This window comes from Heteronotia binoei, chromosome 3 (genome assembly GCF_032191835.1).
Source record: "Heteronotia binoei isolate CCM8104 ecotype False Entrance Well chromosome 3, APGP_CSIRO_Hbin_v1, whole genome shotgun sequence".
NCBI lineage: Eukaryota > Metazoa > Chordata > Lepidosauria > Squamata > Gekkonidae > Heteronotia > Heteronotia binoei.
In genome coordinates this window covers 24,480,220-24,550,104 of record NC_083225.1, presented here as the reverse complement: position 1 = coordinate 24,550,104, position 69,885 = coordinate 24,480,220, and the positions used below count along the sequence as shown (strand labels likewise).

The 69,885-nt window shown below is 46.2% G+C and overlaps 4 protein-coding genes across 4 annotated transcripts in view; 2 read left to right on the top strand and 2 right to left on the bottom strand.

Annotated features, from left to right (window-relative positions):
- Positions 1 to 14,616, top strand: part of FBXL3 (F-box and leucine rich repeat protein 3) — a 16,843-nt gene extending 2,227 nt beyond the window's left edge. Inside the window, exons 2-4 of the mRNA XM_060233593.1 lie at positions 6,117 to 6,239; positions 9,638 to 9,809; positions 13,746 to 14,616. Of these exons, the coding sequence (XP_060089576.1) occupies positions 6,117 to 6,239; positions 9,638 to 9,809; positions 13,746 to 14,389 (939 nt within the window). The 3' untranslated portion in view covers positions 14,390 to 14,616. The remainder of the gene's footprint in view (positions 1 to 6,116; positions 6,240 to 9,637; positions 9,810 to 13,745) is intronic.
- Positions 14,617 to 25,629: 11,013 nt separating this feature from the next.
- Positions 25,630 to 38,206, bottom strand: CLN5 (CLN5 intracellular trafficking protein). Its single transcript, XM_060233591.1, has 4 exons — positions 38,012 to 38,206; positions 35,831 to 35,996; positions 30,381 to 30,606; positions 25,630 to 26,392 (listed from the first exon to the last, which is right to left on the bottom strand). The coding sequence occupies exons 1-4, from the start codon at positions 38,128 to 38,130 to the stop codon at positions 25,845 to 25,847; spliced, it is 1,059 nt and encodes a 352-aa protein (XP_060089574.1). The 5' UTR covers positions 38,131 to 38,206; the 3' UTR covers positions 25,630 to 25,844.
- A 3,895-nt stretch (positions 38,207 to 42,101) lies between these two features.
- On the top strand, positions 42,102 to 50,754 carry LOC132568103 (glutamine amidotransferase-like class 1 domain-containing protein 3, mitochondrial). Its single transcript, XM_060233590.1, has 4 exons — positions 42,102 to 42,286; positions 45,281 to 45,452; positions 49,004 to 49,208; positions 50,457 to 50,754. The coding sequence occupies exons 1-4, from the start codon at positions 42,179 to 42,181 to the stop codon at positions 50,647 to 50,649; spliced, it is 678 nt and encodes a 225-aa protein (XP_060089573.1). The 5' UTR covers positions 42,102 to 42,178; the 3' UTR covers positions 50,650 to 50,754.
- Positions 50,755 to 57,039: 6,285 nt separating this feature from the next.
- On the bottom strand, positions 57,040 to 66,960 carry ACOD1 (aconitate decarboxylase 1). Its single transcript, XM_060233589.1, has 5 exons — positions 66,908 to 66,960; positions 64,651 to 64,812; positions 62,344 to 62,433; positions 60,916 to 61,118; positions 57,040 to 58,216 (listed from the first exon to the last, which is right to left on the bottom strand). The coding sequence occupies exons 1-5, from the start codon at positions 66,917 to 66,919 to the stop codon at positions 57,259 to 57,261; spliced, it is 1,425 nt and encodes a 474-aa protein (XP_060089572.1). The 5' UTR covers positions 66,920 to 66,960; the 3' UTR covers positions 57,040 to 57,258.
- Between the last annotated feature and the right edge of the window lie 2,925 nt (positions 66,961 to 69,885).

Genomic DNA, 69,885 nt, shown 5'->3' with positions numbered 1-69,885 from the left:
TGGATTTGTATCCTGCCCTCCACTCAGAGCGGCTCACAATCTCCTTTATCTTTCTCCCTAAGAACAGACACCCTATGAGGTGTATGGGGCTGAGAGGGCTCTCACAGCAACTCCCCTTTCAAGGACAACCTCTGCCAGAGCTATGGCTGACCCAAGGCTATGCTAGCAGGTGCAAGTGGAGGAGTGGGGAATCAAACCCGGTTCTTCCAGATAAGAGTCCGCACACTTAACCGCTACACTAAACTGACTCTCTAAATATTTGAATGTTTTTTAGGGCATAAGAACGTTCATTTGATCTAGTAAGTAATAGCAGTAGGCAAACTGAAAATAGGAATTTTGTGTTGCAGGTGTTTATAATTACTTTTTCTTTCTGGGCTTACAGGTATACTGTCTTCCATTCTGATTCCTCTAATGCAGTGGCTTCCAACCTTCCTGACACCAGAGACGGGTTTCATGAAAGATAATTTTTCCACTTACTGGTGGGGGGGAAGGTGGCGCTGGGGGTTTTGCTGCCCCAGGATGCCCCCCACCCATGCCCTGTCTCTCCCCCCCGTGTGTGTGTGGGGGGAGACTGGAGCTATTTCTGCTGCCTCCCCGCGAGGTGGCCAGGCAACAGTAAGCCAGTCTTCCTCCCCCTCCCATTTAAAGACTCCTGCCAGTCAGCTGATAGGCAGGGGTCTATAAATAAGGGGTAGGCTAAGGTCACAGCAGCACTGTCCCGTTGACCTGGAACCTGGGTGGCCGAAAGAGGTGGTGTGGTGTGGCCTTGCTCCAAGGTTGCCTCCCCTGCAAGGAGCGAGGCTGTGCTACCTCTTTTGGCCGCCTGGATGAAAGGGGCAGTGGAGCTGCTCTGCCTTTCTCCGTGGCCCAGTTGCTAGCAGGCCATGGACCGGTACCAGTCCATGACCTGGTGGTTGGAGACACCTGCACTAATGTATCTGGACTAGCAGTAATCTGACCAGAGATCTTGTACTTCTTCCCCACCCCAAAGAACTTCACTTGATGGCTGTGTGAACTATCTCAGTGGCATTTCAGGGGAGTAGACCCTCAGATCCCTGACTTGGATAGTTCAGACTAGCCCAACCTCCTCATATCTTGGAAGCTAAGCGCGTTCAGCTTTAGTCAGTTTGGGAAGGGAGACCACCAAGGAATACGAGGGTTGTGAGGTGGAAGCAGGCAAACCATCTGTGACCATCTCTTGCTTTGAAAATTCCATGGGGTTGCCATAAGTAGCCATGACTCGATGGCAAAAAGAGAAACACAGCTTCAGATAACTGGATGCTGATCTGTAAAGTTTGCCAAGACATACTGGCAATGGCATAAGAATAAAATAAGTACATGAAACCCCCCACCCTGAGAATAATTTTATCCAGATATTCTGAAGATTTTAGGTCTCAGAATCAAATTCCTATCTGTTATAGATCCAGGCTTGCATGTGACTTGTGTTTCTGTAGTCATTAATTTTATTCTTTTCCAGCAATATGCATTCCTAAAAAATTTTCCTAAGCAAACCAATTGCTTTTAATATGGATGTTTAATAATTTCTTCCTCGTCAGAAGAATTTTGATGCTGTGTCCATTTCAGAACCGTTCCAGTTCTTACTTGAACACTGGTTATTCTGGGATTCTTGAACAATAGAGGTTATTCCAGTATTAGTGCTACTGGTGAAATCTCTGTAAATATTTCAGATGCCCTTATAGGTTAGAAATGTAAGGGTTTGTTTTGTTTAATCCCCAGAGATAAACAGAAAAGCTCCTAAATTTTAGAGAACAGCAGGGTGGATAAAAATCAGTTATTTAAAAAAATTAAATTGGATGTTGATTGATAAAATGCTTTTTGAGGAAAAATCTATCTTGAGATAACGTTCTATTTAAGATACATTATAGCCCAGAGGTTTTTCATCATGAAATAAGGATTAGTTTTTAAATCTGCAGTGTGAGACTGCATATTCAGGTAATGTTTACAAAATGTAAATGCATTCCATTAATTCATTCATTAGGGCCCCAGTCATGCTCTCCCAGAGGTTTCTATAAGATTATTTTGTAACTAGAATATACCTTCGAAGGTACTTGGTTTTGCAGTTCTAAAACCTGTGAATTTGTGTCTGGAGATAACATGCCTCTTGGTAACAGCAAAAATGTTTTTTAGTAAACCTAGAGTTGAGAAAGAGACCTCAATTCTATTGCTCCTCTGCAAATCTGTGTACACAGAAACAACCTCTTACCTCTTTAAACCATAAATTTCAAGAGTGAAGAGAAGATTGTTTGGTGTGGAATAGGTCTGCATGAGGAAAAAAATGTTAAGAGCTAAGTGTGAGGAGGTAAGGGCAGACAGTACAAATGAAAGTGAAACTTTTTGAGCAGGATGTGAGTGTAGCCTTATTGGTGTTTCAGCAGATGCAAGAATATATTTGCTATATAATTCTTTTTGATAAACAGTTTAAATGATTATAAAGATTATTTTCTTCTTCCAATAAAGTACAGAAGAACAGTCCAAATATGAATGATAAACCTATTAAAGTGTAACAAAGCAGGAGTCAAGTAGCATCTTTAAGACCAACAAAGTTTAATTCAGAACGTAAGCTTTCGTGTGCTAAAAGCACACTTCAGGTTCCTCATCTGATTCCTCGTCTAATGAAGTGTGCTTGGAGCACACGAAGGCTTACATTTTGAATCAAACTTCGTTGGTCTTAAAGGTGAACTTGACTCCTGCTTTGTTCAACTGCTTCAGACCAACACGGCTGCCCATTTGGATCTATTAAAGTGTAGATAGTTCATCTTGCAGGGATTTCACAATTCTGTCAAACAGTAAATAATCAAACAATCAGTAATTTTCTGTTATAACTGTAAAATTAACCTGGAAAGTTATTACCTGAAAAATGAAACCTTCATCTGTGTTGTAATTATTAATGCCAGCAACATTGAGGTGTTAGGTAGAAAAACAATAATTTAAATCGAGTCTTGCTGACTGGTGGTTTAAATCACAATTAAAATAAATGGATTTAAATTGAATCCACCCTGGAGGAGCAGCTGAAGACAATTATGCTAGAGGTGTGACTGAGCTAATAGTGTGTTCCCAGATTACGTGTAATGTTTCCTATTTGTATATTGTTTGTACAGATTGGTTTTGTGCAGTCTCATATTGCCAGACTAATATCACTAGTAGCATGTTAAATGGTAGCAGGGTTCATCTCTTTCTGTAGTCAGCTAAACTGGTAAGCAGCAGGATTCTCGAGGGTTGATTTTGGATTATATGCAGCACAATAGCAGTGCTTTCCTTGGAAATGCATTCTGTTGAGAGGCTGCTTTTCTTGCTCTTCTGCATTCCTTCTGAATGTGTTTGCCTGAGGTGACTTAATAGGGTTTCTTAAGAGCTGTGGTCAGATCCAGAATGGAACTAGAGAACTTAAGTGGAATAAACTCCGTGGTATTACTATGAATGGAAATAATAGGCCCCAAAGGTAATTTTTAATATCACCCCTTACCAGAACTCTTATCTTGAAATGGAGATAAAATAAGGGAGGAAAAAGGGAATTTGTAAAAAACTAGATGGATATTTAGTTTTTTACAAATTCCCTTTTCTGAAATGTTGGATATTAAAAGCCCTGTGATGCAGAGTAGTAAAGCTGCAATACTGCAGTCCTAAGCTCTGCTCATGACCTGAGTTCGATCCTGTTGGAAGCTAGGTTCAGGTAGCCGGCTAGAGGTTGACTCAGCCTTCCATCCTTCCGAGGTCAGTAAAATGAGTACCCAGCTTGCTGGAGGGAAGTGTAGATGACTGGGGAAGGCAATGGCAAACCACCCTGTAAAAAGTCTGCTGTGAAAACTTGAAAGCAACGTCACCCCAGAGTCTGAAATGACTGGGGCTTGCAAAGGGGACTACCTTTACCTTTTTTAGGTAGATGTTAGTCAAAAAGGCAGTTGAAAGCAGTTAAATAAAAAGCGTCCGATCTTTTCAATTAAAACTCCACTGATTGAATTGTAGAATATGTGCCACAGACTAGGAAGGGTATCTTCAAAACTAAGATGACCACCATCATATTTAATGAACAAAGTCAAGAAGGCCATTAAGGCAAGAAGGCTTCTTTTAGAGATTTTCAGTTTAGAGGAAAGGCATGATAGAAGCATACAGGTTGTGCACGGTGTGGAATAAGTTGGTAGAGAAACATTTCCGTCATTCCCCAAATACTGAAACTTGGGGCCAACCGATGAAATTGATGGGCAGGACAGGAAAAAAACAAGTACTTCTTCCAACATAGTTGTTACCTTTCCACTCACTGTGGCAGGATATGATGACCACCAACAAAATTGGCTTTTAAAAGACATTAGAAGAATTCAGAGGGAGTAGAGCTTCTGAGTTCAGAGGCACCATATTTCTAAATAGCAGTTGCTGGATGGCAACAGTGGGGCAAGGTTTTGGCCTCCACACCTGCTGTTGACCCCTCTGAGATACCTGGTTAGGAGGTGGTGTGCTGGCATGATCCAGCAGGAGAGTTCTGAGGTTAAGATGTGTATGTATAAGGAGGGTCTCTTTTGGATCATGTGTGAATTGAAAAACCTGTATGGAGAGCACACAGTAAAAATAGTACCCCACTGCTCTTTGTCAATTACAGGCGGTACCTGCTGTTTGGGGGTGAGCTGGTTTCAGGCAGTATGGCTGAAAAATGTCTCCCTTCCCCTGTTTGTGATGGTATTTTTGTAGGACCACGTTGCCCATTGTGGCCAGGTTTTCTGTGGGCTAGAGGTGCTGTGTTAGAAGTTGCTGCCTCAGTAGAAACCAGGCATGCTGGTTGTCACAAAACTTTTCAGCTTTCTTGCTCAAAGAGTTCAGAGTCTAGTAAATGCTCGCATATTAGTATCATTCCGGATTTTTGCATTGCCTTGTTTCTCTTCGGTCATCATTGCTATGACTTGAGGGAGACAGCTATTGTTAGCTGTTCTTGGAGAAACGTCTTCTAATTAGAATCTCAGGCTTTAACCAGTTTAATTGGTACATTGATGATTGTTCAGTTAAAAAAAGCTTTTAACGAGTAGGCCGTCCTAATTATCCTGTTGTGAAATGTGAGCTAGCATGGCTGCAGAAAAGGCTGTTCAGAAGAGGGCAACCCCCATTCATTTAGTGTGCAGGTATGGAATTTTTACATCCATTCTTAACACTCTTGTTTTGGTCTGCCCAAAATGCTGTGCTTTACCCATCCATGACTAAGTGCTGAACAGTAAAAATTTAACAAGCATGTTCTCATCATTAAGCCCTTTGATCCATATCCTTATACAAAAGGTGCAAACAACTCTGTGCAAGCACTAGTCTTTTCCAACTCTGGGGTGACGTTTCTTTCACGTTTTCATGGCAGACTTTTTACGGGGTGGTTTGCCATTGCCTTCCCCAGTCATCTACACTTTCCCCACAGCAAGCTGGGTACTCATATTACCGTTTTGGAAGGATGGAAGGCTGAGTCAACCTCAAACTGGGTACCTGAACCCAGCTTCTGCTGGGATCAAACTCAAGTTGTGAGCAGAGCTTAGGGCTGTAGTACTATAATTGCACCACTGGGCTCTTCTCTCCTTACATATTCTGTTATAAATGTTATAGTCTAGCAGTTCTGAAACACTCATAACTCAAAAGATCGATGTCAAAAATTTCATGGGCAACAGCAGTTCTGACCCTTCAGAATTGGGGGGAGTGGGGACATTTATATGTTTCAGGCTGGAAAATGTAAAGCATCATTTTTGTATTAGCTGGGTGGTCCAATAAGGCATAGTTTCTGCTCCTGTAAAGGACTATTAGACCCACATGGGCTCCCAGTTTGGGAAATGTTAAAATAGATTGTTTCTAAGCCAGTTCTGTTTCTTTAGTTGGTTGCACTTTTATAGTGTCTTAAAAGTGACACCTAATTAAAAAAGATTTGGAGTGATATTCATGGAGTAAAAATTTCTCCCAAACAATCTAAAACGGAGATGCTTTTTTTTTGGTCTACCTTTTTTCAGAATGAAACCAAACATGTAATAATATTTGATTGCTTGAGTGTGTCTCCAGTTCATGGAGAATCAGGATACAAATACGCTGATTGAATAAGGAGCATGGGGAACTTTGCATTCACATTTTATTTCCTTTTGAAGGTGGACAGCAGCAAGGAATCAGCTGAAGCAGCTTGTGATATTTTATCACAGCTTGTGAACTGCTCCTTAAAAACCCTTGGATTAATTTCCACCGCTCGGCCAAGCTTCATGGATTTACCAAAGGTATGAATTGCTTCCTGAAAACCACAGTTCTTGCTTTCACACTGATCTAATACAAAGACAGGGTTCCAGGTGGTGTTGAACAAGTGATTGTGTCGTCTTATTTGGGGTGACTGTGTAGGATTTAGTTTGTTGGTGGGTTGGGGGCAGTTTATCTACATACCAACTTGGCCCAGTGCACAGACTGTTGAATTACTGGGGGGAATTCATTAGGATGCTGCAGAGCATTGCTGCAATAACTTTTCCCCTCTGGGAAAAATCATTACCATCCAAAGAGCTGAATTGTGGGATGCCTTCATGGAAATGTGCAAGGCTCTCCCTGAACTTTCTGTGTTGGCGGCAGGGGTGGAATTCTAGCAGGAGCTCCTTTGCATATTAGGCCACACACCCCTGATGTAGCCAATCCTTTGAGAGCTTACAAAGCTCCTTTTTTGTAAGCTCTCAGAAGATTGCCTACATCAGGGGTGTGAGGCCTAATATGCAAAGGAGCTCCTGCTAGAATTCCACCCCTGATTGGTGGTATCTGATTGATGTAGAACATTGCATGTGAGGTGACTATTGCAGTACTAGTACGGAGCACGTGTAGGACCCCTCACACTCCTTGTCAGTGTTGCTACAAGCATTCTTTGTTTATGTTGGTCCCTTTTCAGAAACTGTACGGGAAGCACCAACAACCTTTCTCTTTTCTTTCCATCCTGCGGTTTTGCATTGAGAGTGAGCATATGTGTTGCCAGGAATTCCGTCTTGCTTTGCCTGCGCTTGTTAAATCTTAAAAGGCTTCTCTTTTTGGCTTCATCTCGTTTTGGCTTTCAGTTCCCTTGCCTGGGGCGAACAGCTAGTAGCAAATGCACATTCCTTCCTTCTGCTTTCTGCTTCTTAGTCTGATCGTGGCACAATGCTGACTGGGTTTTATAGGGGAGTGAGAGAGTACAGTATAGCACAATTACTGCTGGATGTGTGAGTGCTCTTCTGGGAGTCGAGACTGCACACACACCTACGTCAGCTGGCACTGCCTGTGAAACTATTTCCCTGGCAGCAGGAACACCGAGGAGCATTGTGACTGCCCTCCCCTTTTTGGGGTATCAGAGCAGAGGTAGGACACTGTGGTTCACAACTTATTTACAGAGTAGTAGAAGATGATGATATTGGATTTATATCCTGCCCTTCACTCAGAGTCTCAGAGCAGTCACAATCTCCTTTACCTTCCTCCCCCACAACAAACACCCTATGAGGTAAGTGGGGCTGAGAGAGCTCTTACAGCAGCTGCCCTTTCAAGGACGACTCATGAGAGAGCTGTGACTGACTCAAGGCCATTCCTGCAGGTGCATGTGGAGGGGTGGGGAATCATACCCGGTTCTCTCAGATAAGAGTCCACACACTTAACCACTACCCCAAACTGGCTCTCATGGTCTTGCCTCTTGGGTGCTCCAATAATTTTTTGTTCTCTTGCCTTTGTAATTCTTCCTTTGTTTTTGTTTCTCCAGTTTTCTTCTATTTTGGGGCTCATGCAGCTAGGGGACACTCTTAAAAAAAGCATAAAATCTTAACATATTACCAAACAGAGGTAGCCTAGAGGAAGTGTTGCCTTGGCACTACTTTGAATGTGTATTCTGCCCATCACAGCATTGGAAAATAGTTTTGATTGGGTAAAGGTTATCCTGACGTACACTTAGAAACCAAGAAATTGCTTCAAGTTTCAGAAAATAAAAATGGTTGCAACAGCCAGCAGGATGGTGCCAGCAACTATTCTTAAAAGCTGTAGAAAATGGAAATGTCAGCTGCTTGAAGTTTGCCAAGACTATTCCGTTGGTTGACTATTGAACGTTCCTTTGATTGCTTTTCCGACCCAAAGCTTTCCATTGGCCATGGGATCATCCGGTTGAGGATTTCTGTGCATTGGCTTCTGTCGTCGAAAGACAATCCAAAATTCCTCTCCCCTTCTTGATCCCTGAAAAGCTGCCCAAAATGAGATGGTGCTTCAAAGTTAACCTAGCTGGGTCTTTATTGTGTTGTTTTTTCCTGTAAATTGAAGAAAGTAACTAGTCTTCACACATCTAGCACCCACCACTTCTTTGTGACTTCAGGTGTGCCAGTACTCATCCACAGGGGTGGAATTCTAGCAGGAGCTCATTTGCACATCAGGCCACACCCCTCTGATGTAGCCAATCCTCCAAGAGCCTACAAAAAAGCCTTGTAAACACTTGGAGGGTTGACTACATTGGGGTGTGTGGCCTAATATGCAAAGGAGTTCCTGCTAGAATTCCACCCCTGCTCATCAAGGCCAGTATGGTGCTGGCTTCGTTGTTTCTCCAGCTGCAGCGTTCCAAACACTGTTCTTAACTGAAAGTGGGAGGGACTGGATGAGACCTGCATTTCTTAATTTCCGTTGACCATGCTCATCCGTATGACCAGTACCTCATAACTCTGTTGCGTGGCATTCTGCTGTAGTAATTCTGTGTTACACATTTTTTGATATTTCCTGACAAAGGATTATGGCAGATTTTTCTTTGCAGAAGCTTCCATCCCTTTGATATTTGCAGTAGCCCTTTAAGGCAGAAGGGAGACCCATGGCCAGAAGTTTTACATCTTTTATGCAGCTGGAGGCAGGCATTGTTCCAACTAGATGCAGGCTTGTAGCCACAGGGGAGCCTGTGGGGGCAGTGCCCCCTGACTTACAGGCAAGGCCCCCCCCCCCGGCTTCCACGGGGCCTCTGGGGTGCAGTCTGCTTCTTTTTTTCATTTTGTTTTTGCCATGGCTGAACCAGCAAAGTGTCATCAGTGGCAGCCAGAGCCAGGAGAGCTGAGGAGGGCACAGTGTGCTGCAGCAGCAAAAGCAAAAGCAACAGGTGGAGAGGAGGGAGGCAGAGGAAGCCACATGGAATGGACTTGGGAGGAGGCAGGACAGATGGAGCTCCTGGCTGCAAAGTGCCAACATGGGAAAGAGGAATGTGGAAGGAAACCCGCCTACTAGCACGCAAGGTGCAGTCCCTTCTTCACGCCAAAGTTTTAGGGTTGGCTTTCTCAATTTGGCCAAGTTCAGAGCCTCCAGCTTTTGCCCCTACCCCAGAAAGCTGAGAAACGGCAAGCCTCGCAGTGGATGGGAAAAAGTGCCCCCCGACTTTTTAAAAAATCCCAACTTGTAAAATCCTGGCTACGGCCCTGCCTAGATGGGTCATTTGGTTTTGGATGCTTTTGTAATTTGGGAGTGGCAAATTGCAAGCTTATGATAACTATTCAGATATTCAGCTCATCTCGGCCGCCTGGTCTGTCCAGAAGTTTCTGGAAAAGAAGCTACTTGCTCAGAAATGTTATATAACTTGCGAGGTTTTCCACTGGGGATGAAATACATTTTGTGCGTTTTACGTTTCATTTCTAACTCTGCCATTTTCTCCTTTCTGCAGTCACACTTTATTTCTGCATTGACAGTGGTGTTTGTAAACTCCAAGTCGCTTTCTTCGCTTAAGATAGATGATACACCAGTAGATGATCCATCTCTCAAGGTGCTGGTAGCTAACAACAGCGATACCCTGAAATTGTTAAAGATGAGCAGTTGTCCTCATGTTTCTCCAGCAGGTAAGCTTGCTCTTGTACTCTCAAATTCTTATCTTGAATTATCCCAGTTGGTCAAATAAGCAGCCTCTCTGAAAATCTAAAATATATCACAGAATTCTAAATACCACAGGATTACTTGCACATTGTCTACAACAGTATGAAGTTAGTATCTCTGAATATGCTTCTGTGGGGAAATTATTAAAGCAAGCTAGTATCCTTAGTGAGTAAGGGCTGGATGCAACAGTCTGTCGGCAGAAGGTGCAGGTGGCTGTGGATCCCTCCCATCAGCCCTTCCAATCAAGGAAAAATTGATTCCCCATGGTTGCAGAGCCTATATGGCAGGGGTGGCCAAACTGCTGCTCAGGAGCCACAATTGGTTCTTTCACACATATTGTGTGGCTCTTGAAGCCTCCAGTGCCGCTTTGGCTGGCTTGGAGAAGGCATTTGTCTCTTTAAATCACTTCTCCAAGCTGACAGTTTGGAGAACACATTTAAAGTTAAAGATGCTTTCTTTCCACCTCTCCCTCCCTCCTCTCTCCCCCATTTGCCTGCCTTCCTTCCGCCCTCCTTCCCTCCCATCCATCCATCTCTCAAACATCTGATGTTTCTGTCTTGCAGCTCTCAGACATCTCTGACGTTTATTCTGTGTGGCTCTTACATAAATTAAGTTTGGCTACATGGAGTAATAGCCACATAGGTTGGTAGACTACGATGAGGAGGGGAAGAGGGACGAAATTGCCTTTTTGTCTCATCTCTGTAGCACACCAGCCTATGTGGCTGTTGCTCCACATGAGCCCTATGACCCCAGGAATCAACTTTTCTGTGATTGGACAGGGCTTTGGGGTTGAGGGCAAAGTAGGGAAGATACAATAATGCATCCACAAGTAGATCACAGGATCCAGCCTTAACACTCACTCCACTGACGTAAGCTGCTTTAACTGAAGGTTAAATCACTGTGGGTGGTGCTTGGTGTGGATTAGGAATGGGCACGAACCTAAAAAGCTCAGTTTTATGCAGGGCTTGGGGCGACCCCTGAACTGAACCAAAAGGCCTTGAGCTGGTGAGTTTGGTTCCCCTTTTCAAAAATCCAGGGCTTTTTTTTGTGCAAACATGTTTTTCCCTCTTAGAAATCGTTCTTCCTCTTAGAATTGTAAACTACTTGCAGCTTGGATTTTGCTAATTTTATCTGAAAATTCCTCATTGTCAGTGGTTTGTGAGGATGAAAGTAATGTTCCTTTGAATAAGCATGAATAGTACATGCAGCTGCAAGTCATTTACTCAGGAAAGCACAAAAAAAAAGATGGATCAGCGTTTAATTCCCTGAGAACCAAGATGCCAACAATTTCTAAGAAAATCTGCGCAAAAATTTTGGATTGATGTTGCCTTTTAAATTTCAAAGTGGATATTGGTTCTAGACTATCTAAAAAGAAGAGGATATTGGAGAGCCAGTTTGGTGTAGTGGTTAAGTGTGTGGACTCTTATTTGGGAGAACCGGGTTTGATTCCCCACTCCTCCACTTTCACCTGCTGCATGGCTTTGGGTTAGCCATAACTCTGGCAGAGGTTGTCCTTGAAAGGGCAGTTGCTGTGAGAGCTATCTCAGCCCCACCCACCTCACAGGGTGTCAGTTGGGGGAGAAGATATAGGAGATTGTGAGCCGCTCTGAGACTCTTTGGAGTGGAGGGCGGGATATAAATCCAATATCATCATCATCATACCCCACCCTATACTCTCAGAGCGGTCACAATATTCTTTACCTCTCCCTCCCCCACAACAGACACCCTGTGAGGTAGGTGGGGCTGAGAGAGCTCTTGCAGCAGCTGCCCTTTCAGGGAGAACTCCTAGGAGAGCTATGGCTGACCCAAGGACATTCCAGCAGCTTTACGTGGAGGAGTGGGGAATCAAACTCGGTTCTCCCAGATAAGAGTCCACATGCTTAACCATCACACCAAACTGGCTCTCATTAAATAGGAAGACACCTAGGAAATAAAGTAAATAGAAAGACACGTATAAGTTTGTGACTTGAAGAAGATGTCATGAAATGGACTTAACTAGAGTGCTTGTCAAGTCAGATAAAATGAGATAATCATTGCATTCTAGACATTCATGAACTTTGTATACTCACAGGTCCTTGTTCAGTCTGATTTGTGTTATTCTATTGCGGTTTGTTGGATTTTGTAACCCATCCACGAATGCAGTGTGAAATTTCTAATGTTGTTACACTGATGGTATTGCATTAATAGACAAATGAGTCAACATGCTGTATTCCTGAGTCATTGTTTTTGACTTTGAGCATGGTGTTTTTCTATGTTTATTGCTCTGTACACAATGGTCCCATTTTGTATGGCATCCATTTAAACCTACCAGAAATGAAGGGGGTTAACGTACTTGCTTTGGCTAAATTATGGTTAATATGTTGAGGAATATTGCATAAGAGAATGGTCCTTCCTTGATTTCTGTCAGTCACCCCTTCTGGTCTGAAACATTTGGATCGTAGGAGAATGGGAGGACATCTAGATTTCCAGGAAACAGAAGCAAATGTATGCCAGTTTGGTGTTGTGGTTAAGTGTGTGGACTCTTTATCTGGGAGAACTGGGTTTGATTCCCCGCCCCTCCACTTGCACCTGCTGGAATGGCCTTGGGTCAGCCAGAGCTCTGGCAGAATTGTCCTTGAATGGGCAGCTTCTGGGAGAGCCCTCTCAGCCCCACACACCTCACAGGGTGTCTGTTGTGGGGGGAGAAGGTATAGGAGATTGTAAGCCGCTCTGAGTCTCTGATCCAGAGAGAAGGCCGGGGTATAAATCTGCAATTTTTCTTCTTCTATGCTGTTTCCCTCTCTTGCATAAGCATTTTGTTTAGAACCCAAACCTTATTTGCCATTGGCATTACAAAAATAAAATTCTGAATTCTATGCTTTGTGTAGGCATCATAATTCATTGTGAGACAGGCAGTCTCCTCCCATGCCCCATTCGCATGTCCAGTCGGTGGTAATGGGTGTGCATGCACAAACAAAATATTATATTAGAGGTGCAGTCCTATCAAGTCCCCTGAATCTGGTTGGGTAACCAGATGTTTTCTGTGAAGGTGAAAAAGAGAGGTTAAAATGCTGCATATCTCTTGCTGTTAGCATCCCTTTTCAATGACTGTATTCTTTGAAAGTGGAAGGGAAAAAAACACACATGCTTGCTTGTCCCAGTTAGCAATAGGTGTCACCCTGGAAGAGTTATTTGAATTCTGTTCAGGAGATGTCACTCCTTTACTCACTTCCACAAGAGAACCTGTATGTTGGCAAACAACTTGTCCTGAATAAAATGCTATGTATTTTTTTTTTAATTATTTGTGTGAATTGTTTTTGTTAGCTTGTATGGAATGGTTTCTTCTCCAGAAAAAAATCCATTTGAGCTCTTTATTCACAAAGTCTTTCTCCACATGTTCCCCAGAGAGCACAGCGTTCAGGGATGCAACATCTATTGTCCATCCCTGGACCTAGGGAGGCCAGGCTGTGCTCTACACGGACCAGAGCCTTCTCTGTGGCAGCACCTGAAATGGGGAATGCCCTCCTGGAGGCCATAAGGGCCCTGCAGGACCTCTCAATTCTGCAGGGCCTGCAAAAGAGAGTTATTTTGACAGGCCTTCAGTACCTAAACCGGGAGAGGACTGCCACCTTACACTACTGAGAAATTGAGATCACTATGGGCTCACAGTAAAGGACGATCCTGCCTAGGTTGTTGCTGGACAGCACCAAAAATGTTTTTTAAAATGTTTTTATTGTATTTATTGTTTGAAGTCATTGAGCTGATTGTTAGCCGCCCTGAGTCTGCTTACGGAGAAGGCGGGATAGAAATTTAAGGTAATAAATAAATAAATAAATAACAAAGTTATGTTTAAGGCAGGTATTCAGTTGTGTGACAGGCTGAATGGTGAAAGCAGGTTTCTAATGCTGAATTCTCTTTTCAAGGTATCCTCTGTGTGGCTGACCAGTGCCACGGTTTACGCGAGTTGGCATTAAACTACCATCTGCTGAGTGATGAACTCCTCCTCGCCCTGTCTTCGGAAAAACACGTCCGGTTAGAACACTTGCGCATAGACGTAGTCAGCGAGAATCCCGGACAGACACACTTCCACGCCATGGAGAAGAGCAGTTGGGATGCTTTCATCCGACATTCTCCCAAAGTGAATTTAGTGATGTATTTTTTCTTATACGAAGAAGAGTTTGGTCCGTTCTTTCGTTACGAGACGCCCGTCACTCACCTTTATTTTGGGAGGTCGGTAAGCAAAGATGTACTTGGCAGAGTCGGGATGACATGTCCGCGATTGGTCGAACTGGTGGTGTGTGCCAACGGATTGCGGCCACTGGACGAAGAGCTCATCCGCATTGCAGAGCGCTGTAAGAATCTGTCGGCTATTGGCCTTGGGGAGTGTGAAGTCTCTTGCAGTGCCTTTGTGGAGTTTGTGAAGATGTGCGGTGGCCGACTTTCTCAGTTGTCGATCATGGAGGAAGTCTTGATCCCTGACCAGAAGTACAGCTTGGAGCAGATTCCATGGGAAGTGTCAAAACATCTCGGTAGAGTCTGGTTTCCAGATATGATGCCCACGTGGTAGAGTCTCCGGGGACTTCATGTGGAACAGCACCTTATGTTTTGAGTATGCTCTCTTGTATCTTAAATCACATAAGCTTATTTAATGCCATAGAGTTTTATTGTAATGTGTTCTTAGAAACATTAATGTACTGTTTAATGATGGCTTCTAAAATCTAGGTTGAAGGGAGCAATCTGAGGATGTTCAGAGCACTTATCTGTATAAAACATTTCCTAGTTACGCTCTTCTTTTTCTGTTGAGTTAGGCCTAATGTATATAGGTAGTACAACAAGCTGACTGATCTCAGATTCTGTTCTAGATTTTGCTTATTAGAGCAGTGATTCCCCCAGCATGGTACCCACCATTTTCTTTCCTGTTCTTTACTTGCTTCTTCACCTTAAGATCTTTTCCCCCATAGCAAAGAGCCAGTCTTGACTTTTATCTACTCCACTGGAGTAGAAAGTGCTTGAGAAGAGCCAGGAGGTATCACCTTTGCACCTACAGGGGGCGCCCATTTAAAAATGTCTGCCTTCACCACAGGGAGGATGTTTGGCTTGAAGTCTTCTAATGTTTTGTGGAACCTCCCACCAACTGGGGATTGGTAGTAGCCATTTAGGAAGTGCCCATAAATTCAGCATTGCTGGGGCCACTGGATTACAATATCCCCCCCCCCCCCCCCGCTTCGTTAACTTTAGGTACTGCCACTGACTGAAATACAGTTTGCAGGGAGTAATATTGGTTTTGTTAAGAACATAAGAGAAGCCATGTTGGATCAGGTCAGTGACCCATCCAGTCCAACACTCTGTGTCACACAGTGGCCAAAATAACCCCAGGTGCCATCAGGAGGTCCATCAGTGGGGCTAGGACACTAGAAGCTGTTGGAGAATTGCAGTTGCTAACCGGTATAGGTTGTAAAACAACCAGCTGTTTAGACTACAAAACATAAGATTATTGCATAGCATACAATAATCAATATGCTGTTTAATATTTTGATAAAAAAACTATAGCTAGAGCAATACAGCTTATAAAGCTGGACATAAATCTATATGTAGAGAAAGTAATTAATTGTACATCGCTTATTTAAATCGCTCTAGCAAAAAAAAAAATTCAGAGGCTCCCCCCCCCCCCCCATGCATTTTTTGTAAATGTGAAAATGTCAATCCATATATGAACCTGTTTTAAGGTGTTAAAGCTCAGGAAACTAAAGTATTCTGAGAGAACTATACTGTATTTTGATGAGGGAGATCCGTGGGTTTTTCTCAAGCTTAATTGTTTTATCAGATTTACTTTAGGAATGACATGTCTATTTTACAGTAACAGAGCAAGTCAAACATTTGTACATAAATTTTAAATGTAATAAGCAGTTTTCAAGTGTAAAGGGAGAAGGGTACTGGCTACTGGAAGGGTAAGTGGCAAATACGGCTTGGGGAGCTCCTAGTGTCCTATTTGGACAACTTTTGTCTCTTGTGATACTTCTTGATTAAGACTGCAATCTAGAGTCTCAAGAAAAGTAGTGATCTAAAGCAGAGGTTTCCAAATTCCCCCCCCCCCCCCCCCGGCCCAGTTATTTCCCCGTGGTCCAGGCGGAGGACGCTCAGGGATTGATACAGACACTGTGCGCTAGCCAGGAGCTTTCCCTACCCTCTCTGATGTTTCCGAACATCAGAGAGGGACGGAGGAAGGCTTCTGGCCAGCGTGCAATCTCAGTATCGCTCCCTGATAGTTCTCTGGGCAGAGGATACCCAGGGAGCGATACAGACAGTGCACACCGGCTAGGAGCTTTTCCTAACATCAGAGAGGGACGAGGGAGGGCTTCTGGCCAGCGTGCAGTGTCTGTAGCGCTCTCTGAGTGCTACAGGTGGCGGCATGGGGGGCTGGAGCGTGGTGCGGCATGAAGCGCTGAAAAATACAGGGGAGGGGCTGTCAGCCGCCCCCTGACGACCCGGTATTGAGGCTTTCGTGGCCTGGTACCGAATCACGACCCTGCAAATGGGAAACACAGATCTAAAGGATTGTTAAATCACTTTCAATAGCCAAAGAGGAGGGGAGGCAAATCAAGATGAGTGGCCATGTTTGTCTGTAGCAGTAGAAAAGAGCCAGAGTCCAGTAGCACCTTAAAGACTAAGAAAATTCATGGCAGGTTATGAGCTTTCATGAGCCACTTCTCACTTCTTCAGATACAGCTGGAATGTGAGTCCATCTGTCTTTATATCTTGGAGAGCGAAGTGGTTTCAGTTGTGAAATGACGACAGCAGGTGTGATTGGATTAGGTCTGGTATGCAAAGGGTCAGAGGCACGTAGAAACCAGCATTGGTAACGAGATGGGAAACCGAAGTGTAGATTCAGGAGGCTTTAGTGTTCGGTTGTTCAAACAGCAGTTTTCACATGCTGCTTGGCAAGATACAGATCACGTCTTCAGAGTTTGACGAATGTTGTGATTTTGAATTTCTAAATATTATTTTTAAGAGCCTTTGGTATCTGAAGAGAAGCAGTTTTAGTGGAAAAATTATCTTTACAGAACAGCATATTGATACATGTATAAAGCGAATGGCTTGGTACTTTTTGTACTACTTTGTTTTTTGTTTTGTTCATTTTGTAATTCTTTGTTTTTTGTTTTGATCATTTTGTAATCCTGGGTAGGATCTACCCCATTCCCCTAAATCAGCAGGCAGTTGTGGCGTTATTAACACACAAGAGTAAATGATAAAATTTCACTCCCCTTTCCTACAATTGTTTTTAAATTCAAAGCAAAAGCTACCCTTGTGATTATGGATTTTGTTTGGGGGGCGGTGAGATCATTTTGTAATTACTAAATGTACCTGCTTTATTACTATATATGCACCATTTATAGAGATGAATGGGAACTGTGTGGTGTTCTTAAGAACAAGAGGCTAATTCCAAAGGAAACTTCTCAGTGGCCTAGACCCCAGAGGTGGCCAGCGGTAGCTCTCCAGATGTTTTTTGCCTACAACTCCTATCAGCCCCAGCCGTTGGCCATGCTGGCTGGGGCTGATGGGAGTTGTAGGCAAAAAACATCTGGAGAGCTACCAATGGCCACCCCTGGCCTGGACATAAAAATAGGAAATGTGTAGCCCTGTAGAGCTGACGAATTACTTTGTGGAGTAGGCAGACTTCATTTCAGTTTGTTCAGTGTGCACTTTAAATGTCCTTTGGGTCCAAATATGTACATGGTCTTTGTGTGTTTGAAAACACATAATTAAGCCTGGCTTTAATTTCTGCTTGTGTGTAGGTACTTGGTTCTTTGACAACTGTGTACTCTTTATGGCATAACTAAACAATCACAGTTCTTTTGAGTTAAAAGTTAAGTTGTCCCTTGCTGTTCTTGGACACTCACCTCGATGCTGCATGAGGTTTTGGTGTGCGTGCGCATGTGTATTTGTGTGTGTTGATCCACAGGCCACTTGTCTGGATCCTATCAAAAATTACTAGCCACAGTGACATGAAAGGCTCAGTTTCAAATGTTAGCTCTCTTTATTAGCTACAGCATGGTAACGAGTAAACTAGACGACTGCTCAATGGGGTCAACTATATATAGTTCAGGGTTCCCGCTCTAGGATGCCATTGGGTCATTTGAACCAGCAGGGGCCTGTGACTAGGGCAGCAGGGATTTGGATCCTACTGCCCATCGTTCCTGAGTCCCCAAGCTCAGTCCTAAAGGCTCCAATGAGCCAGGCAGGGACACTGATAAAAGCGTATTGCATGAGTCCACATACACAACATCCCTCCCCCCCAGTCCACTGAAATGCAAAATGCTGAGCATTGTCTTTGAAAGGCTTAGTGATGGTGAAGTATTGGTAGAACCTGCGAAAAGCAAATATTTTGTTCTCAGTTGTCTGTACGATCCTTCCTTTGTTATCCAAAATATAGTCGCTAACTCAGAGTCCAGATCCTCAGCAATTAAGCTGGCTTCATGCAGCAGAGTGAGAGCCAAATCTCTCTGATCGCTCATGTTATTCTCATAACTTTTGAATGGGGAAACCATCTGGACTAGGTGAAAGGAGCTTTTCTTCCTAGCTGATTGAGGGGTGGGGAGGGAGGATATAATGCTTTCCTTGGAAAGAACTACATCCTTTGCCCCCCCCCCCAAATATGGTTCCTTGATCCAGTCAGTGCCGTGATGTGAGAGCGTACCAGAGAAGTGGCTCTCATGCAGCCTATACACAGCTACTTACTTGGGCTAAGTTGAAAAGGCTTTCAAGCAAACTAGGATTTGTAAAAGTGTCCCCCCCACCCCACCCATTATTTGATTTGACATCCTTTTGTAGGGTCACTAGTTTGCTTGCTTATTTGCAAAACTGCTGATAGGGAGTTAGATTTAAATGTAACATGCATTGGTCCTTCTGGCTTAAATACTGTGGAAAGGAATATGTCATCCAGAACAACTTGATCCAGAGATGAGCCACCTGCTCTTATAGTTGATATACAAGCCCAACAGTTGTATATCAACTATAAGAGCAGGTGGCTCATCTCTGGATAAAGTTGTTCTGGATGACGTATTCCTTCTCCTTTAAAAGGCATAATTCAAAACCCATTCAGATTTTGCTGCAATCATGGTGCTTTCTACACTTCAGTCTTCATGCCCAGTGGTCCCCAACCTTTTGGGCACCAGGGATTTTGTGGAAGACAAATTTTCTACAGACTGGGGGCGGGGGCAGGGATGGTTTCAGGATGATACAATTGTGCACTTTATTTCTAAAGTGTTTGGTGTGGTGGTGAAGTGTGTGGACTCTTATCTGGGAGAACCGGGTTTGATTCCCCACACCTCCACTTGCAGCTGCTGGGATGGCCTTGGGTCAGCCATAGCTCTGGTGTCCTTGAAGGGCAGCTTCTGGGAGAGCTCTCTCAGCCCCACTCACCTCACAGGGTGTCTGTTGTGCGGGAGGAAGGTAAAGGAGATTGTGAGCCAGTCTGAAATTCGGAGTGGAGGGCAGGATATAAATCTTAATGTCGTCTTCTTATTCCTACATTTAATATATAATGAAATAATTATACAACTCACGGCCCAATTGCTAACAGGCCATGGACTGGTACCAGTCCATGGCCCAGAGGTTGGGGACCCCTGTTCATGCCTATGCTATAGGAACTGTCCGCAAGTCTACGGGGATACCTCTTGTCTTCTTTCCCTCCCCCACAATAACTTACCTGTGCCATGTAATAACACTCACCTGTGCATTTCCCCATCTCTCCTGCCCCCTTTTATCATTATACAACTTTGGATACATGATGTGGAACATTCCCAAACCCAGTAAAAGCTACACAGTTCACCTTGTTGTTTGTGTTTTGCCATCCCTTCTCTGTTCTGAAATAGTAGCCGGTCTGTCTGTAGATACAGCCTATTTTGGTTCTCTTGGTCTCCCCTCCCCCTCATTCCTATTGTGTCGTGTACACTCAGCATCCATCACATGCAGGCTCTTGAACTTTAGATCTGTAAGGAGAGAGAACAGGCATAGCGTGCACCTTCACTAATGCGCATGCTCAGCATTGCCTTTTCAGGCAGAGCTTTTGGGACCCTGGACCATGCAGAATTGCTTCATACCCAGAAGCTGTGATGTTCTGGATCCAACACACAGTAGACTGTGTAGTAAATATATTGTAATAGGGTTCTTGTAGCTATTTTCAAGGGCTGTGGTACATATTTTTGCAGTACTTTAATCATTCTTAGCCAAAGGCATTTTACAGTTTAACAGAAATGTTAATGAGGGTAGCTATAGTGATTCTGCAATTGCTCATGACTGTGGGGGGAAATTATTTTTCAACTTTCTTTAAATCTGTATCGTGAATTTTACTCCCAACAGAAATTATAGGCAAGGTTGTATGTGAATTTTGCATCTGAATAAATGTGTAGATATTGAATTTGAACAGATGTACTATTTTATGTCAGGCGTTCAAAGAACATTGAGGTGGGGGAGGGGCCAGGATTAAGTTGATAGAAAGGAGGGGAGGAAGTCATTTTGGGGTAGCTAAAAAAGTTTATGTCCTGACCTGAATACCCTAGGCTAGCCTGAACTCGTCATTTCCTGGAAATTAAGATTGGTCAGTCCAGGTTAGCATATGGATGGGAAACCACCAAGGAAGTCCTAGGTCACTACACAGAGGCAGACAATAATAATAATAATAATAATATTTTATTTTTATATCCCGCCCTCCCCGCCAGGCGGGCTCAGGGCGGCTAACAGGCACGGGAATCCCATGATTCTTATTGGACAGTATAACAGACATGGGAGTCCCATGATTCATAAAAACATAATAATTTGACATTAATTACAAATAGTTATTTAAAATACATAAAAACAAATAAAATATAATAAGATATATTAAGGTAGGTGCTAGAATGATGTAATCCAGATGTATTTAGGATGGCTAAATATCTGTTCATTCGTTGATCCGGTTCTATATCAATTCAATTACCACATGTTGTCTCAAATGCCAACTGAAAGAGAAATGTTTTGCAAGCCCTGCGGAACTGGTTCAGGTCCCGCAGGGCTCGCACCATCTCTGGTAGATCGTTCCACCAGCGAGGGGCTATCACCGAGAAGGCCTGCTCCCTAGTGGCCTTCAACCTAACTATACTATATACTATATATATATATATATAGTATACTATATACTATATATATATATATATATACTATATACTATATATATATATATATATACTATATACTAACTATAATAACAAACCATCTCTGTTGTCTCTTGCCTTGAAAACCCTGTGGGGTCACCATAAGGCAGCTGTGATTTGATGGCAGAAAAGAGGTTTATATGGCAAGGAGCATGAGCGGTGGCCAAGAGAACAGACCTCTGTAACAGACTCTAACCCAGCCCCTTATCAGTCCCTTAGTACCCAGGTTTTAGTAAGCGCTGCAGATCAATATGAAAACTCAAGGCCATAGCAATGCAGGCCCACAATGTTCTTTCCCTCTTGAAATTATAAGAGTTGGGTGAGACTCCGAGTTCCCAAAGTAGATCCTACATACATGGTAGCCCAGCACTATAAACCATATGCTAAAAAGAATTGAGTACCTTGATCTAGAGATAACACCTGTTGAAGACACACCAAAACTCTTGTGCTCATGTCTTGTGTCTTCTTCTCATGCAGGCTTTAATGGGGAAATCAGATCCCCATGGACAGTTTTCTTAGTGGAGAGAAATCACCTCTGGAGTTCTCCAAGAAAAGCTGTTTTGGGAACAGTTCTGTTTCTTCCTGAATGATCAGGTGGGGGAAGTGAACACATTTTGCAGACAATACCAGATTGCTCATGTTTGCAGTGACACACACACACAAAATGCAAGTAAGCAGTGCCCTCTGGGCCAGAATCTAAGGAAGAGATTTGGGGGTGATGGTGGATATCTCAGTGAAAATGTCAACATATGATGCATAGCAACACTGGAAACAGCAAATTCCATGCTAGTGACTTAGTGAAAGTATTGAAAACACAATAGTTATTACTGTATTTCCTTTATGGAAACCTGTGCGGTGGCTGCATTTGAAATAAGGAGTACAGTGCTTGGTGTGATAGCAGAAGACACCAAGCTAGAAGCGGCAACAGTACAAAGTGGCCAAGGGTTTGGTGCACCTTCTCTACAAGGAAGGAAGAGCCAAAACATCTGGGATGTTTTAATTCATCAGAAGCAATGATTGTTTGAAGAATATTTTAGGTTTATTAAATTAATGAATGGCATTAAGAAAGGTCTTTCATTTTAACACCAGAGCTCCAGGTTGTATAATGAAATTGGATAATTGATACAGGACAAACCAGAGAATATCCCACATGTGAGCTCCTCAGGCATGGGGCTAGGCCAGTGTGAGAAAGAAATTGCTCTTTGGGCTAGATAGACCCAGCTGTTCAAACAGGATGCAGTTTTTGGGTATAGGTTACCATTCTGTATTGCTGGCTGAATTCTTTAGATAGAATGCACAGAAGTAGACCAGTTTGGATGTAATTGCCAGTGTTTGTTCCACAAGAGGGAGTGCCTTTTTATTACAGTTGAGCGGCTGTGGTGAGCTGAGAGCAGTTCTCCTTTTGTTGTCCCTCATAAAACAGCCTGTGTTGTACTCTGCGCATTCCCACAATCCGGTTCTCCACCTGCATGGAGCAATTGTTGGAACTTCCTGCTCCAACATCAGAAGAGGTGGATCGTGAGCTCATTCCCTTTTTGCTGCTAGGGCACGTGCGTTACACAGCAGGGAGTGCTGTGCCATCCAGCTCCTTTTGCATACATGATGAGAGGAGCTGGGATAGTGAGCTCACTCAGTGGTGAAGAGGGGTTTGGAGGTTTTTACCACAGGTGAGCTTGGGAGCCTTGTAAAGAGCTCTTCTTCCTTCCCCTCCTCCGAAACTAACAATCTGGCCTTGAATGTGCATCACAGATGCTTGCGGCACAGTACCGAGCCCCTCTTCCCTGTAAAAGGTCTTATTTGTCTCTTTCTCCACCAGCCCCTTTGGCCTTTCAGTGCTCCATGCCAAGTGTATGGGATAATAAAGCATCCTCACTCTGAAAAAGCTGCTCTCTGGGTGTGGGTGTGTAGAAGGCTGGGCTTAGTGGGGATGGGAGGAGGTTTCTGGGTACGCATGGTGAGAAGAAAAGGAGAAAGCAAGTTGAGCTTTCTCAAGGACAGAGATGGATCCGGACCGGAGCTTCAGTAAAGAAGCCTTGGCTTCTGCTGTCTGCACGTATCATAAGGTTCTTGATTGTTATGAACAGGTATGGAGCAGTCCAGGGCTAGGTGGTCCCTATCATGAATGAGCTTCTTGGGCTAGAGCTTGAAGATGTCATAGACTGTGGCCCAGTGGTGTCATGGGGGGAACCTGCTGATGCAACACTGAGCAGCAGTGTTAATTGGATTAGTTCTATGCAGGGATCATTTTGTAGAAAAATAGGTAGTGGAGCTCATCCAGGTATTGTTATGCAGCTGCACCTACTATTCAAGGGACAGGGAGGTAGAACTCTCAGAAAGGTTCAGGAGCTGCGCTCCTGTGAGCTCCCACTGAATCTGAGGCCTGGTTCTACATGTTACCTGTGTGTAGCTGCAGTTATGTAGCTTTGGAGAAACGCAGGGCTTTTTTTGTAGCAGGAATTCCTTTGCATATTAGGCCACATACCCCTAACGTAGCCAATCCTCCTGGAGCTAACAGTACAGCTAATTTTCCTGTACTTGGAAAATTGGCTACATCAGGGGTGTGTAGCCTAATATGCAAAGGAGTTCCTGTTACAAAAAAAGTCCTGGAGAAATAAAATATTTGCCAGACACAGTGCAATCCAATCCTGTGTCTGTTAAAGTCAGGAGGCTTAAAAGGGCATGACTGCTTAGGGGTGCATTGGAAAAAACAATATAAAATGTAGTTGAGCTCTGAGTGTCTTTTTTCTCTTGCGTATGCAGTAAGTCATCACAAGCAGGTCAACGAAGGAGTCTTAGAAAAAGCCACTTATTCGCAAAACATCACAGCACCAGCTATCCTGGGAAAAGTGCTTTATGACCACACCTTGCTGATTTAATTATCTTCCACCTTATCTCAAAAAATGCCTCAGGGCATAAGACACATGTAAAATTCGATATTGTTGGGGAGGCAGGGTTGGGCGAGGAAGAGCAATTTACTCATTTCCTTAATTGCCAAAATTGCAGAACCCTAAATTGTTCCTTCCTGCCAATCACTTCCTCTAACCTAGATACCATCCCAGTGCTCAGTAGCTAAATGTGTGGTGGTGATGCTGCATAGCAAGGGAAGCATTCTGTGGAGGACTATCCTGGAAACATTTCACATTTATTAAAGGCAGGGCTTTTTTTTGTAGCAGGAACTCCTTTGCATATTAGACCACACACCCCTGATGTAGCCTATTCCCCAAGAGGTTACAGTAGGCCCTGTACTAAGAGCCCTGTAAACTCTTGGAGGATTAGCTCCATCAGGGGTGTGTGGCCTAATACGCAAAGGAACTCTTGCTACAAAAGAAACTCTGATTAAAGACCTATCCATAATATGATGGAATTAGGTTTAAGACTATCTGGATATTCTGCGCTCCCCCCCCCCCCCCCCCCGGGTCTCTTAGTTCTGCTGTAGTGAAAGTTTCTTGCATTTAAACCTGCTGGATTATTACACCTCTTCCACATCCTTTAATATCCTAATCCCAGATTTTGGGGGAAGTGAGGACAGGCACTGGAGACTTTCAAGGCATCCATTCTTTCACATCATGAACTCAGTACCTGAAAAAATGATTGCTTTGAATTTAAAAAAGCAAACACCCAAACCACCATTACGCTTCCAAAGTCCCTTATGCATGGTTTTCTCTCCTGACCCCTGTGTAGCAGATTGTGTTGGTCTGCAGTAGATCGGAATCCAGTAGCACCTTAAGAGTTTCAGTCTATAAACTTTCAATAGTCTGCCTAGTAGAGTATGTGGAAATCAGTTTATGACCATGGCTGAGCGGGAAGTTGCATTTCATAAGCAAGGCCCTCTGGAGAGTTGCTTTTACCCATTAATCAACATGCAGGCACATTCATAAAGAAGGTTTTTCTAAGATCCAAACCATCACCTTCAATCATCAGCATAACTCTAAATTGGTGGTGGGAAGTCCTGTCAGGACATAAAATGATTATAGGGCTCTGAAGGCAAGCAATGTTCAGAGGTAGTTTGCCGTTGCCTGCCTCTGTGTAGCCACCCTGGCCTTCCTTAGTAGTCTCCCATCCAAATACTAGGAAGAACTGACCATGCTTAGCTTCCAAGATGTGACAAGATGAGGCCAGCCTGGCTCTAAATTACAGAATAATTAAGGGAACTTATTTCCGACCACCTTGGTTAGACCCAGATTGTTTTTCACAGGCACAAGGACTTCTACAAGAAGAGCATCATTGTCCCACCTCCCATAGAGAGGACCGCCAAGATTTCAGGGGGGATTGGGGGCTGCCACAGGAACAGGAGGCAAGAAAATTGTCCTCTGCAGGGATATCCTTGCACCCAAGGAAATGTCTGGATCCAGGCTCCTGACGCAGAAGCAAAAGCTTGCATAGTTCCTTCCTGTACCCAGTTGTCCACTGTGAACAGTTGACCTCGTTTGCTTAGGAAGTGCCGTCGTGCAGTATTGACACTGGCCAATTCTGGTTTGAATACTTTTTGAGTTGCCATCCCAGGAATTCTACAGAATATAACAGCAAGAATGAAACTGGAAACTCTTAACAGGTGAACAATCCTGCTCCAGGCCCGCTGGTGGGTCTTAAACAGTTGGTCTCAACCAGGCATAAGGCACCATTTTGGAAGAGAATACCACCCAGCTGTTTACTTTTTTACAGTATGGAAAATGTGAGTAAAGTGAATATATATATATATATTATATATATATATATATATATAAAAATCTCCTGCTCTTACTCAGTGCAAGACAAAGACATGTCGGATGGTAAGTTAAATCTTCCTCACGGAGGATCTCTCTTGATAGAAACACATTCACCAGCACTTGACGGTTTTCACAACAGGGTTGTATTTGCCAGTGTCCTTTCCAAAGGAGGACTCAGTCTGCTGGCTTTTGAACTAGGTAATGGGATTTCTTCATAGGCTATTTGGACAAAAGGAAATTTCACAGGTAAAAACCAGTATTCCAAGTTGTAGAAGAGGTAGAACTGACGCTTCACAATCACTTCGTTGAATATTCTCCAGAAGTTTATGAAGAATTCTTGGACTGAATGATAAGTTGTGAAAGGAGAATAGAAGTCTCTGATAGCCAGAGCAAGAGTTTTGTTGCCTTGAGGTCCAAAGATGGAGCTTTCATTCCCGAGGCAAATGGGCTCTCCAGTGAAGACAGTAAGGGTGGTGTAATTGGTTTGTATGTTTTTGAAAAGGGCTCCCATGTCTGCCAGTTTCTGATACAGTCTTAGGACAAATTTGGAGCACTCATAAGCCTCAAACCACACCCGGGCCTGTTCCTCTGGACTCTCTTTGACCACCCAGGTCTCGTAGTAAATTCCTGTTCTGTTGTCGTAATCTACCCATTTCGCCATCTGGTTAAACATAGATCCTAGAGGGGTGGATGGGGAGGGAGAAACAGGAAACGGTTCAATAGTATCACCTGAGAGGGAGAAGAGACAGCATCCATTCCCTAATACTAGCAGCTGTCTAGCAGTTTGCATTTTTCTTTTTCTGCATGAGGCCTCCTGCTTTTTCTAGTCACGGGGAAGTTGTAGGAGTCATACCAGGCATTAAAGCTCTGTCTAGTACACAATGGTTACCAAATCCAGCCACCCTTTTGCACACATTGGGTTTAACAGCAAATGTCTGTTGTCGGTTTTGTTTCTCTCACCTGTTCCATTTAAAAGGAAAATGTGACAGGCAGTGCATTAGTATAATTACAGTCTTTTAACTTTAAGGACTAAAAGCTTGCTTTAAAAAATAATAAAGTTGAAATTCCCAAGCTGAATGGAAATGCATTTATTCTGTGCCTCCAACAAAGAACTGAATGCGTAATCCTGTTTTAGAAGGTGGTTGACTGCCTTGGCATGGTAACTTAATCTAGCAGGAGCCAAAGGCCAAATACCAGTTTGAGGACAAGCCTTGCACCTTGCCACTGACTCTAGGGCGAGTAGCCATGCCTTGTGTATGAGCAGCTTGCCAGACCTGCTGTTCAAGCTGCCCCACATAACAGGGAGGTTACGGGTGACCAATACAGAAAGATTTAGTTGACAGAAGGAAAAAATGCATGTCGTGGATTTGAGGCAGTCTTAGTGACACAGGTGAGAGAAACAAAGCCAACAACAGGCATTTGCTGTTAAACCCAATATGTGCAAATGTGTGAGCCCTATGTTTTTCATGTACCCTTCCTCCCCAATCCCTTGATGCCACCTCGACCTCTCTGGGAAGCTGGTGACCATAAGGGTATTCCTCTTATCCACTCCTAACAGAAACAAACGCAAGATTGTGTCTCTGCTAGGGATGGGTATGAACCAGGAAAATGCGGTTTGGTTCGTGGCTGAACCATGAACCCAAACCAGAAGGTTGGTTCACAAACTTGAACCAGTTTGTAGCCTTGCAAACCCTGTTGAAAGGGACTGCAGTCCCCTTAAACCGGGTTTACAGAAAGCTGGGGGAACAGCTTATTCCTCACTGCTCAGCTGTTAAACACTTAGTTTAAAGAAGACTCTCCAAATCAGCTGAGTAGTAGGGAGAGCATCTCCCTGTTTCTGCAGCTTTCATGGGTAAAAAAAAGGGGGTTTAAAGGGACTTGGAGCCCCTTTAAACCCCCTGCTTTCTGCTCCATTCATGAACTGCTCTAAAAGTTTATGATGGAAGACTCATTGCAAACCATGAACCGGACAAAATGCATGCTGAATTTTGCTTTGTCGTTCGGTTCATGCACATCCCTAATCCCAAGAGCCTGATGGTTTCATTAAAATAGGCACAAGCAGCTTCTCATTGGAATGTTCTTCTCCAGGACCGTAAAACGTTGAGCCCAGACCAGCTATCCAGTTCAAACAGAAGTATGCAGTCAAATCTCTTGAGGCTGGAGTTTAAGAGCTTAACTTTCACCATAGTCTAACACCTGGGCTCTCCAGATAAAACCAGTAAATTAGGTTTCTGACTCCAATACACAAGAGCCACAAATCCTGTAGTCTTGAAGATATGAAATCTTTATGTTCTTTAAAGATTTTAAACCTCAGTTCAACTGTTAACAACAACTTGGTGTGGTTTTTGAAACCCATCATTACAGGATAAACAATTCAATTCCTTTTGTGACATGAACTTTTGATCTTAAACCCCAAAACATAACTAGAAATTTGAACTATTGCTACACGATGACTGTGCAGGGGCCTGCCCGTAAGAGTCAGTTTGGTGTAGTGGGTTAAGTGCTCAGACTCTTATCTGGGAGAACCAGGTTTGATTCCCCACTCTTCCACATAAACCTGCTGATGCGATCTTGGGTCAGCCACAAGTTCTCTCAGGGCTGTTCTGCTTAAGAGCGGTTCTGGGAGAGCTCTCTCAGCCCCGCCTACTTTGCAGGGTGACTGTTGTGGGGAGGGGAAGGGAAAGGAGATTTGTAACCTGCTCTGAGACTCCTTTGGTTAGCAAAGGGCAGGGTATTTATTATTATTTATTTATTACCTTAAATTTCTATCCCGCCCCCTCCGCAAGGGGACTCAGGGCAGCTAACAGTCAGTTCAGTGACTTTAAACGATACAATTAAAACATTTTTAAAAAAAACATTTTTGGTGCTGTTAAGCAACAACCTAGGCAGGATCATCCAGTCTCTTCTCTTTTTCTTAATTTTCCCCCTAACCCCACCCCCAGCATGTATGTCCCCACCCAAACTTGGCAATTTCTGCAGTGCTCTTCAAGAAACGACCCTGTATGGTCCCCTTCACTCTTCCCGGGCATCATTTTGTCCCTCTCCTAGAGAGCTGCCATATGTAAAAATGTGGAACAAGACTAATCCTGGGATAACAACCCTCAATTTCTCTTCAGTCTCCGGTTTAGACTGCTGCCGCCAATTAACTTTACTACAGCACTTGAAAGACTGTGTAAACAGTTTAGGATTAAAGCCAGATCCACTGGACAGAATGCTGCTTTGAAATGCAGCTTTTAAATTTTTTTTTTTTTTAGCTTGCCATGTTTACTGCAAAGGGGTCATGAGACAGCCCACTTCCGGGCCAAAATCAGCAAAAAAAGGGGGGGGGGGCTGGCCAACAAGTTGTAGCTGTCTTATCACAACCCACAGGGTTTTCCAGACAAGAGAAGTGGTTTGCCATTGCCTGCCTCTGTGTAGCAACCCCGGACCCCCTTGGTGGTCTATCCAAATACCAACCTTAGCTTCTGACAAGATTGGACTAGTTGGGGCTATCCAGCTTCAGGTGTTGGGGGTTTCCAAGGCAAGAGATAAGAATATAAGAGAAGCCGTGTTGGATCAGGTCAATGGCTCATCCAGTCCAACACTGTGTCACACAGTGGCAAAAAAAAACCCCACCAGGTGCCATCAGGAGGTCCGTCAGTGGGGCCAGGACACTAGAAGCCCTCCTATTGTTGTCCCTCCCAAGCACCAAGAATACAGAGCATCACTGCCCCAGACAGAAAGTTCCAACAATACGCTGTGGCTAAAAGCCACTGGTGGATCTCTGCTCCATATGTTTATCCAATCCCCTCTTGAAGCTCTCTATATTTGCAGCCACCACCACTCCTGTGGCAGTGAATTCCATGGGTTAATCACCCTTTGGGTGAAGAAGTAAGTGTAGCTGGATTGTCACTGCCTTCCTCCACATAACCTGGCCTTCGTCCGTGGTCTCCCATCTAAGAACCAACCATGGCTAATCCTGCTTAGCTTCCAAATTCGGACGGGCTCTCACCTGTCTGGGCCGTTTAGGCTGTTAAACGGTTTCCAGGCAGTCCAGAAGGACACAAAAGCAAAAGGCCTTACTTCTAGAGGAAAACTGCTTCTGTTTGAAAGGGGAGCTTTACCCTATTCCTCTGGTGGTGAATATTTCAAGGTGGGAAATACCTGCCAACTACAAGCCCAACTAGGCAAGGCCTTGCCAGTTTGGTGTAGTGGTTAAGTGTGCCGCCTCTTATCTGGGAGAACCGGGTTTGATTCCCCACTCCTCCATTTGCAGCTGCTGGAATGGCCTTGGGTCAGCCATAGCTCTGGCAGAGGTTGTCCTTGAAAGGGCAGCTGCTGTGAGAACCCTCTCCAGCCCCACCCACCTCACAGGGTGTCTGTTGTGGGGGAGGAAGGTAAAGGAAATTGTAAGCTGCTCTGAGTCTGAATCAGAAAGAAGGGCGGGGTATAAATCTACTTCTTGCCTACCCTCCTGAAACATGGGGCAGGTGCCACATTGGGGAACAATGCTCAGAGGAGCCACAGGTGGCTCCTGAGCCCCTGAGTTAGCATCACTGATCTACACATGTGGATACAATGCCTGTGTTGTGTGTGCATTAACCGTACAATAATGACCGTGCAATAGTATCTCCAAAAGGCGCAAGCAGTCTCCCCTCCCCCATGACTTAAGTTTGGATTTCTTTACCCGAGATGGTGGCGACCGAAACCAAGGTCCCATTCTCTTTCCAGTGGGCATCATCAATCCCCTCGTAAAAGCAGGCAGCCCCTTGATTGCACCAAAAGGGCGCCGGCACGTCAGGGCGGAGGTGCGGAAACGTGCAGTTCCCCAGCTGAAACAGCTCGTACCATTCCATCGTGTAGTTCTTCCCCGTTAAGGAGCTCCTGAAACCAACAGCATCATGCATGATCCTCTGAAAAAGAAAGAACAGCCACTGGGCAAAAATGACTCCCGGAGAAGTTTTCAGAACAGGATGTAGTGGCTTCTTCATGGTCTCCGTGCATCACATTCAGGGCTGGCCTGAGCCTTTCTGGCGGCCAAGGCAGCACAACTCCACCCCTGAGTCCCTGAGCCTGCCGGTTATTCACGAGTAGACACACAGCCATGCCTATTCATGAGTAGACACGTGAATCAGCGAAGAAGAGGCAGGATGGGCGAAATGGGCAGGAGGATGAAGGGAGAAGGTGGTGCAGGCAAGCAGAGGACGAGAAGGAACGGGGAGGAGGCGGGGCTGGTGGGAGGACAAAGAGAATCAGCATGGAGGAGGTAAGGGGCGGAGAACGAGAAGAGGCAAGCAAGGAGGAGGGGAATGGGCAGAGAAAGCGGCAAACTAGTGTTTTGTCTATGGCATGGGGAGGGCCAAATTCGGTGCCCCCACCCTGCTAGTGCCTTAGGCAACTGCCTAGTTTTCCTAGAGGAAGGGCCATCCGTGATCACACTGAACTGGGAACTCCTGCTCAGAAAGGCAGCTGCGCATGCTCAAAGGGGAGAAGTTGCGCCTTCCTGTTTGGTGCTACATCCGCTGCTCTGGTAGCCTCGACCAGGGGCTCGTTTCTTATAGATTGCTGAGCTTTGAGTTCATTTGCATAGTTTGTGAACTTGAGTTCATTCACAGAACAATGGACCCCTCAGGCAGAATAGGGCTTTTGTCTCATTACAGATGCTAATTTTCTGCCCCTAAGCATTTCCTCTTGGCTTTATATCCAGCTTGATTATGATGCGCATTGCACCTCTCTGCATCCTGTTTTCCTCTCCGCAGCACCCCTCCCACCCTTCTGACTGGGATATAAGGACTCAGGGATCTCCATTCCCACTGGTATCTGATGAAGGAAGCTTTTGACTCTGGAACGCTGATACCGGGGGTGTCAAGCATGCAGCTTGAGGGCTGGATCAGGCCCCGAGAGAGCTCCTATCAGGTCCGCGAGCAACTCACTGTCATCTGCTTCCTTTTCTCTCTCTCGCTTCCCTCTGCATCACAGCTTCCTTTGCCAGGCTTGTGCAATTGCACAAGAGTTATAGAGCCAGGGGTGGAATTCTAGTAGGAGCTCTTTTGCATATTAGGCCACACACCCCTGATGTAGCCAATCCTCCAAAAGCTTTCAAGGCTCTTTTTTGTGAGCTCTTGGAGGATTGGCTACATCTGGGTGTGTGTGGCCTAATATGCAAAGGAACTCCTGCTGGAATTCCACCCCTGTATAGAGCAAAACCTCTTTTTTCTCCATTGGCTGACAAACACGTGAAGTTTATTCTTCGTTACCTGGCGTTACATTTCATGACACACATGGCCTGGCCCGACAAGGTCTCATTTATGTTGGATCTGGCCCTCATAACAAATGAGTTCAACATCTCTGGCTTATACCCCCAAAGTCTTGTTGGTCTCCATGCTCCTACTGGATTCTAATTGTTTCTCATAGACACCCACCGTGCACGGCAGACTGGGCGCTATCATTTCTGAAATCATAAATTGTACTAATGACGCTCCTGGGCACTGGCAAAGGTATTTGCCGTCCGTCCTTCCACAGCTTGGTTTCTGTCCCCATGCAGTGCATTTGCCCCCCTTATGGCTCACCTGCGACAGGGAGCACAAACGCGGGCCAAAACTTCCCCTTGCAAGTCTGTCATTGGTAGGGCTTTGTTGTGGTTTATATTGGCATATGCTTAAACATTCAGCCTGAAGAAAGCTATTGATCACAGCCATTCACACTCCAGTCCTATGCCAAATGAAGCCCGCCTAAATGCATTAAAATCAACCAGCTTAGACATGCTGGCTCTGCAAAACACTAGCCTATTGAGAAATTCAAAGGCAGATTTTTGAATGCCTGCCAGCTGAAAGTGAGCCAGTTTATAAACAGGGTTCACTATATGCAACCACTTCCATAGCTGTCTCCCCCAGTGAGATTTGCACTCATCTGAACAGCATCTCCTGAGGTCCCCAGCCCCAAAGACATCCACTTAGCCTCCGCCAGGGCCTTTTCAGCCTTGGCTCCAGCTTGGTGGAACTCTCTACCAAGTGAGATCAGGGCCCTGTGGGCAGGACCATAGTCACAGTGGGGCCCTGGGGGGCCAGGCCCATTCTTTCAAACCCCCCTTCCAATGGTATGGCTCCTCTATTGGAGGGCCCCCAATCTGTCTCTTTTGCTCATCACTGCTCTGAACAAGTAGTAGCATTGCTGCTGGTCTTTTTACTCTTGTCCCTCTCCCCTTTCCTAACACAGCGTGCAGAGCAAAGGGGTGGGGGGAGTCAAGAGGCGACTGTCTCGCTGAGAGAGGGGCACATAAGAAAGGGGTAGTGCTGCCATGACTGCCCAGGCGAAGGGAGGTTAGCTTGTGGAACTCAAGGCAGCTTACGGTGCCAAGAGCCCAGGGCCAACAAAGAAGATGGTGATATTGGATGTATATCCTGCCCTATACTCTGAATCTCAGAGCGGTCACAATCTACTTTTACCTTCCCCCACCAATAGACACCCTGTGAGGTGGGTGGGGCTGAGAGAGCTCTTACAGCAGCCGCTCTTTCAAGGACAACTCCTGCGAGAGCTATGGCTGACCCAAGGCCATCCCAGCAGATGCAAGTGGAGGAGTGGGGAATCAAGCCCGGTTCTCCCAGATAAAGAGTCTGCATGCTTAACCACTACGCCAAACTGGCTTTCAAACCAGGTTCCCACCCCCCAGCCAACGAATCCTACTGTGGAGCCCACCAAACATGAAATCCTGGCTATGGCCCTTCTTGTGGGAGTTAATGCAGTTCTGCAGAGCCTGCAAAACAGAGTTGTTCCACCCGGTCTTGGGTTGAGGTGGCAGGGTTCTGAGTTACATCAGCCTCCCCTGCTCCACCCTCCCTCCGCGCACCATCTTACTAATATGTTCCCAAAGACCTGTTCCATTTGGGCATATGCACACACAGTGTTTCCATAAGTGCCGGCAGTACCTTCAAGGCAAGAGGCAAGGAGAAAGCTAAGTAGCGTCTTTTCTTTCTTCCCGGACAAGTCCTGTTTCCTTTTCAGGCACAAGCCAATATTTATATGATTGCGAGCAAGTTATCACAGCAGCAAATCGTTCTATGCAGAAGGAGGTATAATGAGGACTGGAGACTGAGAGGCACGCAGTAAAAACAAAATCATTTAAACATGTTTTATCTTCTGTGGTGTCGGCTGAGTGCCCAGAAGAGAATGTAAATGGCCAGTCCGGATTGGAATTTATATCAAAAAGGCTTATCAGGAGAGGAGAAAATATATCTCAGCTGTGACAAAAATATGTGAGCTGGAGGCTAAAAAAGCCCCTGTGAGCTAGCTCACACTAACTCTGCTTAGAAGAAACACTGATAGCAACACCTCTGGGAACGTCTGTAAAATTATTATTATTTTTTTTGCCATTTTCTGTTGAATTACAGGGTTTTAGCAAGATTATTGTGTAGCCGCTTTTAAATGTTTTTATTTGCTCAAATTTGTGGTGAACTGCCCTGAGCCCGCTTGCGGAGGCAGGGTGGGATAGAAATATAAATAAATGCAGTACGAAGCCATCTTACGCAGTGTCCGATGGCTGGACCACCAAGCCCAGGACTGCCCATCCCAACTGGCAGCATCTCTCCAAGACCGCCGGCCTTTCCAAGGTCATATTATTAACTGGAGGTGCAAGGACTCAAAGGAATTCCATTCTGTGCAAAAAGCAATGTGCTACCTATCACCCAAAGGCCTTCCTAAGGTTTGGGAACACACAGATGTTGTCTGCACCTTGTTTTGCCGATACCGCATAAGTTTGTCCTGAGGTGCCTCTCGGTGAATTTGGAAGATGACAACAACTGCAGCTTTATACCCCGCCCCTCTCTATGAATCAAAGACTCAGAGCAGCTTACAGTCTCCTATATCTTCTCCCCCCACAACAGACACCCTGTGAGATGGGGGGGGGCGAGAGGGCTCTCACAGCAGCTGCCCTTTCAAGGACAAGTCCTATAAGAGCTATGGCTGACCCAAGGCCATTCCAGCAGCTGCAAGTGGAGTGGGAAATCAAACCCAGTTCTCCCAGGTAAGTGCACACACTTAACCACTACACCAAACTGGCTCAAGGACTCTGCTACCAGAGAAGCACACACAGCTGAAAAACTGTCTCCAGAATGACAGTGCCAAAAGTGCTAATTGTGTGGGAATGGAATAAATGGGGTGTTTTATTGCAAGATGCCAAGGGAAGATACAATAACATTTTAAATAAATACTTTTGTCTTAAATGGTAAGGTTCTAGAACGGCTGTACCATGTGATTAACGTGCAGACAAACCCTAAGCAAAACCAAAGTATATATGACCTTTAAAACCAGAGAAATAAATTTATTACCTTGCCAGTCATTAGCATGGCCCAGGAGAAGAGTTTTAATTTTTTCCTGAATTTTTAATGTTATAAAGTGTGAAGAGTTTTGTTTGGTTTCGGTAATCCCAAAGTGTGAGGAAGATCCCCCAAAAGGCCGGGAGAATGCCAGGGACACATCTAAAAGAACCAGGAGACCCCTGGCATTTTAGAGACTAACCAGTTATTCCAGCATAAGCAGTCTGAGAATCAGAGCTCACTTCATCAGGTGCACTAGAGTACATATCCATTATGCTGATGTGTGGAACCAGGGCTTTTTTATAGCAGGAACTCCTTTGCATATGAGGCCACACACCCCTGATGTAGCCAGTCCTCCTGGAGCTTTCAGGGATGTTATTACAGGGCCTACTGTAAGCTCTTGGAGGATTGGCTACATCAGGAGTGTGTGGCCTCATATGCAAAAGAGCTCCTGCTACAAAAAAAGCCCTGTGTGGAATTTTATGATTTTAAGGGGAGGGGCCTTGGATTGAGACCCTGGAGAGCTGCTGTCAGTCTGAGTAGACAATACTGACCTTGATAGACCAGTTGTCTAACCCGTGGGAAAGCAATGGGCCATGGCTCAGTGGTAGAGCTTCTGCTCGGCATGCAAAAGATCCCAGGTTCAATCCCCAGCACCTCCAGTTAAAAGGATTAGACAGCAGGTGATGCCAGTCTGAGTAGACAATACGGATTTAGATGAGCCGATGTTCCATTTCAGTATACAGTAGCTTCGTGCGTGTTCGTGCATACTCTTAACTGGGGTAAAAAGTGAAAGGACGGGGAGGGGGAAGAGACTGCAGCTTACCAAGCGGCCCAGCAGATCTCCGTATTTGAATTCCCAGACGGGCGCTTGCATCCGATACACCTCGAAGACATCTTTGTCATTCATTACCGGAATGGGAGAGCCAGTTGGACAGAAGGTGTAACGAGCTTGGCAATATGGGTCCACCGGAGGACGGTGATCAAACCGCCTGTAGTCAATTAATATAAATACAGTTTGAAAGCAACACTTCATTAGCGCACAACAAGCTCACAGCTGGAACCGCCCTTTTGCCCACACCAGCCATGAGTTCCCGTCTGACCGTGACACACACACACCCATAGATAAGTTGACCATGCAACATTTTGCTGACTCCAAGCGTGAACCATCCTTCCTGGAAAGGAATGAGGAGCACCAGGGCTCCTCCATGCATCCAATGCTAAACATTCATGTGCCACCTAAGGATGCCCAATGGTCAAGGCAGGCCGTTCAAACTCAGAGTTGGTCCAGTAGGCAGTTCTCCCTACAGGCCACAATCAGGAAGGGGGAAGCCAGACTCAACGCCTGCCTCTGCTATGAGGCCTTCTAGGTGACCCTGGAAGGGTCATACGCTCAGCCCAAGATACCTCCTCCCAGGGCTTTTTTGGTAGAAAAAGCCCAGCAGGAACCCGTTTGCATATGAGGCCGCACCCCCTGACATCACCATTGTTTCACATGGGGCTTTTTTGTAGAAAAACCTCAGGAGGAATTCATCTGCATATTAAGCCACACCCCCTGGCACCAAGCCAGCCAGAACTGCATTCCTGTGTTCTTGCTCAAAAAAACCCCTGCCTCTTCTTATTCTGGTAAAACGATACTGGATTTATATCACGCTCTATACTCTGAATCTCAGAATGGTCACAACCTCCTTTACCTCACCCCCTACACCACAACAGACACCCTATGAGGTAGGTGGGGCTGAGAGAGCTCTCTCAGAAGCTGCCCTTTCAAGGACAACCTCTGCCAGAGCTATGGCTGACCCAAGGCCATTCCAGCAGCTGTAAGTGGAGGAGTGGGAAATCAAACCCAGATAAGAGTCCACGCACTTAACCACTACACCAAACTGGCTGCTGTGAGAATGCAAAGAAGAAGGTAACCCTACCTGGAATTTTCTGGATGGACATTTTTAAGAACTACAGTAAAGTCCATTTTAAGCCATCTTTTTTTTGCTTCTACACATGCAAGGCAGAGGGGGGCAGCAGCACTCTAAGTTAGGAAGGTCTTCCCCATGGCTCAGCAGTAGAGCGTCCCAAGTCTAACCCCTGACATCTCTAGATCAAGGACCAACACGGCCCTAGCCAAATTGCTCGCTCACAGCTTTAAATGCCAATAGATCCCAGTAGCTCACAAAGCAGAATTTTTGCTCACAAGACACTGCAACTCAGCGGGAACGTTGGTTGAAGGTCTGGCTGTTCCACACCCACCCACCACTTGAGAGAACCTTACCCCTTCCTCATCCCCTGCTGATTCTCATTCCCTGCCCCATGGCTAGTGCGGGCAGAGGGGGTCAAGCGATCTAATGCCACTGCTGGCTGCCGTCTCTGCTCTTGCCCCAGCCCTCCAGAGGTCCAGGGCCACCTCCTCACCCGCTAGCCGGTTGAAGAAGCATCTGTGCCTGGGTCTGCAGCAGTGTTCCCTCTAAGCTGCAGTGTCGTGAGCAAAAATTCTAGTTTTGTGAGCTACTAGCATTAAAGTTGTGAGCTCCTGCATCAATTAGTGTGATCTGGGGTCATCCTTCCTGAGCCAAGACAAAAAGGTGTGAGCTTGGAGGCTAAAAATCTGTGAGCCGGCTCACGCTAACTCAGTTTAGAGGGAACACTGATCAGGATGCCTGAGGAGACCTGGAGACCCCCGGCTCATCTCCAGTCCAGAATACAGTGCTCCGTTCCCTTGGCGAAAACTGATGCTTGGGAGGGTGGACTGCAATGCTCCCTCTAAGCTGCAGAGTCTCGTGAGCAAAAACTCTACTTTGCGAGTTACTGGTATTAAAGTTGTGAGCTCCTGCATCAATTAGTGTGATCTGGGGTCATCCTTCCTGAGCTAAGACAATAATGTCTGAGCTTGAAGGCTAAAAATCTGTGAGCCGGCTCGTGGTAACTCAGCTTAGAGGGAACAGTGGTCTGCAGGTATGCCTCTCTCCCCCCCGCCCTTCCCGGTGCAGCAGACTCACCTGCAGGTGAGACTCACCTGTAAGGAACGGGCCATCGCCGCGGCCCCGAGCATCCCGCCGCCAAGCCCAGGAGCAGCAGACTCAGGCAGAAGAGCAGCCAGGACCGCGGCACTGCCCCGCTCGCGCCCATCGCCATCCTCCCGGAGAAGGAAAACGCTCCAACTCTCCCAGGCTGGTTTATTTTGAGGTCGCACCCTGCAGTCAGCTGACTTCCATCCAGTCACATGACAAGAGGGCCTTCCTCCCGCACATGCTCAGTGCGGACGTTGAAGCGGGAAGAAGGAACTGGGGTTGGGGGAAGGCTGGGGATAAGTCTGGGCTTTGTTGCAGTAGGCGATGCATCAGTGGAGCCTGCAGTCCTGTGCATTCGTCTTTGGCCTTCGAAGCCCCGTTCGCAGCAACGGGACATTTAGTTATTTTTTATTTCATTCATTTACAGCCTGCATGTCTCCCCCAAAGGGGCTTATAGCCTCCTCCTCGCCTGCATTTTTATCTTCACAATCCAGGTGGTGGACAGCCGTGTTGGCCTAGAGCAGCAGAACAAAGTTGGAGACAAGTCAGGCACCTTGAAAAGCAACAGAGTTTATTTCTGGGGATCAACTTTCATTAACGTTGCCAAGTCCAGTTCAAGAAATATCTGGGGACTTTGGGGGTTGGAGCCAGGAGACTTTGGGGCGGAGCCAGGAGCAAGGTTGCAACAAACATGGCTGAACTCCAAAGGGAGTTCTGGCCATCACATTTAAAGAGGCCGCACACCTTTTAAATGCCTTCCCTCCATTGGAAAAAATGAAGGACAGGGGCACCTTCTTTGGGGGCTCATAGAATTTGACCCTCTGGTCCAATCCTTTTGAAACCTGGAGGGTATTTTGGGGAGAGGCACTGGATGCTATGCTGAAAATTTGGTGCTTCTACCTCAGAAAACATCCCCCTCCAAGAGCCCTAGATACCTGCGGCTCAATTCTCCATTATCCCCTATGGGAATCGTTATCCATAGGGAATAATGGAGTGCCCAGCAGACATTCTCTCCCCCACCCCGCTTTCTGAGGACCCTGAAGCGGGGGGAGGGCCTCGAAACCGGGGGATTCCCTGCCCCCACCTGGGCAACTCTAACTTTCATGTGCATGTATCTGGAGAAGTGTGCATGCGCAGGAAAGCTTCTACCTTGAATTAAACTTTGTTGGTCTTAAAGGTGTCACTGGACTCAAACTTTGTGCCCTGAGGTAGGTTAGGCTGAAAGCATGTGAGTAGGCCAAGGTCACCCAGTAAGCTTCTATGGCACACAATTGGGGATTCGAACCCAGCTCTCCCAGATTCTAGTCCAGCATTCTAATTGTTTACAGCGCTCTGGGTCTCTCAGCAGACTTGCCTATAATTGCGCTGTCAGTCCAGAAAAAAATCTTTTCAACAATTTGGCTGCAATAAACATCCCCCACATGAAACCGCCTTATACTGGATCAGACCCTGGTCCATCAAAGTTTGCATTGCCTGCTCAGACTGGCAGCAGCCCTGCAAGGTCTCAGCCAGAGGTCTTTCCCATCACCTCCTGCCAGATCTTTTAACTGGAAATGCTGGGGATTGAACCTGGGGTCTTCTGAATGCCAAGCAGACGCTCTGTCTCTAACTTGCCTCTGCCCAGGGATGTCCCTGTCACTAGGCAAACTAGGCCATTGCCTAGGGCGCAAGCCTTCTGGGGGCGCCAAAATTGGGTGTTCCCCTATGTGACGTGATGATGTTATCAGTGCGGGGGGGGGAGGGCGCCAGATGTTAACCTTGCCTAGGGTGCCAGACAGTCTCGGGCTGGCTCTGCTCCCTGCCTGCTTTTATTTTCCAAAGGAGCCTTACGCCCTGCTCTTGGCCCGCAACTTCTTTCTTTGAACTTACTTAGACATTGTTGTTTTTGAATGCCCCGCCCGGATTCTTTGTAAACTGGGTCACTTTTTTTGAGTTGCATCAGAAGATATTGGATTTATATCCCGCACTCCACTCCAAATCTCAGAGTGTCTTACAATCTCTTTTATCTTCGTCCCCCACAACAGACATGCTGTGAGGTAGGTGGGGCTGAGAGAGCTCTTACAGCAGCTGCCCTTTCAAGGACAACGTCTACGAGAGCTATTGCTGACCCAAGGCCATTCCAGCAGTTGCAAGTGGAGGAATGGGGAATCAAACCAAGTTCTTCCAGATAAGAGTCCATACACTTAACCACTACACCAAACTGGTAAAGGTAAAGGTAGTCCCCTGTGCAAGCACCAGTCGTTTTTGACTCTGGGGTGATGTCGCTTTCACGTTTTCATGGAAGACTTTTTATGGGGTGGTTTGCCATTGCCTTCGCCAGTCATCTACACTTTCCCCCCAGCAAGCTGGGTACTCATTTTACCAACCTTGGAAGGATGGAAGGCTGAGTCAATCTGGAGCTGGCTACCTGAACCAGCTTTCGCTGGGATCGAACTCAGGTCGTGAACAGAGGGCTCTGACTGCAGTACTGCAGCTTTACTACTCTGCGCCACGGGGCTGGTACCACCAAACTGGTACCAACTGCAATAAAGGACCGCTTTATTTTAGAAGTAGACCAGGGCGACAATCTGAGTATGCTGTGCATATGTGTGAGATGCTGTGCAGTCTCTATGAGTGACCGGCTTTTTATGAAGCCTCATATGAACTGGAGGGCAGGGGGGGCGTGGCTGTCCCATCCCAGTCCCAGACATTCAGCACAAAGAGAAACTTTTGCATTGCCGGTTACGCGCAATGGGGGGCGCGCACATGCGCTCAAATCCTTGAACGAGTCAGGCCAGGTGCAGAACACAAATGACAGTGCTAATCTACAGAACAAAGTAGGAGTCAAGTAACACCTTTAAGACCAACAACATTTTATTCAGAATGTATGCTTTCATGTGCTGTAAGCATACTTCTTCAGACAAGGAATCAGGTAAAGTGAGCAGAGCTACATATAGCAGGTAGGCAGAGGTTTAGAATGCAAAATGGTACAAATTTAAAGTCCAGTGACAGAATAGCAAAATTAACAAATTGAGCAAACCTATGATCCGGGTAGCATGAGTATGAGAAACCAATAAAACCGTAACATGTCAAAATGTGATGATGTCTGCCAGTCACTCTATTGTTTATAAGCCTTGGCCAAAATGAGGGCATTTCTTTCTCAGAAGTTTTTCCCATTCAACGAATTTACCTTTTAACACATGTAACATACATATAGTTTGCCATTAGAAGAAAAATACATTAAAATATAGTGGAAGGTGGGTTTGGTATATGTAATGAGATAAACAGCCAATATCCCTTATTTGAGTATGAATACAGCTAAATACATTGAGAAATACATTGGATAGTGATGTTTACTCGGGAGTAAGTCCCCACACTATTCATTGGGCCTCTACTAGGGTTGCCAAGTCCAATTCAAGAAATATCTGGGGACTTTGGGGGTGGAGCCAGGAGACATTGTGGGTGGAGCCAGGAGCAAGATTGTGACAAGCATAATAGAACTCCAAAGGGAGTTCTGGTCATCACATTTAAAGGGACCGCACGCCTTTTAAATGAATTCCCTCCACTGGAAATAATGAAGGCTAGGGGCACCTTCTTTGAGGGCTCATAGAATTGGACCCCGTGGTCCAATCTTTTTGAAACTTGGGAGAGTGTTTTGGGGAGAGTCACTGGATGCAGTGCTGAAAATTTGGTGCCTCTACTTAAAAAAACAGGCCCCTCCCCACCCCAGATACTCGTAGATCAATTCTCCATTATACCCTATGGAAATCGGTCTCCATAGGGAATAATGGAGTGCCCGGCAGACATTTCCCTCCCCCCCCACCGCTTTCTGGTGACCCTGAAGCGGGGAGAGGGTCTGCAAACCAGGGGATCCCCTGCCCCCACCTGGGAATTGGCAACCTAGCCCTTTACTTCTAATTTAAAAATATACCTAGATTAAAAAAAAAAACATAACAATCAGCGTGCGGCATGCATGCCCACGTGAAAATGTGCAAATGCATCCTTGGCAGGAATCCTCTACGGGGCTTATTCCCGAGTAAGCGCCCCCGGGATGCTGCTCAGACGGCGCTTGTCTCGGAGACCCTATAACCACCTCCCTCGGTGTTTTCCTGGGCCGGGGTTGGAGCGTGTCAGTAATTTTTTCTTAAGCACTGCAGCTGCGCAGTTAGGGACGCAAGGAGGCGGCGGCGACCATGGGGAAGCGAGTGGCCCTGATCTTGGCCGGCTGCGGCGTCTTCGATGGCAGCGAAGTGCACGAGGCCTCGGCCGTCCTGGTGCATCTCAGCAGGGCTGGGGCGGAGGTGAGGCCGCCAAGGGAGCGGCTCGCAGCAGGACTTCTTTGCGCCTCCTAGGGTAGCCAGGTTCTCCCCCCCCCCCCACTGGCAGGGGGTGGTGGGCTAACGTTGCCACATCCAGGGCGGGAACCTCCTGGAGATTTGGGGGTGTTGCTTGGGGAGGACAGGGACCTCAGCGGGGTGCATTGCCAGAGAGTCCAAGAAGGGGTGGCCAGACTTGCTTAATGAAGAGCCACATAGAATAAGCGTCAGATGTTTGAGAGCCGCAAGACATGAACGTCAGGGAAGGAGGGAGGGAGGGGGGAAGGAAGGAAGGAGAAGGAAGAAGAAGATGATATTGGATTTCTATCCCGCCCTATACTCTGAATCTCAGAGCGGTCACAATCTCCTTTACCTTCACCCTGTGACATAGGTGGGGCTGAGAGAGCTCTTATAGCAGCTGTCCTTTCAAGGACAACCTCTGCCAGAGCTATGGCTGACCCAAGGCCATCCCAGCAGCTGCAAGTGGAGGAGGGGGAAATCAAACCCAGATAGATAGATAGATAGATAGATAGATAGATAGATAGATAGATAGATAGATAGATAGATAGATAGATAGATAGATAGATAGTGGAGGAAGGGAGAGGTGGAAAACAACTTTAAATGCATTCTCCAAGTTGCTGGCTGGCTTGGCTTGGAGAAGTGATTGAAGAGAGAAATGCCTTCTCTGCTGGCTTACAGTGGCGGTGGGGGCTTCCGGAGCCACACAGTATGTGTGAAAGAGCCACATGTGGCTCTGGAGCCACAGTTTGGCCACCTTTGCTCCAGAGCATCCGTTTTCTCCAGGGGAGCTGATCTCTGTAGTCTGGAGAGGAGCTGTCATTCCACGGGATCTCCAGGGCCCACCTGGAGACTGGCATCCCTAAATCTTGCCCTTCCCTCTTCTGCTGCCCATTGCTTTCATTGACATATATCATTGTCCCCTGGCTGGCAGGCTCCCGACTGCTTCTGGCTAAAGAAAGAATCTCTCAGAACCACTGTTCCCGCTAAGCTGAGTCAGGGTGAGCTAGCTCACAGGTTTTTAGCCTCTGGCTCACACATTTTTGTCTTAGCTCAGGAAAAATGGCCACAGAGCAAACTAATGTATACAGCAGCCCACAACTTTAATGCCAGTAGCTCACAAAGTAGAACTTTTGCTCATAAGACTCCACAACTTAGAGGGAACTTTGCTCAGAACTTCCTATGCAGCCGGTGCTTACAAATGCTTCGTTTGTTAAAGATTCAAGGGACATTTTAGTTCAGAGGGCAATCCCCATAAAAAGGTTGCCTAGAAGTTTGTAGGAAGCATTTTGAGCGCTCAAGGTTAAGAGGTTTTCTCCAGGCCGCTATTAGAAGCGATTTTACAACTCAGCAGGGACATTCATAAAATAAAAACGATGATAAAACTCATAAGAATAGATCCAGGTGGGTAGCCATGTGGGTCTGAAGAAACAGAACAAAGATGCAGTCTGGTGACACCTGTAAGACCAACAAAGTTTTATTCAAGGTGTGAGCTTTCATGTGCATGCACGCTTTTTCAGATGCATAGGGCGCCTGCACATGAAAGTTTGTATCCAGAATAAAATGTAAAGGTGCCATTGGACTCAAACTCTGTTCAGCAGTGAAATCTTTTTTTGTACTCTCCGTTCTTTGAGTAGTGGAGTAGCAGAGTTTGCACCTGTTAACATGCTCGCCAGCCCGCATCTTCTGAAAGGCCAAGTATGTGCCCAAATATGAACTTTTTGTGGTAGATGGTAGAATTAAGAGCCCTGTTTTTAAAAGTATTTATTCATTTATTTACTTTACTGACATTCTGCCTTTCTCTCAGTTGGGCCCCCAAAATAGCTGGCATCCAGGGGTTGAATTCTAGCAGGAGCTTATTTGCATATTAGGCCACACACCCCTGATGTAACCAATTCTCCAAGAGCTTACGAAAAAGAGCCTTGTAGGCTCTTGGGGGATTGGCTACGTTAGGGGTGTGTCGCCTAATATGCAAAGGAGCTCCTGCTTAAATTCCACCCCTGCTTACATCAGTCTTCTCCATTTTTTCCTAGCTGTGAGTAGGGATGACAACTCTGGGTTGGGAAATACCTGAAGATGGGGGGGGGGGGTAGAGCTTGGGGAGGGATGAGATCTTGGTGGAATATAATGAAGGAGGAGGAAGAGCTTGGATTTATACCCTCATTCAGAGTGGCTTACAATCTCTTTTCCCTTCCTTTCCCCACAACAGACACCCTGCGAGGTAGATGGGGCTGAGAGACCTCTGACAGAAACTGCTCTTGAGAGAACAGCTCTGAGAGAATTGTGACTGACCCAAGGTCACACCAGTGGCTGCATGAGAGGAGTGGGGAATCAAACCCGGTTCTCCAGACTAGAGTCCACACTCCTAACCACAACACCAAAAGGCTCTCTCAAATGCTATAGAGTTCACCTGCCTAAGCTCCCATGTTCTCCAGGGAAATCAATCTCCGTCGTCTGGAGATCAGGTGTAATACTGGGAGTTGTCCAGGCCCTACCCGGAGGTTGGCATCCCTAGCTCTAGTTTCAGAGGGTAGTTGTGTTGTTCTGCAGCACAACAGTTAGATTTGAGTCCACCAGTACTGAGAGACCAGCAAGATTTTCAGACTGTTATCTGACAGAGGGAACTTTGATACTTGGAGGTTCATGCCCTGAAAATCTTAAGGGTTTCTTAAGGTGCTACTGGATTTGAATCTAGGCGTGAGATTAGTTAGGCTGAGAGTGGTGATAAGGCCAAGGTTCCCCAGCAAGCTTCCATGGCAGAGCGGGGATTCGAACCCAGGTCTCGCAAATCCTAGTTTGACATAGCCACTCCACCACACTGCCTGGTCATATACATGCTTATTCGAGGTTTAATTGCACTTTTTAAAAGGTCGGTCTGGAACACTGAAGTTTTTTTGATACGCTGTGCTTGACAATGCATGGTGCTGCCCCTAATGCAAGTTTTACTCCCTTTCTTCTCAGGTGAAGATCTTTGCACCCAATATCGAGCAAAGGGACGTTGTAAACCATTTAAAAGGCAGCCCGAGCAATGAAAAGAGAAACGTGCTTGTGGAAAGTGGCCGACTTGCGAGAGGGAACATCCAGGATTTGGCAGAATTGAAAGTGGACGAATTTGATGCAGTCATTTTCCCGGGTGAGCTCCACCCCCACCCCCGATATATCAAAAGCACCTGAAACAAAAATCCTCATTCTAAAGCGCTTCGTCCAGCTCTTATCCTGCACTTGTCTTTTTGGGGCCTGAACGTTTTATGCCGCAGCTCTTCTTCATCTGAACGGGTGCTGAACTTCCTTCAGCCCTTCGTGTCCATTGGAAAATGGCAGTGACTGACAAAGGAACAGTCGTCTGGGTTGCCTCTCGTGCCCTTTCCCTTCTGTAGGCCCTCGGGACTGGTTTGGGAAACAGGTCAGCAGTGTCGGGCCGCTGGCAGGGAACTGGCCCTCTCAGAAGTATTCCACCTTTTAAAAATCAAAAGGCTGCTTCCTGGCCTTTTATGTACTGAAGAAAAAAATGTGCCGGAAGCACTCTACCCATTAGAATAACTAAGAAAAAACAATAGTTTTCTTTTAATTGTAATATAATGTGAGACTTGTTTATACAAAATGTCTTCATGTACCTAGGCTTATTGCTTCCCTTCGGCTGTCTCGTGGCACAGTTTTCGACACTTTCCTGAGCAGTGTTTTCAAAAATCTCACTCTTGGCCTTGAGGGCATTGGAGAAACCTGTCAAAGGGGTTAGTCCCTCTCACTAAGTAGTGTCGTGGACAAGGCAGCTCTCCAAGCTTTGGAGGTTTCAGCCGCAGCCTCAGAAGCACCAGTTTTCCTCAGGGTCTTTGAATCCTCTCCTGTTGCCTCAAGAGAAAGGTGGGTGGTGAGAAACAGGGAGGTGGGAATTCCCTTAGAGTTCATATAGAACTCCTCAGCTTGGATCACCTGCCAGGGAAATGGGGCGTGTGTCCTTCCATAACCAAAATGGGCCTCAATTCTGTTATCGAGTGGCTTTATTAAAAGTTTAATCAACGCTGTGGATTTGTGCTAGGCTAGGGGAAAAGCAGGTGTGCCCCAAGTTTTTGTGGAAATTTAAAAGATCTCACAGCTGGATTTTTATTTCCTGCTTGAATTCTTTTGCCCAGCCTGCTGAAATGTTGTTGTCTTGTTTCAGAGCAGTTTATATAATCCGTGGGTCCTCAACATGGTGTTCTTGGGCTGTTCCAGGGCATCACCAACACCTTTCCTGATGTCCACCAAGTATTTTTAGAATGTGGGTGGGATTAAATGGTGCTTTTGAAGAGCGAGGTTTCTGATTGGGCACTGAAGATCTGATTGGCTGTACTGATTTTTTTAAATGTTGCTTCGGCAGCAGTTGCCACCAAAGCACAATGTTCTTCACTGTGTGACTTGAAGGTAACCTGCAGCAGCCATTTTGTGACTGGCTCCCCCTCCAGTGGCAGCCATTTTGTGACTGGCTCCCCCTCCAATGGCAGCCATTTTGTGGCTCTGACTAGAACGCTCTGTCATAATTCCAGATGTACCCACAGCTCAAAAGGTTGGGGACCCTTGGTATAATTGGACTCTTGCAGTGAGGCTAAGCAGTCTTCTAACGAAATGAACCCCATGTCTTCCTAAACCATAGTAGTACACCCTGCTTTGTTTTAAGGAAAGCTCTCGTTTATCTTTTTAATATGATATTTGATGTGAAACTTCATTTTCATTTTTTAAAAATTGCCTCAATTACTGTGTCTGAATTCTGTGGTGACCTGAACATTTTTGTAATGTTTCCAGACTGGATTATCTGGTAGAAGTAATGCTTGGTTGCCCTCCCTGATTACAGGTTGTTTTCATTTAAGGCAAAAATTATCCTGCTTCTGTAGTATATCCCTGTAGAAAGTCATGAAGGTTTTTCATGTAGCTCCTCAAAGCTGGCAATTGGGCACGTGCTATCTGGTGACCTATTTGCAGTGCTGACTCAGTTTCCACCGCACAAGCTGCATTATGGCTGGGAATTCCTTGTTAGATGGCCTTTTTGGTGATAACCCTGGAATTCTGAAATCGCTAACAGGAAGATCCCGTATATCTGCCACTGGCCTTTTCAGCCAGTGTGGTTAAGCCAATAAAACAATCAAAATATTCACTGAAAAACAACAACAATATTTTAAATGATAAGCACATTATCTTAATGCAATTTATGTACGCTTTCACACAATAAGTAATACAAAAAATACAGCTTTAAAAAGTCCGTGACAAACAGCTTCCGTCGTCCTGTGGTACATCAAAATTGAAACTGAAAAGTTCCTAGGTAGTTCCATACTTGCAGCTCAAAGAAAAAGTTCCGATATTCTGCTGATGGTCATTGAAGATTCCAAACCAGTAGAGAGAACAATGTGGTTCCACAGGAGAAAATAGTTCACAGGAGAGGATGAGATAACTTGCTAAATCTAGACCTTTGTGGCAGTTTTGCAACCTTTGTTAACTCTCTCTCTCTCTCTCTCACATTCAAAATTCCTTTCACAGAGCCACAGAATGCAATATTTTGATCAACGCTTTCTGCTTATCATTTGCTGATAACGTGTTTATCGTTTAAAATATTGGTTTTTTCAATGAATATTTTGATTGTTTCATTGTCTATACACCAGAACTACTTATTGTGGTTAAGCCTGCTGGAGAAGTACCTGGAAGACCCAGGTTCGAATCCCCAGTGGTGCCATGGAACCTCGCTGAGTGACCCGGGGCCAGTCACACTCTCTCAGGCTAGCCTACCTCACAGGGTTGTTGTGAAGATAAAATGGAGGAGAGAAGAATGATGTAAAACTGCTTTGAGTCCCCGTTGAGGAGAAAAGCAGGGTATACATGAATAAAATTTTGAGTATCCATGCAAGGCTGTTCTTGGAAGGCACACATTTTAAAGAAAGTCTTTTATGATGTAATAGTTTTGTACAGGGGTTGTTTTGTAGAAAAATAGGTGGTGGAGCTTGTTAGCATAACTCATTAGCATATCTCCCCCAGCCAAAAGCAACTTGGCGCAAGAAAGGAGAGCCCTGGGTGAGTGAGACCTGCTTGAGTTGGCTAGAGATCCAGCCAGCCCAAGCAGGCCTCGCTCACCTGGGGCTCTCCTTGGCCACCCCCCCCCCCACAGTCAAAAGGCCAGCTAGCCACCTGCCACCCAAAATCTCATAAGAAATGGAGAAAGGGTGGTGCTGACTTCTCTGGGGGTTAATGAGGGCTGCTGGAGGTATGGCAAAGCCCTGGTGACTGGCTGGCTGCCTGCTCTCCTAATCCAGAGATTGTTATGCAGCTGCACCTACTATTCAATGGACAAGGTAGGTAGGTGGAGAGGAAGAGGGGGAACCCTCAGAGAGGTTCAGGAGCTGTGCTCCTGTGAGCTCTTGCTGAATTCAAGGCCTAGTTTGGTAACCAGTTTTGCATTAGCCTTTTTCAGAGACTAGAGAGGCCACAGCCCCTGAAGAGATGCTGAATTTGTTGTCTTTTCTTCCTCCTCCTTCTCTTGGTTTGGGTGGCAACATGTAGACTGTAGAGGTAGAGGCAAATCTTTAGAATGTCGTCTATTCTGAGAAGAGTCCTGTATATTAAATGAGGGCATTCATTTGACTCAAAGGAAAGAGTCTTCTCTCAGAGAGTGGTTGCGTCAAAGAGCAAATATATATCACCTCTTTGTTTTTCTTTTCCCAGGGGGCTTTGGTGTCGCGAAGAACCTGTGTTCGTGGGCTGCGGAAGGAAAGGCCTGCACCGTCAACGAACTTGTGAAGTCCACCCTTGAGGCCTTCCACGGTGCAAAGAAACCCATTGGCCTGTGCTGTATCGCCCCCGTGTTGGTGGCTAAAGTCTTTCCGGGATGCGAAGTCACAGTTGGGCAGAATAAAAACATAAATGGAAGGTAAAAGAAACTGTTTTCTTTCTTTTTTTTAAACAACCAATCTGCCCTTGACCCTTTTCCGTCTGGCTTCAAGTCAGAGATGAGCTTGTGTGCGCTGGTGGATGATCTTGGCCAGGGCTTTTTTTGCAGCAGGAACTCCTTTGCATATTAGGCCACACACCCCTGATGTAGCCAATCTTCTATGAGCTTACAGGGCTGTTCTTCCAGAGCCTACTGTAAGCTGTTGGAAAGGAAAGGTCCCCTGTGCAAGCACCAGTCGTTTTTGACTCTGGGGTGATGTTGCTTTCACAATGTTTTCATGGAAGACTTTTTACGGGGTGGTTTGCCATTGCCTTCCCCAGTCATCTTTGCTTTCCCCCCCAGTAAGCTGGGTACTCATTTTACCGACCTTGGAAGGATAGAAGGCTGAGTCAACCTCAAGCCAGCTACCTGAACCCAGCTTCCACTGGGGATCGAACTCAGGTCGTGAGTAGAGCTTAGGACTGCAGTACTGCAGCTTTAACACTCTGCGCCACAGGGCTCCTGAGGCTCTTGGAGGATTGGCTACATCAGGGGTGTGTGGCCTAATATTGCAAAGGAGTTCCTGCCACAAAAAAAGCCCTGTCCACCGCCAGGGAGGTGTGGCAGGGAGGTCTGAATTGGCATCTTAGCATTTGCCCTGGGGGGGCGCCCCGAGGCTCTTTATCGTCTCCCATATTATTTAACAGTTCTGTGTAACTTCTTAATGAGATCATCGGTAGCTTTGGAGTTGGACATCAGCAGTATGTTGGCAAAACCCAGCGATATGTTTCTTTATCAAAGCCTTTGGAAGCAGACATCTCCTTCCAGTGGCAGGGTGGAGGGGACAAGTAGAAGCTGAATCCAGACAAGATAGAGGTGGTATTTTGTGGAAAAACTGATCTCCTAGAAAGTTTTGGTGAAGTTAAGCTCTCTCTGACTGAATCAGTTAGGATGGTTTGTGGGTGGAGAGTAGATTCTGCCCTCTTATTTGCAACCAGCCCCTCTTGTTTTTCTAGGAGTATTGCTTCATTTTGGGACTCAGCTGCCCTGACCATGGTATGGCAACCTCAAGGCTAGACTACTGTAATGTGGAGCTGCCCTTGAAGGCAATCCAGAAATTGCAGCTGGTGCAGAATTCAGTGGCCTGCTGGCTGGGGCCCACTGTAGCCCACGTAATGCGTTGAGAACCATGCCCTAGCTGCCAGCATGTTTCTGAGCAACATCCAGCGTTCTCTTTCTCTCTTGCAGATTTCCCGACGCTGAGACAGCCTCTGCCATAGAGGAACTTGGGTGCAAGCATGTTTGCAAAAATGTGAACGAAGCCCATGTCGATTCTGCCAACAAAATAGTCACCACCTGTGCTTTCATGTGCAAGGCCCCTTTGCATGAAATCTTTGATGGGATTGGAGTGATGGTTGGGGAAGTTGTGAAACTTGCCTGAGGCGGGAAACTGCTCGCCTGCCCTTTCAGTGTCTGCCGGAAAATATGCAATAAGTGTAGCTAAGCAGCTGGTGAAGTTAATAAAAGTATATACCTGTGCTGAAAAGAAGTCTTAAACCTCGGTTGTCGGCTTTTAAACCATGGTTTCTCTCAGAGCTGTAACACAAGCAAGGCAAGTGAGGTGCCTGCCCTCGGTGCACAAAGCTGAGGGGCAGAAAAAGTGCATCATGACTGAAAAATCCATTGTGTTATTATTTCTCTTGTTATTTATGTATTTGCCTTTTCATGAATATAACAATTATGAAAGTATAAGGGACCCAATTTTTATATTCTTGCCACAGGCTCAAAATTAGATAGTTACGGCTCTGGTTTACAATTTGGTGTAGTGGTTAAGAGCAGTGGACTCTAATCTGGAGAATCGGGTTTGATTCCTCATTTTTTCCACATGCAGCTGCTGGGTGAGCTTGGGTCAGTCACAGTTCTCTCAAGAACATTTCTCTCAGAACTCTCTCAGCCCCAGCTACCTCACAGAGTGTCTGATGTGGGGAGGGGAAAGGAAAGGAGATTGTAAATTCTCACCTGCACTTTTGATGGAAAATATGCAATGAGTGCAGGTGAGCAACCGGTGAAATTAATAAAAGTATATACCTGAGTTGAAAAGAAGTCTTAAACCTCGGTTGCTGGCTTTTAAACCATGGTTTCTCTCAGAGCTGTAACATAAGCAAGGCAAGCGAGGTACCTACCTCTAGCGCTCAAAGCTGAGGGGCAGAAAAAGTGTATCATGACTGAAATATATGTTGTGTTATTATTACTCTTGTTATTTATGTATTTACCTTTTCACAAAAATATTATGAAAGTATAGGGAGTCCAGTTTTTATATTGTTGCCTCAGGCTCAAAATTAGCTAGCTATGGCTCTGGATTACAGTTTGGTGTAGAAGAAGAAGAAGACTGCAGATTTATACCCTGCCCTTCTCTCTCAATCAGAGACTCAGAGCGGCTTACAATCTCCTATATCTTCTCCTCCCCACAACAGACACTTGTGAGATGGGTGAGGCTGAGAGAGCTCTCCCAGAAGCTGCCTTTTCAAGGACAACCTCTGCGAGAGCTATGGCTAACCCGAGGCCATTCCAGCAGCTGCAAGTGGGGAATCAAACCCGGTTCTCCCAGATAAGAGTCCGCACTCTTAACCACTACACCAAACTGGCTCTTGGTGCTCTATAGTGGTTAAGAGCAGTGAAATCTAATCTGGATAACTGGGTTTTATTCCCCACTCCTCCACAGGCACCTTCTGGGTGACCTTGGATCAGGCCAGAGTTCTTTCAGAGCTGTCCTCTCAAGAGCAGTTTCTGTCAGAGCTCTTTTAGCCCCGCCTACCTCACAGAGTGTCTGATGTGGAGAGGGGAAGGGAAAGGAGATTGTAAGCCACTCTGAGATACCAAGTGATGGGTGGGATATAAATTCAATCCTTCCCTTTCATCTTGAAATAATCACAATGTTGTCTCAGTCTCTAGTTAGCAGTTGGCATTTCTGGAGGGGAGGGTGGTACAATCACCTCTCTCTGGGCACATACCAGGTTGGTAACTGCAAGAACTGATAGTTCTGGGTTTGGTCTTGGAATTGCCAGTTGCCAGTCTCTGGTTTAAGCCTTTAAGACGTCTTCATTACGCTTGTAAGTAGTAGGTGGCATAGTTAGATGTTCTCCACCTCAGTTCTCTGGTTCCAGGCAATCTTAATGTGTTGACCTGTATAAATTACGCGGAGGTGCGTACTTGTTCACATTTTCAAAACCCCTTTTTGCACTACTTATTTTGGTTTAGCTGACCATGAAAGGGGAAGGAAATACGTAGCACACATGTTGTACCAAACTACAGCACACCTTATCGCAGCCGCCACACTTTGGCTTCTGAGATTTTGGCAGGCGTTTCCCACACGACTTTTTCAGGCACATCTCTATAGCCATAAGGACTAGAAACTTCTTTTGAGCCTAATCAGAAGTGATCCTGATAAATCCAGAGAAGGGTTTTGATCCAGGCTTAACTCGAATCCTTGTTCCCTTCTATTCGGGTCACTCACCTTCCTCCGTTCCCGCTTCTCTCTTCATTGGAGCCCTGATAGGTAGGATTGCGCGTGTCCCACGGGCTAAAAATACTGCAATCCAACTGAGAAAAGCCACCTCTCGTCCAAGGCAGCATTTTTGTTTTGTATTTTTATGGCTTGGGTTTCTAGACTTTTTAATAAGCATTTTACCAATTCCAGAACAAAGGCATATTAAAGCCATAAAAACGGCAGAAAAGGAACACGCTTTCCTTTCAATGATCAGACGGTCAAAAAGCATCACGGAAAGCTACCTGTTACTTTCAGAAAAAGGAGGTCAGGTTTGGAAGATCCTGGAAGATGAAAGCAACATGTTCTCTCTTCCCCTCCCCGCCCCCGTTCGGATCTTCAAAGCTGAGTCTTCAATGTTCAGTCCTCTTTGGGTGATGCTCAGTGTGACTTTGGGATTCCAGGCATTGTGTTCTTCTGCTGCCCTCAGGAAGAACAATGCAGCCAGGGTGGCCAGCAGACCTAGAGAAGAATGTGCTGGTGGCCTAATGATGTTTACCTTCATGCTCATGGTTTTCAGCTGCCCATTTCTACAGGCCTTCATTTAAAAAAACAAATTTAAACCTGACCTCCTCTCCTTGCTGAACTTGGCTTGGCACCCAGTACAAATACAAATTCATCAGTCTCTTGTTCTCTGGACTGTGCTCCTAGAGTCCTCCACAAGTGTCTCAAATTAATACAAGCAGCCTTGAAGAGTTTTATTGCTAGCATTTATTTGCTAAAAGATGAGAGCAACAAAGTATAAAAGCGGCAATTTTTGTACAAAAACTAATTTCAAAAATGCAGACGCATTCAGAATGTCTTGAATTTTCCTAAGTACATGTAGTCTTTTATACAAGGCGAGGGAAGATGCTGAATTATAGGTTTTGTACGCATCCTGTAGAAAAGTTTTGGTTCACAAGCTGATGTTAACTAGCAGTAAGGCTATCAAGATATAATAAGAATTTGCTTAGTATCAAGATATAACCTCTGCTTAGTATCAAGATATAATAAGAATTAGGCCAAAATCCAGTAAATCAAGCAGGCTTAAGGCCTAGGAATGAAGGCTGTGATCACACACACCAAATAATGCACTTTCAATCCGCTTCTGATGCACTTTCAAACCAGATATTGCCATTAGGGTTTGTAGAATCTTTCGGGGTCAAGTGCCGTGTTCTACTGGAGAAAGTTTTCCTTCCAGACGTTTCGTTCTCAGCTGCGGAGAACATCCTCAGTGGCGTTGCAGCCGGAGCAGGCGCTCAGACCTTCTTGGCTGCTGTGCATTGAGTGGGGCCAGGGCTGCTGGAGAGCTGCTATTTGTAGGCTGGAGGGGGTGTGATGAAAGGGCAATTGATTTGTGGATGTGCCCATTGTTTGGTGGGGCTTCCTGGAAGGGTAGTGATAAAGAAACTGGCTGTTGAATGTGACCATTGTTCTGTGTTAATTGCTGGGAGGGTTGGAAGGGGTTTGAAGATAAGGAAGATGGTTGTTGACTGTGCTGATTGTTCTGTGGAATTTGCTGGTTGTTCTGAGACTTTCTGCAATGTATAGTCTGTAGGGTGTTTTGCAGAGCTGGGTACCAAGATTGGTACCAAGATTGGTGGTACCAAGATTGCCAGTTCATGCAGTAAAACCCAGTTGGAAAGTGCATTGAAAGTGGATGGAAAGTACATTATCTAGTGTGTGTGATTGCAGCCTGTATGTATGCCACAGATTGTGCTTGGATTCTTCAATCAGATGTACCCTTTGGCAAAAGCAGGGAAGCCGGCTGTCAAGTTGAGGGACAAATGCAGGACTGGATCCACACGTTTTTTGAGGAGGGGGCCAAAATTAAAAAATGGCACCCCCTTATGGACCATTCTATCTTATGGCCCCATAGAATACAACGGACTCTATACCCAATTTGGTGCCCCCCTCCATTGGCGCCTGGGGCAAGTACCCCTCTCTGCCCCCCCCCTAGATCCGGCCCTGGACAAATGCCTCACCCCTGTCAAGTCGTGGGGCAGATACCTCTTCCCCCAATAGGAAGTCATCCCAGTCTGTTTTGCTTTTCCCAAAAAATGTATCTCAGTTGTGCATGCAAGAATATGCCTGTGCACATTTTTCCAAATTTTGAAGCACTGGAGGATACCCCGGAGGATACCTCCTTGCAGCACCACTGGTGATTTTGAGGAGCTCTGAAACTTATGACCGTGCCCGAGCTGCATGTTCGAGCTAAGAACTCTGCAACTGGACCTAATCTGTGACGCATCTTGCAAATGGAGCGAGGAGCTGTCTCTGCTCCTTTGCACTGTATATTACACGGGCTTGCAATCAAGGGGAAGGATGGTGACTCAGTGGTAGAGCATCTGCTTGGTAAGCAGAAGGTCCCAGGTTCAATCCCTGGCATCTCCCACTAAAAAGGGTCCAGGCAAGTAGGCGTGAAAAACCTCAGCTGGAGACCCTGGAGAGCCGCTGCCAGTCTGTTCATGTGTGTCACAGGTTGTTACAAATGCATGCATTTGTTTTGACTGGGATCCAAAGAAAATTTAAAGGGCATCTGCGGGGACATCATTGAACCCCTATCCAGCCCCACCATGAGGTTTCAAAAGAGGTTTTCGAAGGGGGCACCAGAGGCCACTGTTTATGGAAACAAGCAGGGCTTTCTTTTGTAGCAGGAACTCCTTTGCATATTAGGCCACACACCCCTGAGGTAGCTACCGTATTTTTTGCACCATAAGACTCACTTTTTCCCCAAAAAAATGTGGAGGGAAAAGTGTGTGCGTCTTAAGGAGCGAATACTGCAAAAAATTCACACAAATGCCTCTAAATTCACACAAACAGCTCTAAAAACTAGGTGCGTCTTATGCTCAGGTGCGTCTTATGGAGCGAAAAATACGGTAATCCTTGTGGAGCTTACAGTAGGCCTTGTACTAAGAGCCCTGGAAGCTCTTGGAGGATTGGCTACATCAGGGGTCTGTGGCTTAAATATGCAAAGGAGTTCCTGCTACAAAAAAGTCATTGAAACAAGCCTAAATTCCCACTAGGGCAGGGGTATCAAACATGCGGCCTGGGGGCCAAATCAGGCCCCTGGAGGGCTCCTATCAGGCCTGCGAGCAAGTCTGCTTCCTTCTCCCTCTTGCTTTCTTCAGTTATCAGAGATAGTTAAATAAAATATTGCAAGAGTGCTAATCTTTTAAGTATGCTTTATTTAAAGCTTCGGACTTGACTGCGTGACTGAACAACAACAAATTTAAAGCTTTAAAAAAAAATCATCTCTTTGTTTGTCCTAGGGTTGCCAATCCCCCGGTTTGGAGGCCCTCCCTTGCTTCAGGGTCGTCAGAAAGCGGGGGGAGGGGAGGGAAATGTCTGCTGGGAGCTCTTATTCCCTATGGAAATTTATTCCCATAGAAAATAATGGAAAATTGTTCTGTGGGTATCTGGGACTCTGGGGGGGTGTTTTTTTTTGAGGTAGAGGCACCAAATTTTCATTATAGTATCTAGTGCCTCTCCCCAAAATACCCCCCAAGTTTCAAAAAGTTTGGACCAGGGGGTCCAATTCTATGAGCCCAAAAAGAAGGTGCCCCTATCCATTATTTCCTATGGAAGGAAGGCATTGAAAAGGTGTGCCGTCCCTTTAAATGTGATGGCCAGAACTCCCTTTGGAGTTCAATTATGCTTGTCACAGCCTTGCTCTTGGCTCCACCCCTAATGTTTCCTGGCTCCACCCCCAAAGTCCCCAGATATTTCTTAAATTGGACTTGGCAACCCTAGTTTGTCCGTGTCCTTTATAAAGTTTATGTTTCCACTACCTGGCCTTACATTTTATGACACACATGGCCCGGCCCAGCAAGGGCTCATTTATGTCAAATCCGGCCCTCATAACAAATGAGTTTGACACCCCTGCACTAGGGACTTTGATTCTAGAGATGCCAGCCTCTTGGTGGGACCTGGGGATCCCTCAGAATTACAGCTCATCTACAGAATACAGAGATCAGGTCCCCTAGAGAAAATTTTGGAGGATGGGCACTGTGGCATTGTACCCCACTGAGCTCTCCGTCCTTCCCAGGCTCCACCCCCAGATCTCCAGGAGTTTCCCAGCCTGGAGCTGGCAACCCTACCTTCTGCCAGTGGCCAGGGAGGACCTAGAAACTGGCGCTTTTTTGCAGCAGGAACTCCTTTGCATATTAGGCCCCACACCCCTGATGCAGCCAATCCCCTTGGAGCTTACGGTAGGCCCTGTTCTAAGAGCCCTGTATGCTTTTGGAATATTGGCTACATTAGGGGTGTGTGGCCTGATATGCAAAGGAGTTCCTCCTACAGAAAACGGTCTTTGAATAACATTTATTTCCTGTCCCAGACATTACATTTTAAAATTTATATATACACATACATGTAGAAACATACTGTATCAAGCAGACTTTCATTCACTTCACAGAATGTTCACTCTATTTGTCCACTCTAGAAGGCCTTTGAGAAGAGATCATCAGTAAAAATCCTGGATTTTAAAAAAGATACTAGAGGTCATTAAGGCACAGCAAGTCTTTATCAAATCTGCCTACTGCTGCGCTTCAGCAGCTTGTTTGTCGACTCGGCCCCCTGGAGAAGAGAAGTCAACAAGCCACAGTCTTCTAGCTTTTCTAAGTTATCGATGACTTCCACGATGCTTTCCGCAGCTTCCGGTGAGACCACGGCGGTGGCGTTTGACTGGAATTTCTTCACCAGATCCCCCTTGCTTAGGGGCTTCCTCCAGTGCCCGTAGAAGGTGTCGCAACGCTCCGTCAACACGCCTCCGTCCTGAAGGACGATCGTCACTTCGCAGTAAAGGTTCTTGAAGCTGGGCTGGTTGTCGGAAGAGTGCTCCAGGTGCGTCTTTCTGAGCAGCTCACTCACCTCACACCTGGAGATGTTCTGCTGTTTGAAGGACTCCACGGAGATGTGGCCATCCAGAAGGACAGAGCAGGCCACAAACTGGAAGGAGTGCCTGGCTTCATGTTCTGAGATGGGGAACGGCCTGTTCACGTATTGAATGTCTGGGACTTTCAGCACGATCGTCTTGATTCGGCCACTTGGGAGGGATTCCGTTCTCTTGGCCAGATGTTTCCTTACCGCCAAGGCTGCCTCTGCCATCCAGTGGGTCCCCAGGTGAGCTGGGAAGCTCTTGATAGCCACATCTTGTTGGTCCAAAAGCCACGAATAGGATTGCAAACTTGGTAGAGTCTGAGGTAGGTAGTTGGCATAAAAGGCGCCAAAGCCCGACTGCAAGTCCAGAATCAGCTTGTTGGCTTGAAGGCCCGAGGAGGCTAAGAAGGCGGCTTCCAGGCCATGCCTGCCTGCATTGCCCATGTGGAGGGGCTTTGTTTGGGTGGCTGCGTTGGCCAATGGCGCCCCAGCGTAAGAGGCAGCGATAGCCAGGGCCTCCTTACTCTTGAACTGGTCAAGGCCGAGGAGTTTAGCAGCTGCTGCTGCGCTTCCCAGAGTGCCAACGATGGATGGCGGGTGAAATCTGAGGGAAGGACCGAAAAGGACCAGATGGTTAGCAGCATTCTAGAAAGATCCAGCCCTAAGAATCTGAGGTCGCTCTCTAATGAAATTAGGGTTGCCAATCCCCAGGTGGAGGCGGGGGATTCCCAGGTTTGGAGGCCCTCCCCATGTTTCAGGGTCATCAGAAAGCAAGGGGGGAGGGAATGTCTGTTGAGCACTCCATTATTCCCTATGGAGACTGATTCCCATAGGGTATAACGGAGAATTGATTCACAGGTATTTGGGGCGTAGGGGGGCTGGTGTTTTAGGTAGATGCACTAAATTTGTAGCATAGCATCCACTGCCTCTCCTCAAAACACCCTCCAAGTTTCAAAATGATTGGACCAGGGGGTCCAATTCTATGAGCCCCAAAAGAAGGTGCCCCTATTTTTCATTATTCCCAATGGAGGGAAGGAATTTAAAAGGCTTGCGGTCCCTTTAAATGTGATGGTCAGAGCTCCCTTTGGAGTTCAATTATGCTTGTCACACCCTTGCTCCTGGCTCCACCCCCAAAGTCTTCTGGCTCCACCCCCAAAGTCCCCAGATATTTCTTGAATTGGACTTGCCAACCCTAAATGAAATCCAGCTGAAGTCGCCCACAAACCAGCCTGTTTATTGTATTCTTTTACCACAGCTTCCCTCTGAAGGAAGGTTCTGGGCCCACTCGTGATTTCTTTTTCTCCCGACTTGTGAGGTAAGTTTGGACTGAGTGGTGGGGACTGGCCTAGTACATTGAGTGGTTATTTGAACCAGGGCTTTGAAAAAAATTGCAACCAGAGACCAAATGGGCATTTAGCCTGTTTAAAAATGGAGTTCTTGGGGGCTCCAGATAGAACTGGTGTGAACCAAGGCCTCAAGTCCACTGTACATCAAGGATTTTCCTCAGGCTTTTTTTTTTAATCCAAAGTTTGTTGCGTTTGTTGCGTTCATTTTTGGCAGGAGCTCACAGGACCAGAGTTCCAGAACCTCTAAATTTGATTGTGCTCTTCCTTTCTTACCCTCCCCCCCCACACAAATACTTGCTTCTGGGCTCCATTGTTCAAATCCACTGTGAGAATTCTGCTGAACTCTTGACAAACTTTCTGATATTTTTCCCCACAAAAAATGGGGAAATAATCAAAACTTATAAAAGAGACAGATGGAAATCTTCCTCGTGCCACTGTGGCCACATAGAAGAAAGGAATTTTAAAATGGGAGTAAGGTTTTCTTAGGACAATTAGAATTCAAGAAGCATTTTAAGGTAGATGCTGAGCAGATATAATTTAGTACACCTTCTGGTGATGTCAGGAGTGTGTGGCGTATGCAAATGAGTTGTGCCAGTGAGCTGTGCTGATGAGTTCTGGCACCTCTTTTCCTATGAAATGACCCCTGTTCACAATACTTCATGTGTGCAATAGTGCTGTCAGGTTCCCACTTTTGCGGGCTTCTGAAAGTCATGGACTGTCTCTCTTTCTGTATGTGCTTTGAATCAAAAGGGTTGCCACCTTCCAGTTGGGGACTGGAGATTCCCCTGGAATCAGGGCTTTTTTTTGTAGAAAAAGTCCATCAGGAATTCATTTTGCATATTTGGCCACACCCCCTGACACCAAGCCAGCTGGAACTGCGTTTCTGCTCAAAAAAAGTCCTGCCTGGAAAAAAGTCCTGCCTGGAATTACTACTGACCTCCAGATGACAGAGGTGAGTTCCCCCGGAGAAAATGGCTGAACACTATAGCAGGACTGCCAACTCCAGGCTGCTGAGGAGGGTGAGGTCAGACATCAGGGGGATATAATGCCACAGAGCCCATCTTCCCTGGGATCGTCAGCCATTCCATGTGGGGCCTGGCAGAAATCAGCTCTCCTGGAGAAAATGGCTGTTTTGAACGGTGGACTCTATGGCATTGTACCATGCTGAGGCGCCTCCTGTTAGAGGTATTGTTTGGAAATTCAGTTTCTATATCCCAAACAGTTCAATGGATCATTGGATCGAAATGAGATTTGAGAACCTTTTAGTATAAAAGCAAAAGCATAATTTTATTTCTATAGGGATGGAGAACTGGAATGGAAAATAAGAAACTCTATAACCTACCTACGTCTTATCTCTAAGAAAGTCACATTGCTAAGATGGAGATCACTCCTTCTTCTTGACCTCTGGCTACCTAGACAAAGGAAGTCACCTGACTAGCTGACCAATAGCTTATACAAACGAACAGCCCTTTTCCTGGGCTCTCTCTTCATTGGCAGGGAGCCAAGTTCCTCTTCCTAGGTTAGGCAGACAATAGGGAACAGGTAAACTGCAGTCCTAAGCTCTACTCACGACCTGAGTTCGATCCCATCGGAAGCTGGGTTCAGGTAGCTGACTCAAGGTTGACTCAGCCTTCCATCCTTCCAAGGTTGGTAAAATGAGTACTCAGCTTGCTGGGGGGAAAGCGTAAAAGACTGGGGAAGGCAATGGCAAGCCACTCCGTAAAAAGTCTTCCGTGAAAATGTCGTGAAAGCAACATCACCCCAGAGTCGGAGGTGACTGGTGCTTGCACAGGGGATTACCTTTGCCTTTTTAAACACTTTTAACCCTATAATGACTGGAACTTAGAACATTGCACATTTCAACACTTCCCCTCCCTAAACCCCGCCCTCTCCCGGATCCACCCCCAAAGTCTCCAGGTATTTTCCAACACAGAGATGGCAACCCTAACACACACACCTTTTAGGGACGTCGCTGGCCTCGTTGGAAAAGTGCATCAATCTGCCTTGTACTTCAATCCCGATGTTAAAAGCCAGAAGCAGATCAAGGCCAGAAATCTTCTGTTTGGGCATAGCTTCGGAGAGTGCGAGGAGAACAGGCAACACTGCTCCGGAGGGGTGCGTAGTGGGGTGCCACGTGTCATCGAAATCCATGGAGTGAACCTTTTTCAGTCAATCACAGGAACAAAAATACCCTGATTTGAAATCAAAGATTTAGGCTGCATGTGTTCATATTTGCCTAAATCAGTTGGCTTGGGTTCAGCAGTCCACTGCGTGAGTAAAAGAAGACTTCTGCTCATATTAAAGGGGGTGGGTAGACAAGCTGGCTACTCAGATATTAATGATGGAAGATCCTGAAATGGATAATAATTTTGTTGAAAAATGGTTTGTATTTTTTGAATATGTTAATTCTATTTGTCCTGAAGACTGCAAAATTCCACTCAAATACGCTGATCTTGAATTATATTAATGTACTGTGGATAGGTATATTGGTTAGTTTACCTCGAATGAAGGCTCCTATGTTCTGCTTAGGATTTTTATTTATTTATTTATATATCTATTTAGGGTTGTTTTTTTTTTTACTTTGTTGGTTTGTAAACTATGATGAAGTTTCAATAAAAGTTATCTTTATTTAAAAAAAAGGGGGGGTGGATTTCTGACACTTCCCTCATTCCACTGCATCCATATCATTCCTGCAACAGCTCACTATCGCAAACCATGGCTTGCTCAGACAGGAAAACCCAGTGGCAATGGATGACTATTGCACGACATTCGATGATGTGCCAATGCCATCAATAAAAAAAAAATGCGGACGTTGCGTATATTTTCCTCTATGGTAGTGAGATTGTAGTAGAGACATCCTGCCCCCCACCCGAATGCTGGCTGTGATCCACAAGGAATTGCTTTAGTTCAACATACATGTGAAACTGTGGGCGTTTTCCCACAGAGCTCACCGCGGAGCGACGTCCCTCCTCACCACACAGCGTCTGCTCGGATTTCCCACCAACTGCTCCGCGGAATCAGGAAGTGCCAGACCTTTTGGGTCTCAAATGGAAATCGCTAAAACCCTAGTTTACATTAGCGACACAAAAGGTCCGGCACTTCCTGATTTCTTCTCCATTTGTTATAACAACCACTTTTGCAACAACAAAAGAACTTTCCAAACAGTTTCCAGTGTGAGGTCAGAACTTGCTATTCAAAGATTTAAAAAAAAAACAAAAACAACTTTTACTGGGCATCCAAACTCTTGGACGCTCCTAAAGTGGCAAACTGGATCCCGGGTTTCACTTCTCTTCATTTTTATTTGCTGCACTTATCCAAGGCTTCACAATCTTCAAAGCAGCCCCCACCCCCTGAAGTGAATCTAGCATTCAGAGAATTGCCTTACCGCCACTCCATTCACAAAAGTTGCGTAGAGGGGAGGAAGCCGGAGATCTGGGTGAGCCCAAACACTGCTGGACGTATTGGAACTGTAGATCTGGAATAGGTCGGCACAGCTTAATTTTGGACTCCAGCATCAAACAAAACAGCACAAAACCTGCTTTCTCAGGGTTTATTTATTGGAGAGGGTGAGGTTCACATCATTGCAATAGTCCTGGGTTTTGCACTGGTGAACGGCCTGGAAAGAGAGGCTAAGAACTGGTACTGTTTGCACTAGGCTCATGCTTAAAGGCAGGGCTTTTTTTGAGCAGGAACACAGTTTGGGCTGGCTTGGTGTCGGGGTGTGTGTCCTAACATGCAAATGAGTTCCTGCTGGGCTTTTCCTATCAAAAAAGCCCTGCTTAAAAGCGAGAATGGAAGTATAATAGATTCCACAGCCAGTTTGTTCAGTTGAACAATGGGCAGCCTGTTGCAGTTCTTGTCTACTCAGCCTGCTTGGCAAGAACACTGGAGAAAAGTTTTGTCCAAGCCATGTGCTGTTCTGCCTTCCTCCTACTGGCTCTTGAAAGCACACAGACAATGTTTGGTGAGATGGCTCACGGACTGCACAGGTGGGGGGGGGTGCTCAGTGGCCAGAGGGCAGACCATTCATTTAGATCTTTTATTTGGCAGTTTACTTCCCAAACGGGGGCCCAAAGCAGCTGGCACTGTTTCCCCCACCTCCAGTTTATCCTCCCAACCACCAGAGAGTGTGGGACTGGCCCAGGGTCACCCCAAAAGCTTCCAGGGCAGAGCAGGGATCCGAACCTGGGTCTCCCAAATCCTAGTCCAGGGGTGGCCAAACTGCGGCTCTGGAGCCATATGTGGCTCTTCCACACATACTGTGTGGCTCTTGAAGCCCCACCATCCTGTCAGCTGGCTTGGAAAAGGCATTTCTCTCTCTAAATCACTTGTCTAAGCCAAGCCAGCTGGCAGCTTGGAGAATGCATTTAAAGTTAAATTGCTTTCTTTCTACCTCTACCTCCCCATCTATTTGCTTTCCTCCCTCCCCCTCTTCCTTCCTGTCTTGGGGCTCTCAAACATTTGATGGTTCGTGCCTTGTGGCTCTCAGACATCTGGCGTTTATTCTATGTGGCCCTTATGTTAAGCAAGTTTGGCCACCCCTGTCCAACCCTCTCACTTGATACACTTTTTTTGTGTACCACACAACACAGGAATACATGTGAAGTGGCCTGACAGCGAATCAAACCATGAGTTGAACAAGATCAGCTTTGTCTACTCAGACTGGCGGCAGTCTTTCACATCACCCATGCCTTTGAATCTCGGGACAGATCCTGGGACATTATGTACACCAAGCAAATGCTCTGCCAAGAGGCCATGGTCTCCCTTTAAATGAACCTGTCCTTTACTGAGTTAGACCCTTGTGTCTACCTGATCCTTCCAACTGGAGAAGCCAGGGATCGAACCTGGAACCTTCTACCTGCTGAGCAGATGCCTCGCCACAAAGCCACCGCAGCCCCTCCCCACGCATCTGATGAAGTGAGCTCTAGTCTGGGAAAAACTTCTGCATCATTAGCTCAGTTACTCTGTAAAGAGCCACAAGACTCTTACTGCAACAGATCCAGGGCTTATTCTGTGGCAGGAACTCCTTCTCATGTTAGGCCTGATGTAGCGGGGGAGGGACGGTGGCTCAGTGGCAGAGCATCTGCTTGGTAAGCAGAAGGTCCCAGGTTCAATCCCCGGCATCTCCAACTGAAAAGGGTCCAGGTAAGTAGGCGTGAAAAACCTCAGCTTGAGACCCTGGAGAGCCGCTGCCAGTCTGAGTAGACAATACTGACTTTGATGGACCGAGGGTCTGATTCAGTATAAGGCAGCATCATATGTTCATAGCCAATCCTCCAAGAGGTTACAGGGCTCTTTGTACAGGGCCTACTGTAAGCTCCAGGAGGATTGGCTACATCAGGGGGGCATGGCCTAATATGCCGAGGAGCTCCTGCTAGAAAAAGAGCCCTGTGAAGAACAGACCAAGAAGCTGTGGCCCAGTTAACAGTGATGTTTGGGAAGCTCCCATCTACCACCAAAGGCCTCTGCCCTTGCCCTTTCAAGTTAGTGATCCCTAATCAGGGGTGGAATTCTAGCAGGAGCATCTTTGCATATTAGGCCACACACCCCCGATGTAGCCAATTCTCCCAGAGCTTACAAAAAAGAGCCTTGTAAAGCTCTCGGAAGGCTGGCTACATCAGGGGTGTGTGGCCTAATATGCAAAGGAGCTCCTGCTAGAATTCCACCCCCTAATGCATTTCAATCCCCGTACCTTACTGTACTGGATCATTTTTTGGAAGACGTCCGTTCGGGTGCCCAGCAGCCCGACTCCCAAGGTATCCAGAATCATCCGTTTGCTCCTCCGAATGACCACATCGGTCAGGTGGCTGGTCTTTAAGCCATGGATCACATTAGCAAAATTCCCGGTAATATTCTGTTGGGAGATTTTTTATTTGTTTTTGTTAAACATATATTAGTAATCTAAGATGCCCATCTCACTTCCAGCTCACCTCCCTGCCAAGTTCTGACCTCCAGCAACAGGTACACACCTCCAGTTTATGAACTCCCTGCAATTTCCTGCCTGGCCCTCCCTTTTGCTTTTCTCCTCCAGCTGCGATTGGCGACATGGAGAGTTTTTAGCAGAGAGCTGGAGGTGAGAGGGAGAGCCTTTGCCCAGGGCATGCAGGCAAGTCCCCACCGACACTTCCGAGCCTTTGTTTTTCTAAAGCGTCGGAAGCCTGCCGCGCCTCTTGGGCTGGAGGCCACCGACTTGAGCTTCTGCCCCAGCTTCACGCAGCCTGTGAGAATCCAGCTGAACTCAGTGATTTCTTGGGGCCAGCCAAATGCGCGGCAACCAAAACAAAGAGGTTGGTCATGCCCTTGGATGGGCTGCTGGCCACAACAGGTGGTGCAGGGTGTATCCCATGGGTAGGGTTGCCAATCCCCAGGTGGGGGCAGGGGATCCCGTGGTTTGGAGGCCCTCCCCCCGCTTCAGGGTCGTCAGAAAGCGGGGGGAGGGGAGGGAAATGTCTGCTGGGAACTCTGTTATTCCCTATGGAGATTTATTCCCATAGAAAATCATGAAGAATTGATCGGTGGATATCTGGGGCTCGGGGGGGGGGGCTGTTTTTGGGGTAGAGGCACCAAACTTTTAGTATAGCATCTAGTGCCTCTCCCCAAAATATCTCCCAAGTTTCAAAAAGATTGGACCAGTGGGTCCAATTCTATGAGCCCTAAAAGAAGGTGCCCCTATCCTTCATTATTTCCTATGGAAGGAAGGAATTGGAAAGGTGTGTAGTCCCTTTAAATGTGATGGCCAGAACTCCCTTTGGAGTTCAATTATGCTTGTCACAGCCTTGATCTTGGCTCCACCCCTAATGTCTCCTGGCTCCACCCCCAAAGTCTCCTGGCTCCACCCCCAAAGTCCCCAGATATTTCTTGAATTGGACTTGGCAACCCTACCCATGGGACATAAATGACCTGTTCTCCTTTAGAGTAAAGATTGTCTGCTATAGCCTCTTTGAGGTGGGCCCCCCCGAAGTTGGAAGTTCATCTGACAGTGCTGGGAAGGCCTTTGACTGACCTTCAATCGCTTCGTGTTCAAAACAGTCCCCCATTGACTTCAGATCCTAGACTCACGGAGTTGGAAGGGCCCCACAGAGGCCATCTAGTCCAACCCCCTGCTCAATGCAAGCTCAGCCCCTAGAGCATCCTTTTTATTATTATTTTTATTTAGTTTTGCGAATTTATAGTCCGCTTTTCCCATAATGGGCTCAGGGCGGATTAGAACACAATAGGACAGTTAAAATCCAACAATAAAGCAGTTAAAAGTTAAAACAGAACCATTAAATGATTTTTAAAAACCCACTTAGAACCATTAAATAAAAATCCTCAACAAGTGTTTGTCCAGTGGCTGCTTGAAGACTGCCAGTAAGGACAGCTCACCACCTCCCTTGGTAACTGATTCCACCGTTGAATGTCTCTTACTGTAAAAAAAGTTTTTCCTAATACCCAGCCAGTTCCTTCCCACCCTTAATGTAAACACATTATTGCTAATCTTATCCTCTGCTGCAAACAGGAACAGCTCTCTGCCCTCCCTTCAAATACTTCAAGAGAGCAATCTTGTCCCCGTCCCCCCCCTTCAGTCTCCTCTTCTTCAGACTTTCCCAAGTCCCTCATCGTTTCCTCCTAGGGCTTGATCTCCAGGCCCTGAGCATCCTCATAACCCCATTCTGTCCACAACCTTCTTGACGTGAGGCCTCCAGAACTGCACACCATACAGCAGGTGCAGCCTGACCAATGCAGTGAACAGCGGAACTAAGACAGCTTGCTGTTTAGATGCTTTGCCTCTGTTGATACTCTCCAAGATGGCATTTGCCTTTTTTGTCGCTGCATCACACTGGCTGCTCATATTTAACTTTAGGTCCACCCATACCCCAAGATCTTGTTCACACACACAGTGATAATTGTTGAAAGAAAAGCCGCAACACCTCTTTTCCTCCATTCAGAGAAATAATTCAGTACCCTACCTTTGCCCACATAGCGCCTCCAATTTTTCTCCCAGGCAAGAAATATGTGCAGGAGAAATCTTCTTGACAAATCTTGAGGTGGTCAAATCACTCCCTTTTATACCATATGAACCATAGTGTGGGCTGTTCTTTTTCACATTGTTCACACACTCCTCCTTTTCCCAGGAGTTTCCCCTTTTCAACATTTACAATTTCCCCCGACTAATTTCTGGCACGTCGTGGACGGCTAGCACTCCGGATTGCAGCAAGATATGGGGCAATTCCTGCCGCACACGAGTTCTGTGTAAGTTGACAGATGGCTGAACAAACACAAAGGTGAAGAAGAAGAAGAAGAAGAAGAAGAAGAAGAAGAAGAAGAAGAAATTGGATTTATATCTCCCCTCCACTCCAAATCTCCGAGTGGCTCACAATTTCCTTTATTTTCCTCCCCCACAACAGACACCCTGTGAGGTGGGTGGGACCGAAACAACTCTCCCAGAAGCTGCCCTTTCAAGGACAATTCTTGCGAGAGCTATGGCTGACCCAAGGCCAAGCAGAGGAGTGGGGAACCCGGTTCTCCCAGATAAGAATCCGTGCACTTAACCACTACACCAAACTGGCTCTCAAAATTCTGGCCACTGCCAGAGACCAGAGAAATCTGCCATTCCCAAACAGAGTTCCTGGGAGACCAACAGCACACCATAAGAAGGAAATGGTATAAATAACACAGGGGAGAAAGCACCCCAACCTCCAAGGAGGCTGTCCTCAAGGGAAGGGGCTGTGGCTCAATGGCAGAGCATCTGCTTTGCGTGCAGAAGGTTCTAGGTTCAATACCCAGCATCTCCAGTTACAAGGATAAGGTGATGGGAAAGACCTCCACGAGGGACAAAGATATTCCCCAGCAGGATGGAATTCTAGCAGGAGCTCCTTTGCATATTAGGCCACACATCCCCTGATGTAGCCAATCCTCCAAGAGCTTACAAGGTTCTTTTTTTGTAAGCTCTTGGAGGATTGGCTACATCAGGGAATGTGTGGCCTAATATGCAAAGGAGCTCCTGCTAGAATTCCACCCCTGCTCCCTAGGAATACTCGACCATAGTCTGTAATATGGGGAGGGATAACCTCTTCCGGCTGTTCTTCAGTGCTGTCCCCGACCTTTGGCTATCTCTTGTTTTAGGGTGATTCGGACTAGGGTTGCTCGCTTCCGTAAGATGTTTTGCTCAGTCCCTTCCTCAGGTGCGGAATTCTGTGGGCAGGTGGTAGGGTATATCTCCAAGAATTCCCTCTTCCAACCGTGGTAGATCCCATTGCTATTGAGAATGCCCCTGCAGTGGCAACGAGAACACAGTCCCGTAGCTAGGGCTGCGAGGGGAGGGGGCTGTGGGAGGGCTGCAGGGGAGGGGCCCTTTATATTGTGCAGGAGGCTGGTGACTGCTTCTGGTATGGGAGGGGTAGTAGCTGCCCCTGGGTGCCTCTCCTGCGTGATTTAAATCAGGCAGGAGAGGGAGGGAGAGGGGCAGCCCTGGATGGCAGGTGAGGCCCCCTGCCCCCCCAAAAACCCTGCCAGATGGTCAGGCCCCGTGGGCCCCTGGTAGGGTTGCCAAGTCCAATTCAAGAAATATTTGGGGACTTTGGGGGTGGAGCCAGGAGAAAGGTTGTGTCAAGCATAACTGAACTCCAAAGGGAGTTCTGGCCGTCACATTTAAAGGGACCACACGTCTTTTAAATGCCTTCCCTCTATTGGAAATAATGAAGGATAGGGGCACCTTCTTTGGAGGCTCATAGAATTGGACTCCCTGGTCCAATCCTTTTGAAACTTGGAGGGTATTTTTAGGAGAGGTCTTGGACGCTATGCTGCTAATGTGGTGCCTCTACCTCAAAAAACAGCCCCGCCACAGAGCTCTAGAATTGCGGATCAATTCTCCATTATTCTCTATGGGACTTGGTCTCCATAGGGAATGAGTGCCCAGCAGACATTTTCCTCTCCCCCCTGCTTTCTGACGACCCTGAAGCAGGGGGAAGGCCTTCGAACCGGGGGATCCCCTGCCCCCATCTGGGGATTGACAACCCTAGCCCCTGTTTAGCTACAGGCCTGTGTGAACACAATGGGGGAATTGTCCACACATGGAAGTGTACACTTTTGTTCTACACTGCAGAAGAGGGTCGCTATTGCAGCCTGTTCTTCAGAGTCAGGTCGATGACCTTTCCCATCACTCGCTTGCTGGACAATCAAGAGCAAATATCTGAATAGGAAGAAGGTTCTTGTGCAAAGGCAGCTGCGAATCAGAGCTTGTAAATGTTTATTCTTACAAAACCCCACCCAATACCAAAAGCAACAATTCCTTGACATCACCTCGCTTCGAGCTGTGACTTACTGAGTTGTGCAACCTGAGAAAGCTTTACCCCATCTAAACTTCTCCTTTCACTTTCAACTTCTTCAAAACGAGTGCTGGAAGGAACCTCAAGAGAATTAAAAGAATCCGGTCTTTGGATATCAGATACACATACACAATGCATGGTTGTATAATATAGTGGGTTCAATGCATGGAGGAGACGAGGTTGCAGTGATCATAAAAAGGTAGTCCCCTGTGCAAGCACCAGTCGTTTTCGACTCTGGGGTGACGTTGCTTTCACAGCGTTTTCAAGGCAGACTTTTGATGGGGTGGTTTGCCATTGCCTTCCCCAGTCATACACTTTCCCCCCGGCAAGCTGGGTACTCATTTTACCGACCTTGGAAGGATGGAAGGCTGAATCAACCTGGAGCCGGCTACCTGAACCAGCTTCCAGTGGGATCGAACTCAGGTCGTGAGCAGAGGGCTCCGACTGCAGTACTGTAGCTTTACCACTCTCCGCCACAGGGCTCAGTGATCATAGCCCTTTATTAAGTTACAGCAGGGGTGGCCAACGGTAGCTCTCCAGATGTTTTTTTGCCTACAACTCCCATCAGCCCCAGCCATTGGCCATGCTGGCTGGGGCTGATGGGAGTTGTAGGCAAAAAA

Excerpts from the sequence above, each read along its gene's own strand:
- ACOD1 (XM_060233589.1), bottom strand. Across the intron at positions 61,119-62,343 it reads CTTTTGTGAATGGAGTGGCG|GTTCACTCCATGGATTTCGA; the intron begins GTAAGGCAATTC and ends TGACTGAAAAAG. Across the intron at positions 58,217-60,915 it reads GCCAGCGACGTCCCTAAAAG|ATTTCACCCGCCATCCATCG; the intron begins GTGTGTGTGTTA and ends TCCTTCCCTCAG.
- LOC132568103 (XM_060233590.1), top strand. The coding sequence starts at position 42,179 with ATGGGGAAGCGAGTGGCCCTGATCTTGGCCGGCTGCGGCGTCTTCGAT. Across the intron at positions 45,453-49,003 it reads TGATGCAGTCATTTTCCCGG|GGGGCTTTGGTGTCGCGAAG; the intron begins GTGAGCTCCACC and ends TTCTTTTCCCAG. Across the intron at positions 49,209-50,456 it reads AATAAAAACATAAATGGAAG|ATTTCCCGACGCTGAGACAG; the intron begins GTAAAAGAAACT and ends TCTCTCTTGCAG.
- CLN5 (XM_060233591.1), bottom strand. The coding sequence starts at position 38,130 with ATGGCGATGGGCGCGAGCGGGGCAGTGCCGCGGTCCTGGCTGCTCTTC. Across the intron at positions 35,997-38,011 it reads CGATGGCCCGTTCCTTACAG|GCGGTTTGATCACCGTCCTC; the intron begins GTGAGTCTCACC and ends AATTGACTACAG. Across the intron at positions 26,393-30,380 it reads TTCGGTCGCCACCATCTCGG|GATCTATGTTTAACCAGATG; the intron begins GTAAAGAAATCC and ends CCACCCCTCTAG.